General features: G+C 37.7%; 2 protein-coding genes across 3 annotated transcripts; both read right to left on the bottom strand.

Moving 5' to 3' along the window:
* Positions 1–18,356: 18,356 nt before the first annotated feature.
* On the bottom strand, positions 18,357–43,069 carry LOC127129147 (cleavage and polyadenylation specificity factor subunit 2). 2 transcript variants are annotated; one of them, XM_051058434.1, is made up of 19 exons: positions 42,843–43,069; positions 42,436–42,606; positions 41,978–42,146; positions 41,757–41,853; positions 40,542–40,668; positions 40,338–40,453; positions 40,032–40,126; positions 39,778–39,929; positions 39,438–39,495; positions 39,253–39,360; positions 38,185–38,437; positions 36,664–36,848; positions 25,865–25,957; positions 21,438–21,536; positions 20,285–20,416; positions 20,158–20,202; positions 19,848–20,015; positions 19,094–19,168; positions 18,357–18,958 (listed from the first exon to the last, which is right to left on the bottom strand). In XM_051058434.1, exons 2-19 carry the CDS (start codon positions 42,582–42,584, stop codon positions 18,857–18,859), a joined length of 2,223 nt encoding a protein of 740 aa, XP_050914391.1. In that variant the 5' UTR covers positions 42,585–42,606; positions 42,843–43,069; the 3' UTR covers positions 18,357–18,856. The 2 variants fall into 2 exon arrangements, with proteins under 2 accessions (XP_050914391.1, XP_050914397.1); XM_051058440.1 differs by having other exon boundaries at positions 42,436–42,669; positions 42,843–43,068.
* A 5,789-nt stretch (positions 43,070–48,858) lies between these two features.
* Positions 48,859–49,634, bottom strand: LOC127129137 (uncharacterized). The gene is made up of 2 exons (XM_051058429.1): positions 49,209–49,634; positions 48,859–49,119 (listed from the first exon to the last, which is right to left on the bottom strand). Exons 1-2 carry the CDS (start codon positions 49,495–49,497, stop codon positions 49,103–49,105), a joined length of 306 nt encoding a protein of 101 aa, XP_050914386.1. The 5' UTR covers positions 49,498–49,634; the 3' UTR covers positions 48,859–49,102.
* Between the last annotated feature and the right edge of the window lie 22,455 nt (positions 49,635–72,089).

Raw genomic sequence — 72,089 nt, 5'->3', positions numbered from 1 at the left:
AGACTTGAGGTCCTATCTTGATAGGGAGAGCCACTTCACCATGGACAACACTCTTCACACCATCGTAAGCACGCACCACAACGTCACTAGGTTTCAGTTCAATGCTTTTACAGTCAAGCTTATCGAGCACAGCTTTCGGTAGCACATTCAAAGAAGAGCCATTATCGATCAACACATGAGACAAGGTGATCCCCTTACACTCAATGGAGATATGCAGAGCTTTATTGTGATTCTTTCTTGCTGGTGTCAGGTCAGCATCAGAAAAGCAACATAATTTTCTAACTGATCGACAAATGTCTCCTGAGGTACATGAACGGTCTTCAAGAATTTTATCAACACATTGGCATGAGATTCAGAAGATAACAACAAGGATAACATCGGAATTTTAGACGGAGTATGCCCCAGCTGCTCTACCACATCAAAATCACTGTTACGGATGATTTTCAGCATTTCTTCCATTTCCTGCTTGGCAACATCTTCGGTAGTAACTTCGACTGGTGTCTTTAACTGAGAAGGATTGATTACTGGTCCCTTTCCTCGAGTTTCAGGGGCGGGAGGTGAGATTTCTGGAGAGAAGATCCTTCCACTTCGAGTAATTTTACTAGTCCCAACAATGTCACGTCATTAGGATTAGCAGAATTATCATCTTGCTTTATGTCGTGGATGTAAACATCACCTCCATAATTCCACGGAATGGCTTTGCTTGAGGAATACGATATTGGGCCAGGTGCAGTAATAATTAGGGGAGCTACCTTGGGCTCAGCAGTAATCTTCACAGGCACTCTAGTAGCGATAATCTTCATTGGAACTTTGGACCTAGCAATCACAGATATTTCTTCAATAGGGTTTTCCACCTTAGGAATCTTTTCAAAGAGAATTGTACGATCATCCATCAGCCGTTGAATACCATTCCTCAACTTCAAGCAATCATTGGGTCGGAGTATACAGAGATCGCAATTTTCAGCACAACCTGGAAATAAACCAGCTTGCAATAAATTCTTCTTGATGATCAGGAGAGGAGATGCTAAGTCAGCTGCATTAGTAATGTGAGAATTGTCATCCACAGCATTAACAGTCTTGTCATGATTAGGCATAGGAGCAGTGATGACATTAGGAGTCTCCAGAGGATCAAATTCAATTTCTCCAGCGTCGATCATATCCTGAATCTTATTCTTCAACAACCAACAATCGTTTGTATCATGCACGGGGCTATCAGAGTGATATGCACACCTGGCATTGGGATTATAACGAGGAGAAGTAGTGTTGGGATTTGCAGGAGGATCTCTGAGGGTAATTAAATTTGCTTTTAGCATACCCTGCAGCGCTTGTGCTAAAGTCATATTGATCTTGGTAAACTACCTTCTTGGCCTGTCTTGTCTGTGTTGGAAGTTTTGAGATGGCGGTGCTGCAATCGTAACTGCTCCAACAGTATGGTCACGATTTTTCTTGTTATGACCCATTTGACCGTACACAACATTTGATTCATTCTTCCCCTGATAGGACTTTTTGGTGCTTGCAGAGGTAGCCGCCTGTATCTTTCCACTTCGAATGTCGCTTTCAACACGTTCACTCGTCAATATAAGTTCAGTGAAACCCGATGAGGAACTTCCCAATAGATGGTTGTAGAATGGGCTAGTCAGTGTACCCATGAACATGTCCACTAATTCTCGATCAGTCATAGGGGGTTTGACTCTGCTAGCCAAGTCTCTCCATTTTTGAGCATATTCTTTGAAGCTTTCTTTAGAGCCCATAGTCATATTCTGCAGCTGTAGCCGAGTAGGAGCTAATTCAGAATTATAATGGTAGTGCTTGTAGAAAGCTGTCGCTAAATCAGTCCAGGTGCGGATGTTAGAGCTCTCGAGCTGATAATACCACTCTAACTGTGTGCCAGACAGACTCTCTTGGAAGATATGGATCCATAGCTTCCTATCAGTGGTATACGGCTGGATCTTTCTCACATAAGCTCTCAGATGCATCTGAGGACAAGACGCACCATCATACTTAGTGAAAGCGGGGACCTTGAATTTGCGAGGAATGACCACATCAGAGACCAGACCTAAGCTTTCGGAATCCAGACCGGGCGCCTTCTGACCCTCCATAGCTAGCATACGTTCTTCCAGCAACTTATACTTATCATCTTTCGGAGAGTACTGTTCATTTTCATAATTTTCATAGTCGTCCTCAGAGTTGAAGGGATCAGCATTCTCATCTTCTGAATTATTTTCTGTCTCATCTTCTTTATCCTTCGGAATTCCAATCTTGACTCCTGGAGCCTGTCCTTTAAGCCTTCTTCCCGGGTTAATGTAACTCACATATTTCTTGTCTTTCTTCTTCTCGAGCAATAGAGTCTTCAGTTCCTCCTGCCCCTTGGATAAGTTCAAGATCATCTCCTGGAATTGAGCATTCTGAGCCTGGAGATCCTTAATAGTTTGTTCGAGGGCCATTTTTCTGTTTGAGAGGAAGACCGTGAGAACATTGATCCTTTAGAGTACCTATTATGCAATGTTATGTTATGCTATGCAATGTATGAAATGTTTTCAAGGACTTTTGGAATTTAACTTTGCGTAAACCACCAAAAAGGGGAACTTTTATTAATAATTTCTTTAATCAATGTTCATTACAAGAAAAAATGAAAGCTCAAGTCTCCCAGGGATGGCTTCTTTTTGGGCAGAGATATGCATTGAGACTTCGTTCCTCATTAAGCTGGCTGGTGAGCTCTAATACTTTCTTCCTTTCAGCACAGAACTGAGCTTCAAAAGTATCCCTTTCCTCTCTCAATTGGATCCAAGATTTCTTCAATTCTTCAACATTGGTAGGCATATCTGGATAAGGAATGATCTGAGGGGTACCTCCTTCAACTTTTGGTTCAACAATCAGAGGTCCGATTGCAAGATATGGCATGATAAGCTCACGAGCTCTGGCGCGTACCCATCTGAGATAACGTTCCATAGGAATAGAGTTTTTCTGTCCTAAAGTACTTCTTTTCACCATGCCCCAAGCTCGTACAAACCTTTGATGGAGACCTTGAGAATCATTGTCATAGTCAAACACAGTGCCTTGGATAATTATTTTATGTGGACCATCTCTTCGAGCATAACCAAACTGATGTAGGGCTAAAGCAGGATTATAAGTAATACCTCCTCTTATCCCCAGGAGTGGTACGTTAGAAAATTCTCCACAACGGTCAATGATGATAACATTTTCTTTGGGTTGGGGACACCAATGGATGTCTGAATGGGAGAGCGACATTATCCTTTGAGACCATTTCAAATTTTGCTCATTCTTCAAGACTGATTGAGGAAGGTGCGAAATAAACCACCTAGATAATAAAGGTACGCAGCACATGAGAGTCCCTTGCCTTTTCATAGTACGAGTGTGAAGGGAATGCAAAATGTCTCCAAGCAAGGTGGGCACAGGGTTATGAGTGAGAAATATCTTAATAGCATTCATGTCTATGAATTGATCCGGATTAGGAAATAGCACCAAACCATAGATTAGTAATGTTAGAACATCTTCGAAAGCATGGACACTCATAGCTTTTAGGAATTCTCGGGCCTTATTTATCAGAAATTTGGCAAGTAAACCCTTAACTTCACTTCTTGTTACCCAATTAGTTTCAATGTCGGACTTTGTCATGTGTAAAGTCGCGACAACCTCTTCAGACCTCAGAATCTTTTCTAAACCACTGAAAGGTGTTTGATCAAGGATAGGTATCCCAAGCAACCTGGAAAATTCTTCTAATGTGGGTACCAACTGATAATCTGGGAAGGTCAAGCAATGATGTTTAGGATCGAAGAACTGGAATAGAACTCTCATCATATCTTCCTTGAAACCGGTGGTAACTAAATTGAGGAGATAACCATGTTTCTTGATGAACTGAGCATGATCGGGAAGTTCCGACACTAAATCCTTGAGTTGAGGAGAGGTCGCTACAAAATTGATCCGGATGGTCTTCCTGGAAGCCATAGCCCTACAAAATAAAGCAAAGTTAAATCCCTAAGTCCTCGAAATGGTTAGTACAATGCCATGATGTCATGATGTTATGATGTCAAGTAAGTAACAAGCACAAACAAGTCACACCATAATCATTCCTAGGTTTTAAGGCTTGCATGAGTTCCATAGGTAAGTACCCTCCCCACTGAAGTTTGGTTGGTTTAACCTGTCCTAGAATAGTAACCGGGTTCTAGAAGGATCTCAAATCATTGACCTTTCCTTAAGTCCACTTCAGTGCAACACCAAGCGGTTGACCAAAATTTCCCTAAAGTTCAATCTCAAAGAGTGTAGTATCGAGTATCAACCAACCCCAGTCGAAACCGAAGTCAGTTATCTCACTACTTTCTAATGGCTAGGATGAGTCAATTAGGGTTCTAAAGGTCTGGTTAATGCTTTGATGACACCACGCAGACGCCAAATTTTTCCTCAAGTAAACATGAGGAACATCAGGACATCCAAAGTGTCACATTAACCGTAGCCATCATTTTAACCATTCCAGTATACGACGGACAGTCGCGATGATCTCTTGCTACTTACCTAAGGTACACTAGATCCGGGTGTAGGATCTTTCACTCAAGCATAGAATACCCAAACAATCCCTTAAAAGTAAATCAGACAAAGAAATAATTCGAAAACATAAGTGATCTTATCTTTAAGGTAACCTCTCTTTTTAAGATTCCCCAGCAGAGTCGCCAGTTCTGTGATACGGTGAACTGACTTTGTGTTTTTGCTTTGAAAAGCAATGTTGCGGATAGCAAGAGTCGCCACCGACTTTTCTTTTATCCAATAAGGAAAGGCGGAAAAGAACAGGAAAGACCTTGATTAGATTTTGAGTTCGGGAGGTACATTATACAAAGGGAAGGTGTTAGCACCCTTTGTATCCATGGTTATCCATGGGCTCTTAATTGCTTAACTCACTTATGTTTTCCTTGTTTGAGAAAGTGTTTGAGAAATGTGGTGTGTTTAGAAAATATTTTGAAAGGATAGTTTAACTTTGTAATGATTCTTGTACGAATGTATACAAAGTGTTTATCTCGTTTGATTTTGAAAGATGTTTAGAAAAATATAACTCGGCGATGATTCTGGTGCGAATGTATACCAAGTGGTGATTTTTCTAAAAGATGTTTTGAAAAGTGTGAGGGGTGAAAAGTATCTTAAGCTGTGAGCAAGCATTTAAGAGTTATACCTAATTAAGGTCTTTATAGGTATTTCCTATCCTTAGGAGGGTAAAACTGTCCTTACTATTGAGAAGTAAGTAGTCTTATCCTTTGGATGTAAAGGGACATCGTGGGGTCGTCGATTGGTCATTGAAGGCAACATTTGTAAGGATACCTTAGCATTCGAAAGGACGATCATCATTTAATCGTAGGCTACAACGAAGGGTCATCGAGGGACAAAGTCATATATTCGAAGGCAACGTTCGAGGGATAAGGTTTATCTCGTAGGGACATTGACCTTTTGATCGAAGGGACTATGACTTATCTGTTTAGGGATGATGATGATTTAATCGAAAGGGTCTTTTCTAAGGGTATCCCCACATTCGCGGGACATGACCGTAATATCGTAAGGCGATAAAAAGAGGGATAATTACATTCGAAGGCAATGTAATTAGCCAAGTAATCAAAATAAATCTCCACAATGGTATCCCACAAATAAAGTGGAATATCGAGCTATCTCTTCAAGAATCATGGGAGCCCTTACAAAAACTCAGCAAACATGTTAGAATAACGGGATGGGGCGCAATCAAGAGTTGCACCGAACAAAAGAATCATAGCAATAATAGTGTCAGGCAAACAGCGTGTAAACGCAATAGAAAACATGTCGAACAAATACAAGACAGATCAGAATGCAAACAGAAAAAAACAACTATTGTCATGTTCGCTACTGCCTCGCCTAGCGAGGGCCTGGCGAACCCTCGCTACAAGTTCACTTAGCGAGGTGCTAGAGAACGGCTGCGGATTCTGGGTTCATCTTTGATACTGGTGCAATTTCGGAAACCCCAAACCCTATGGCATCCATTACAGAATTTACGTGATCGAATATTCAAAGTATTGTTTTACACATTTATGCACATATAAACCCACATGCAAAACCTAACGATATTCGCCTTTCCAAATTCAACCATAATGCCTCATACGTTTAGAAATTTCAAATTGGGAGCATAGAGTAGTGGGAATAGGGCAAACCAGATTGGAGGGATCAAATGAAATTGAATTTGCACCGTTGGGTTTGCAGGGCAATCTTAGGGTTTATGCCTGATAGGGTTGGTGGAGCTAACCTTTGTGCAGATGAGTTCTCTGAATTAGCTTATAGGGTTTTCTCCCTTGTTTTTCTGATCTCCCGTTGTCTCTCCTTTTTCAAATGAAGTTCTGGAATTTATAGCTGATTTTTTGTGTCTTGGTGGGCTCAGACTAAAGGCAATTCAGGCCCAGAATTTTTGTATATCCGCAAGCTTTGCTAGGCGAGTGAGCTAGCAAAGGGTTCGCTAGGCGAACACTCAGCGAGTGTTCCAGCGAATGCTCCCAGACTTGGATGAAAGCATAGCTAGTACTTACTCGCTAGGCGAGCAGGTAGCGAGCATGTAGCGAGCATTCCAGTAGCAAAATCAACAAGGTTTGCTGGAGCGAAGGAGAAAGCGTGGGTTTCGCCTAGCGAAGGTTTTGCTCGCCTAGCGAGCATGCCAGTTCAGGTCATCTTCTGGATATGGTAACCTGTGCGCGGGGTCTTTGTTCCTTTGAAAAATGAATAGACCTCTGTTGAAAGTATAAAAATTAACAGGCAAATTTTGGGGTATGACACCAGGTTTGATCAGTTGAATTTGATTGAAGAGAAGAGATTGACTGCCATGTGTCATGGTCAGTTATATCAGCAAAGGATGAAAAAAACTTTTGATAAGAAGGTCAGACCTCGGGTGTTCAGAGAAGGTGACCTTGTGCTCAAGAAGATCTTGTCGTTCAAACCAGACTCTAGGGGAAAATGGACTCCTAATTATGAAGGCCCATATGTTGTTAAGAGAGCCTTTTCAGGTGGTGCTCTGATTCTTACAACTATGGATGGTGAAGAGTTCTCTCATCCCATGAACGCAGATGCAGTCAAGAAATACTTCGCCTAAAAAGAAAAGAACAGCTCGCTAAGTTGAAAACCCGAAAGGGAGGTTTAGGTAAAAATGAGTGTCTCGGTGGATTGAAAACCCGAAAGGACGGTCCAGGCAAAAGTTAGAGACATAAAAAAACAGAAAAATTTCCCGATAAGTTGAGTACCCCATCTTGGGGCAACTTATGCAAAAATTAGGGATTGTGGCAAGTAACTGCAGTCTGCTGATCGTCCAGTTTTGGAGAGATTTTGTTGAGCACAAGGGTTGACGTCGATTCATCATCCCAACAGCGGACAAGAGCACAGTGAATGTCAAGAGTTGGTAGAAGGATTAAGGATCATTTGTATTCAATGTAACCCTTACCCATGTAAATTACCATTTTTAACTTTGTGAAAATCTATGGAGTCTTGTCATTTACAGACTACCATCCCATTAAATAAAGTTGAGCTTTTGTCCAATTGTTTCTACTCTTATATACTTTAGCCAATAGTTTAAATTTTATTATGATCATTTTGAAAATTTAAATTTTTTTAATCAAAATCTTTTTCTTAAAACATATAAAAACAAGAAATTTTCAAAGCAAATTAAAAAAGAAGTATCAACAGCACTTCAAAGAGCAGCAAGTCCTTAAGTGCTATGCATCAAAGGTTCCCCAAGCAGTTGACCCTTCGGGTATCCCTAGTTGTTTGTGTTGATCTGGTTCCCCTGCGAAGTGTTTGTTCCCTAGCGGAGTTCCGATTCTTTTTCCCAGCTAAGTTGGTTGATTCAGTACCTTGCGGCATGTTATTTCCCCGGAAGTGTTTTTGTATTTCCCCGACAGGGTTGATCTTCAGTAGAGTAAGGCATTTTCCCAGTAGATCGCATTGGTTTCCCCACCAGTCACCATCCGACTCGCTCCCAGTCAGAGTTTCCTCATGGTTTCTGAGCAGCTGTTTTATGTTTATCTTCTGTATGGTTGTCTCCTATTTGATATGGCATAGACCTAGAATTCCTTGCAGACTCGATAACTTCGCCTATCCTCAACAGATCTCCTCCCTCGGCTAGGTTTGAGCCTTTGGGATGTTGATTTCTCTATTCTCCAGCAGTTGTCTCCCTCTTTTTATGGATTGACCGAGGATTGTACTGATGATTCATTTTCTTTGCGACACCTTTATATCCTTTGTGATCATTTTGTCAGCATAATTATCATATATATACATATACATATACATTCATATAACTTCATAATTTGCATATTTGCATCATCATATTTGATTAGAGATTCTCATTCTCTGTATGGCGGTACTTTATCCCCATACAAATTTTGGTGTCTATCCTCCCTCAATTGTAGAGCGTCAGCCCCTTAGGCAGAAAGACTTTAACCTTTCTCCTCTTCCCCACTGAGTTTGCTCCTCGTGGATGATTATTTCAGTTTCCTTTCCAGTTGTTTATCTGGATGGAATCACTCCCCTTGAGTTATATGCTCATTGGGTTGAGTCTTGATTGACTGTTTCTCTCTAGCTTTTACCTAGATAGATGCTTCGAGTCTCCTAAGAATTTATTGCCCAGTAACTGGTAAGATTCTTCTTAGTTTGCAGTTTGTTACTTCTTGCCCAATATCCGGCAAAAGTACCCCTGTTTTTCTCCTCAGTAGAGTCCCTAGTGGATCTATTCCCCAGAAAGTATATCCTTGATATGTTCATCATAACTGATGAAGGATATCTTTCTCTCCCCTGCCTGAGTTTATCCTTGACATGTTCATCCTAATCGATGACGGATATTCTCACCTTTGGTATTCTACCCAGTAAAAAGGTAGTTGTAATCCCTATTCTTGTTCCCTAGAGAGTTAATCCTTGATATGTTCATCTTAACTGATGACGGGTTTCCTTCTCTTTGCGGTCTTCTACCAAGTAACCGGTAGTTGTAAATCATGCTTTTGTCCCCTTCGCAGAGTTAATCCTTGATATGTTCATCTTAACCGGTGACATATTTTCTCTTTGATGGTATTCTACCCAGTAACCGGTAGTTGTAAACCCTACTTTTTTCCCACAGAGTCTATCCTTGATATGTTCACTTTAACCGGTGACGGATACTCTCTCATGGTATTCTATCTAGTAACCCATAGATGTAATTCCTATTTTCTCCCCTCTTATAGTCTATCCTTGATATGTTCATCTTAACCGGTGACGAATTTTCTCTTTGATGGCATTCTATCAAGTAACCGATAGATGTAATTCCTATTTTCTCCCCTCTCAGAGTCTATCCTTGATATGTTCATCTTAACTGGTGACAGATTTTCTCTTTAATGGTCTTCTATCCAACATTCAATAGATGTAATTCCTACTTCTTGTTCAGTTGGTTTATCCTTGATATGTTCATCTTAACTGTTTACGGGTATCCTCATTGGCATTTCCCAGGCAAGTCTATCCTTGATATGTTCATCTTAACCGATGACGGATCTTCTTCCCTGTCGAGTTTATCCTTGATATGTTCATCCTAACCGATGAAGGATATTCTCACCTTTGGTTTTCTACCTAGTAACTGGCAGTTATAAATCCTATTTTCTGCAGTTTTCCCCAGCAAGGCTATTCTTACCCAGTAACCGGTAATGAATACGCCCTCCTGTTGGTTCTCAGCGAGTCATCCTTGATATGTTCATCCTAACCGATGACGGATGTTCTCTGTATCAGATCTCTATTATCTCCTCACCCAGTAACAGGTAGTAGATAATAAATTTATGTTCCTCCTGTGTTGAAGTTTATTTCTTCCCCAATCGAGTTGAGTGCGTATTTCCTTAGTGAAATCGCTTTTCCTGCATGACTCGAGTACTTCAGTTTTATCCTAACTTACTCGTATTCCCTGTAGATATTGTTGTTTCCCCGACTGAGTCTTTCCATGTTTGTATGGAATTCCTCGAGTCCCCCAGCAGTTTTAAGTCGTAGCCTGGCCTACGCATAACTCCTTTTTTCCCAGAGTCTCTGTCTCCCCAGTGAGTTTTCCTTACGGAATATGTTATACTCCTTCGGACTTTTGGTCTCTCCGATTTCTTTTCCTTTGTGGCAATATTTCCCCACAGAGCTTTAACTTTTACATTCATATCATATGCATCATGAGGTCTCTTAGGGACCAATTTTTTTTTCTATATTTTGATTATTTAAGCCCATTCTACTGAGTCGACATGAAGATTTTAACTTTTGCCTCCTCAGTTAGAATGTCCTTAAATAGGGGCAGATGTAAGACCCCAATTTTGACCCTAAGATCCCTCATGCAATTTCATCATATGCATTAGCATTGGGATCAAACCTTGGCATCCTCCTTACCCCTCTTTCATTGGGTTTGTTTTGGGAAAGATCACCAAGCACCATGTGATTGTATCATACTTCTATATTATTATTTTACTAACAAAAATACAAAAATATGTCTTTGCATTTGCCTAACTCTTTTAGGAAGGGCATGATCACCATTGATTCATCAAGTTCATATCTAGGATTTGAGACCCTCATGACAAAGAGCACAACCATGAATTGATCCAAAAATGGTTATGAGCATCATATATGAGTTCCATTGATTCCTACATGTTATATTGATCAAGTTTTCTTCAAGAGTTTGAGGGTGATTTGCCTTGGAAACCCTAGTTTGACCTGGTATCTTGGGTAACTTCTCCAACAAGCTATCTCACCATTTGATCAAATTTCTCAAGGGACACATCAAAATTCATCATATTATGCATATATGATCTACCATGAGCAAAGAAAGTCAAAAGAATTGAAGGTTAGCAAGTTGGTTGATGGTGGTTGGCCAGATGAACTCATCTGATAAAAACTAGGTCTCCCTAGAGCCCATCTCCTACAATTTTCACCATATATTAATGATTCCAAGAGAAACGTTACTCTAAATGACATTCCAAACAACTTTCATGTTGAGACCTAGAGCTAGGTTTGCTTGGAAAATCATTTTCTATGTTGAAACATTATAGGTCATTTTGTCTAAACCCTAATTTGAAAGTCAAATTCCCAAGGCCTTAACTTGCTCAATTTTTATGAGATGAAAGATTTCCAAGTTTCACAATCAAATTCAAGGTGTCTAATTCAACTTTTATGTTTCGAGTGAGAGCAAATTCAACTTTTATGAGCATGTGATATGAGGTTACACTATAGGTCATTTTTGACCTATACCATTGAGCAAGTGATTTTTCCAAACTTCAAAAATGCATAACTCTATCATTCTAAATCCAAATGACATGAAATTTGTGACCATTTTTAATGTCTTTTAAAGAGCTACAACTTTTATGAATACACTTTTCTCATTTGAAGCTCACATAAAAAGTTAAGCAAGGTGGAATATTGAGATATATGGCTTGACACTTAGAAAATATTTCAACATGTTGAAATTTCCAAACTTCCACCTCAAAATTATCCATGTTACAAGCTCCAAAAAGTGTTGAACATTAAAGTTGTTCCTTTTGATCTAGCCTTTCCAAAAAGTTCGATTTCATCCATTTTGGACATGATTTGCTAGGGCTACACATTGCTTGAACATTGTATCATCATTTGACAAAGATCAAACTTCAAGCTTCCATGTACAATTGCCTAACACTCCAATTTGATTTCAGACTTGTTCACACTCAATTATGGACCAAATGGAATGATCTCATGGGCCTGTACATGCCCATTCACAAATGCATCACTCATTGCCAATTTTGGAAACTCAATTGTAAGGTGCAAATATCATGTGATTCAACTATAAATAGAGCTCACTATGCTCAGAATTAAGGACTCCTTCGCGCCAGCTTTGATCCCAAACACCAAACCCTTCCATTTGAGAGGATAATCCTGAGAATTTCCTTTGGAAATTGAGTTTGAATCTCACTGTTTTGAGATTCAAAACTCCAGGGATCCAAGACCTTTTATGCATTCTAATCTACTTTTGCAAGCATCCTAAGCAAGATCAAGCACGGGCCAAAGCAAGAACAAGTGAATCCAGACTTGCATTGAAGGTATTTTCCAAAAAAAATCATCTCTTCGATTCTCTCTTAATTCCACTCAATTCTCTTGGATCTTTGGTTGTCTGAAGTCCTACCAATGTAGGCAAGAAGATTGAGTTGCTTATAGGTAAAATCGAAGCAACTCAGTTGACACACCTCAAAATTCAACCCCTTATATCTTTCTATATATGTGGAGTTAGTTAAAATTGAGGTCAGATTCGTGCTCTACGCCATTTTTTCTTTCAGATAATGTCCTCCTTTTTCATTTTCTTGATGGTGATGAGTGAACCAATCCGGCCAGGGTCACCGGAGAAGATGACAGGCCTTTGGACATCGGTGATGCGCTGGAAGTGTTCAGAGCCATTGATCTTGTTCAAATTGTTTTAATCTCACGCGTTGGTTCTGATTACCATCCTTGTGGCGCATTGACTTAAGCCCACGGTGGAAAGCGCGTTGATGACCACTTGATATGCCACCTCAATTAATGAGGGAGATCAAGTGGTCCATGTTTTTTTGTTATTTACTGATTTTCTTTTATTCCTTTTATTTTCATTAATTCATATTAATTTTAATATTGATCCAAAAAATATTAGAGTTTCACCAAAAAAAAATCAAATAATTTCCTCTTTCATATTCTGAATTAAAATTATTTTTTGGATCATTATTAATATTTTTCATGATTTAATTGATTTTGCATTTGTTTTTAATTGTTTAAAAATACTTTTAAATCTTTAAAAATTCTGAAATTTTTTCTCCAAGGTCCTTTGATATTGTTTGACCTATGATAAATCTCATGGCCATTTATTTGGTGTTTTGATGAGGTTTTAGGATTTTGACAAACCATATTTAATTTAAATACTTTATTTTAGTATTTTTAATTTGAATAAATGCCAAATAAATTTTGTTGACCAATTGTGATGACTTGTTTGTGTTTGACTCTTGTTGTTGGGCCTTGGTTAATATTGATTTGACTTTGTCAAGTTAATATCATTGGATTTAGGGAATTGATGGAATGTACGTTGTTGCATCTTCCAAAATGAATGGATGATATTAATTTGGTAAAAGTCCTCCTTTGATCAATTTGAGTTTTGATCCATTCCATTCCCTCTTCATCTCATTCCCCTTCTTTATGCATTCATCTCATTTGGTCTATGATATCTCAAAGTCCTAAAGCTAGTTGATTGAAAAATTAACATGAGTATGGATGAGATTATGCCACCTCTTTTGCATATCTCTTTTTGTATGTGGTATGTTTCATGAGCGTAGTCCATTATACTATGTCTCTAACATGGATTAACACCAAAATTCTATTGCCCGGTCTCAAATAGTTGTGACTTCTACATAAGTCCAATTACGATTGCTTAACATAGCGTTAAATTTGTGACATAAAAGGCATATCATTATAGTTAGTGAGATTGTAAGTCTCCCCTCTTTCATGGTATTGTGTGGAAACTTGGCCTTTTTCTTTCCTTTGGAAGATGTTTTGGCTCAAGGATCCATGCTTGTGATAAGTGGGTTGAGTGTTCTCCAAAGAATGTCTTAAAATGAAAAGCAAAAGCAAAACAATACTAACTTCTAACTCATTAATAACTAACTTTTAATTTCAAGCCATTTACTTTAATGTTATTTAATTCTAGCCTTTATTCATTTGCCATTGTTCATATCATCCTAATTGTTTATGTTAATGCAATTTTCACTTTGTCCACTTGGACCATATTTTGTGATATATCTTGTGTTGTATATACTTTGCTCGTTTGTGTGGTCTTTGACTATTAATGTACATAATAACAACAAAAACCCTAAAAAACTTTTGTGTGGACTGTTGGCTTGATCTTGGACAAATGAATTCTTTTCTCATCCCCCATTCTATTTGTTTGTAAACATCATTTTTGTACAAAATACATATGCACACAAAAAGGGCTCCCTAGGAGTAGTACCTAGGACACTTTGGGTGCTAACACCTTCCCTCTGTGTAACCAACCCCCTTACCTGTAATCTCTGACATTTTATTAGTTTTGATTTGAAAACTTCTTACTTTTGGGTTTTGTTCGTACTTTTTCTCTTTTCCCTTGGAAACAATAAAAGCGCGGTGGCGACTCTTGTTATTTGATCTTTAGCTTATCCATAGCTTGATGATCATGAATTTACCGCTATAGAACCTTCGTTAGATATATTTTACAATTCTTATGTGCAAATTCAAGGATCATTGAAAGAAGGAGACATATTTCGCACAAAAGAAGATTGTGTCAGAGCCATTAAAAAGTATCACATGGAATTATCAGCTGATTATAGGGTTGATCGAACTAATTCAATGAGGTATAAAATTTATTATCAAAATGAGCTCTGCCTGTTCCGGTTGTCAGCATCTTACCGGAAGAGGAGTGATTCTTGGGAGATTGGGTCTATGGGTCCAGTTCACACATGCTTAATCACGAATCCAGTGCAAGGCCATCGTAAAGTCAGCTCTTAATTAATATGCGATGAAATTTTGTCTATCATTAGCGACAATCCATCATTAAAGGTAAGTACAATAATCTCGTATATTGTAACATAATACAACTATACTCCATCATACATGAAGGCTTGGATAACTAGGACTAAGGCGGTTGAAAAAATGTTTGGCAATTGGGAGGAGTCTTACAAACAACTTCCAAAATACTTGGTGGCTCTTAAACATTATGCTTCAGAGACTATTGTCAATTTAGAAACTTTGCCGGAGTATACCCCAGACGGGACTTATGCTATTGGTAATGGAATATTCCACCGACTCTTCTAGGTGTATCAACCATGCATCAAATGTTTTGCTTTCTATAAACATATTATACAAATTGATGGTATATGGTTGTACGTGAAATATAAAAAACGCTACTTATGACAATGTCACAAGATGGCAACAACAAAAAATTTCCAATTGCCTTTGCCCTAGTTGAAGGGGAAACTGCTCAGGGATGGAGTTTTTTCATAAAAAAACTCCAATTGCATGTTGCTCCTCAGCCTAACTTATGTTTGATCTCAGACCGACACCCTTCAATAGTGAGTGCCTACAAAAACATTGATAATGGCTGGCAGGACCCTCCGTCGATGCATGTCTACTGCATTAGACATATCGCTCAAAATTTCACGCGGGAGATCAAAGATAAAACATTGCGGAAGAAGGTTGTCAACGCAGGGTATGCATTAACAAAACCTTCTTTCAAACACTACCGCAAAGACATCAGATTGTCAAACGCAGATGCAGTACGGTTGATCGACAATATTCCATTTGAGAAGTGGGCTCGGGCATACGACAACGACCAACGTTGGGGCCACATAACAACAAATCTCGTGGAATCAATTAACTTTGTCTTCAAAGGCATGTGAAACCTACCTATAACCGTTTTAGTGCAAGCAACCCATTTCAGGCTAGAGGCGCTGTTTGAGACCAGACGTTCCAAATGGAATTCAGTGTTACATTTTGGGCAGTTGTCCAGTGATGCTTCAATGAAATTCATTAGAGAGGAAGTTGTCAAAGCTAACACACATGTGCTCACGGTGTTTGACAGTACTAAAGGCTGATACAGTGTTGTTGAGTCCATGGTGAGATGTGTATGGGGATTCTTATGGTGAACCTTGTTGTCTTAATGCATGTTATTTGAGAGGCATGCATCATGGTGTACTAGATTCGGTCCAGTTTTGGTGAGCCTATATCCTATGGTGATGGATCAGGTATGAGTAACTAATTCCTATTATGGGGGATTAGTGAAGTGTTACCTATGGTGATGGTAACGAATTTTGGTGAGCCGCGATCCTATGGTGATGGATCGGGTGCGAGTAGCTTATTCCTATTTTGGTGAGCCGCGATCCTATGGTAATGGTAGCGATTTGGTGTGCTCTGGTTCCAAGAGGGAATTTGATCATATGGTTGGGATTGGGGGGAAAATGAACTTGTGTGTTCATATTTGGTACCACATGCATGTCGAATCGGTGTTGAGTACATTGCATAAGTGTTGCATTTGTATTGATTGTTGTTGATGTGTTGCATATGATGTTAATGATAATTGAGATGTTGTCCTGTATGATGTTGATGATGAATTGGGTGTGAGAATGTGATATTTGTTGTGTATGATTGTGTAGATGTTATACTCTATTATTCATTCTATTCGTTTATTATTGAAATGAATTATCACCCCTTATGTTTGAATGTTGCCTTTTCATGGGCATCATGCAGATACTCAGGAGTAGGTCTCGCGGAAGTAAGTGGAAGCTAGCTCCTGGAGTTACATCTTAGTTTATTGTTTAATTAGAAGTTTCTTGATTTGATTATGTGGTATCAGATTGGGAACGCTTGTTTAGCTTCTTATGTCATGTTTATGTTGAAGTATTATAATTGATGTGGTTATTGAGCTGGTTTATACAACTCTTTTTATTGCATTGTGAAAGTTGAAATTATTATATTTTAATTGATTTGATAATGATTTTGTTGTGATGATACTTTAAAATGGAAGTGAGCATGTGATGACAGGTTTAATGTGAATTGATGTAACATGTGTTACGGGGCAGGATTTGTTTTTTATGTGTGTGACACTCTTTTAATTGAATTATGCGATAATTCTATGTTGGATTTAGAAGAGTGTTACACACATTATATGTATTAAGTGGCTTTTAAAGCACACAATATTTTGTTCAAGTTTATTTGAAATCTCGGTGTCGTATACCAAAGACATCATCAGAGTGGACGACACATTTCACAAATGAAGTTGGAACTTGGTCGAATCACTTTTTAAAAAAGATAGAAGAGTTCACCAAGTTGAGACAGATTGAAAGAGAATCAATTAAGGAAAAGTCAAAGCCGACACCACCTAGATTTATGTGATGACACATGTTTTGATGCTTTTAAATTTTTACCTTACAATGTATTTAAATGGTGACTCATTTTTTGTATGGATCGTTGACACCATTCGATACGTATTAAAGTATATTCAACATTAATCATATAACAATTTTGGCCAATTTTAAGGAAACTTTCTTTTTCAAGCTCGTAACAATTTTGTCCATGCATAAAACTGGTTATGTACGAACACTGGGGCGAGTCCAGATATGCATTTCCGAATTAGCCCCATTTGACTACAAAAAATACCAAACAAAGATTATTACAAAGATGCACCTCCGAATTAACTTTAATATGAAGACGGAGATGTATCTTCAAACACATTTTAAAAAGAAAAAAATAAATGATTCACTCACTAAAATATTGAGTGTGTATAATTTGAGTGCGTCCAAAGATGTATCTTTAAAATTTAAAAAAAATTATGATTTTTATTTATGGTGAACTAGCACCCAATAGAATGGATAAAGTAATATTTTTTGGAGTCAATTTTGAAATTTGAATCTTATGCTAAGTTGTTTGGCCTTTGGGTCAGCCATGTCTCTGGACAACTTTAAGAGGGTTGCTCTTTCCGTGCTCCTCCATCTCTATGAAAAATCAAAAAATATTTTTAAAATTCAAATATGTTTCTCCATTTTATACACATATTTTAGTGCTTAGTATGTAAAGCACCCATATTTTTTCTAAAAAATTTGTCGAAAAATACATCTCCAAAAACATCCGAAGATCACTTCCGTAAAATGTCACCTTTAAAAATCTGCCTTCAACTCTATGTTCTTTCTCCTTTTCTCTTTAGAAACAACAAATCTTTTACAAAAGTTATACAAAAATAGAGTGCAATTCCTTTGACGACAATTTCCCTTAAAAAAATGTAATTTCATACAACTTCCCCCAAAATACTATACACATCCCCAAAACCTTATGGCAATTTTTTTACACTGAACTATTAATCTCTCAAATCCACAATTTTTTTTTACAGAAGGTGATTAGGCAACAAAATGAAACCCATTGTATTTTAAGGTCAAATATTGTTTAATCTCTCAAAACCACTATACTTTTTTACAACTTTATGGAAGTGCACTCTTTTAAAAAAAATAAAAATATATGGTATTTTCGAGTTTCCATAAGTGTGGGATACACCCTTTAATATGACACCTCAACCAAATTCCACAAAATATTAAATTTGTCCACTTAAACATTATCCCGTCAACAAAATTGACTTCTAAATAAAGTTGGAGGTCAAAACTCACGAAAAATTGAAATCGCAAGAACAAAAAAGTGGTTTTTTAAATTAGGGTTTAAACTTCATTTTCTTTCAAATATGACAACTAAAATTTCGTTTAAACCTAGAGAGAATATGAAGACATGTAAAGCTATATTGTCAATCAAAAGTCATAAATCTTTGACGTCCTAAAACCAGTCATTAATGTTTAAGCCAAAACTAAAAAACTAATAATAATAATTAACATTGTCCATCTTAATGATATCAACCAAATTATCACAGGATGAAAAGAAATTATCCTACACAGATTTGTTATATATCTCTATCTAATTCAATGTTAGTGTCTAAAACTGCATGTGGTACAGATAAAATGAAATGACACATGCCCATTAAAATCATGACAGTGAAGCTTACAGAGGACAATAGGACCAAATTAAATTCCTTTTCTAGAAATACAAATAAGGCACAAGCACTTGCAAAGTCCACATCCCCCCTCCCCGGATGTTATGATAGTTGATGTGATATTGAGGTACAAACTGAGAATAATAGAGTGATTTCTTCATTGAAAGCTTTCAAATCAGATAACAACCCCTGTGAATTTGTTAGAATGGTTACAGAATTGACCATGTTTGCAAGCATCTACATAGCCTGCCTTCTTCGCAAAATAGGGCAGGGAAGGTAAGACATTCATGATTAGCCTATGCACTTGTACAACAAAATCTAAAGCAAATAAAACTGTGAATAGAGATAATCGCGAATTTTATAGTAATCTTCACAAAGGGGACCTTCAATAATAATTTGCTGAGTACCAGAACCAGCACCCTGTTTTAAAATATATATATATATAATGGATCAGAATCTTTTTAGGAAAACTGGATATAATCGCAGCTTAATTTTGCAAAAGTCGTTTTCCCAGGAAAAATGTAAAATCCACAGATGTTCAGAAGATTAACTTACCTTCTGAGTTGCATCCCCAACCTTCCGAACAGTTACGTATTCACCGCAACGCAAAGCCCCGCCAGCAAACTCCACCTACAAAAATTATCATGTCATGGTACATACTTCTATAAAGTAGATAATATTCTGCGTAGCACTATTTTATTGAGTCAAGTTCAGTTTCAAAAGACATGGTATCCAGCACTTTCACCCATGAGGATTACAACCGTGGTCATCAGTATCTAACAATACATGAATTGTACCATGATTTGATACAAAACTGAACTCAATAGATATGAATGCCTAGTGTGTATCTATTTTGCACATGAATCTCACTTGAATCGCGTTTTATTATGATCAATCCGGATTCACTATGATGAAGCATAATTCATTCTAATGAATCATAACCTAAACTGTGTAGCCAACCTCTTGTTTGTATAACCAGACTCGATTTTTTTCTCATTTGATCTATAACTTGAAATTGAATTATTTTATGGTTCATATATAATATATCAGCCTATAGTTTTGCTGCGTCCCTTGATTTTACTTTCAAATGTCATTTTTATTAGTGGTGTGTCTTCCGATTCACAAAAAGATTTGATTCACAAACCAAAAAATAGTTCTTCCCATTCATATATTTTATAACCATGACTACAACAACTACCGGCATGTTAATGTTAGGGAAATGAAGTAGAAATCACTCCATTTACCAAGAAAAAATTGGTGGACAAAAGGAACCAGTGAGTTAGTATTGAGCCTAAAACTGAAGAATTACCGGAATGCCTTTGGTTGAGAGAAACTGCTTGAAATCTGCCAATTTCAAATCACCAACAAGAACAGATTTATGCAGACAAGGTGCGCCAGAAATGGGGAGAAGCGAAAGCATATCATTCTCTGTCTTCCCTACTTCAGCATCAACCCAAGCTATTTCATATTCTCCCAGCTGCAGTTGAATTTATATTTATTATTGTTCAACATGATAAATTCCCTATCTAACAAGATAAAGTTTGGTTGTTATTGTTATTCAACATTATAAATGGCAGACAGTTATATAACATGAAAAAGTTCATGCGTATACTATATACCTTTTTGAAGAGTACATTACTCATTAACTTCTCAGATAGTTGAACCTATAATCAGAAAAGCAAAGCATAATTAATTTTGACATATCGGACAATTTTTCAAAAAATGAACAAAATGATGTCATTGTACCTTATAAGCACATAAATCAGAGGTTACATCAATAGTCTCTTCAATTTGGGGGGCATAAACATGAGGACATACATTCTTCAGGCAGTGCTGCTTCAGATGGTCTGTAGCTTCAGCAGACCCATGCACCAAAACCTTTGGGGTGGAAAATAGTGAAATTCATCATTATGCATGATACTAAAAACAAAGAAAATGATACAATGAAAATATCTTAAATCGGTTTAGCAGGACAAAACACACGGATTGTTCAGAATGGAGCTGCCAATATCAAAAATGCTATATCCAGATGGCTGCTATAACGAAGAACATGAATATTTATACTACACAATGAATAACAATTTAAATAAACTATTCCTCAAAATTAAATACTAGACAATTAATAGGAATGTGACTAGAAATGAATAAAAGTTGATAGAACTTATAGATAAGAATAGAAAACATTGCATGTGTAAACGAAGATTAAAGGCGATGAGGGGGAAAAAGGCGCAAATTAGAGAAATACAAATATTGAAGCGTGAAGAAAAAACACAGCTCAAAAAAGATGCAAGCAGACAAACAAACAAAGACTTATGTCAATAGTGTGCATGCATAATTGTCACAACTTAAGCTTTTGACAACACATAAACCCATAGTAATCAATAGCACGAATATGAATACAGCTCTGTACTTTAAGTAGGACCTTCAATCTTGCAAATTTTTTTAATTACAGTGCCTTTATAAATCATAACCCTAGTTAGCTAAATTCCTAAGTACTTGCCCCTACTGAAAAGTGTATCCAAGTGGTCAAAATATTCTTCGACTAAAATATTGCACTAGTGTTGTCAAATAGCGGCTATATGGTAGTGGAATTTTAACAAACTGCTATTGTTCTGCGATATGCGATTTAGTACAAAGTGTTGTCAAAAATAGTGTTATGGTACCACTGAAGAACCGTAGTGTAGAGGAGGAATTTTTGAACAAACTACTATTTTCCTCAATTCGTGATTAACAGCACTTTTTGGCATATCAATTAAAAATCAAAATAAGTTATTCTCAATATCATATAGTTTTTAATGGTGGAAAAATATGGCAACCTATGAGTTTTGCTCTATTCCTCAAATACAAGTACTTCATAGAAAATTTATTATGTACTCGTGTTAATTGAATTGATCCGTACCAGCTTAAGAGGAGCCACATGGGAGAGAATGTTCTTAATTGATCTTCCATCTGAACGACCTTCAAAATCCATGTAAACCAGCAAACACCTGACTTGGACCTGGACAACAACAAAGTTATTATATCTTAAGAACTATGCAGTTGGGCCTAACTTATAGAAGTAGAGTAATCATATCTTAGCAAACACCATCATAAGTTGATTTGGCACATTTAAGATTCATAGAAGTAGAGTAATAACTACTTAAGTTATTATATCTTAAGTGTGGTTATGCCTAACTCAATCTTACAAAACCGGCTAATAAGGTGAGGATTTCCCTCACTTATAAACATATATTAAGACCATATCCCTTTCAATGTGGGACATTTCAACACGCCCTCTCACGCCCAGAATTGGACATCTAGAGCATGGATATAAATGGTAGGTGGGCTGATAGCAGAAACCATATGCCAGGTGGCCAACGGATTTTGGATAGCTTTTGATACCATCTTAAGAATACTTATAAACAGTCATTTTAGCAGTTACAAATTCTAAGGGGCAGCAATTATTATTATTACTAGAGTAACAATTATTATTAAGAACAGTTACAGAACTTAGGCAATATAAGAAGGGAAACAGAAATGTGTTTTGATCATCCTGCAGTTGTGAGTGTTAGACGCTTGGGAGGGAGAGAACCAAGCTCTCGAATCTTGGTGTGTGTCCTAATATTTTGTACTATTTTCCTATAACTATTGTAAGCATAATATTCTGGTCTTTAAACTTCCACCAAAATTATTATCAGGAAAGTATTCATATTCTCTAAATTATTCTGTTTAGAGCCGATTTCTATCAACTGGTATCAGAGCAGTTTCCTTCCGGGACTGCTTCATGGTATCTAAGCGAGGGGAAATGGAGGCCAGATTGGAAATTCTCGAACGTGGATTTGAAGGGTTGTTAGCCATGCGGGAAAATGTGTAAAAGATCCTCAAAGATGATCGCAAGGAAAGAGTTGAAACGAGTCAGCAAGTAGCAGAATTAACCGCCCTGATGCGTCGCACAATGCGAACAACACCGGGGAGTCCGAACGGTAGTGATGACGACGCTTCTGTACACACTAGCCATCCTCGAAACGTGAGGAACGGTGGAGAAAATTGGAGATACCTGTTTTTGAAGGCACTGACGCCTATGGTTGGTTGAATAGGGTGGAACGTTACTTTGACTTGAAGAAGATGAGTGAGAACGAGAAATTACAAGTTGTGATGGTGGCTATGGAAGGCAAGGCACTAGCGTGGTATCAATGGTGGGAATTCTCGTCTCAGAATCCCACTTGGGAAGATTTTAGGACTGCCATATTAAGAAGGTTTCAAACAAACAGGGACTGTGGAGGAATACCGAGAACAATTTGAAATGTATGTTGGCCCTCTAAAATGCACAGAAGCATCCTATTTGAAAGGTATTTTCTTGAATGGCCTTACAGATTAGGGCAGAGTTGAAATTGCATCCAGTGGAGACATTACTTGATGGGGAGGCATTTCATCATCCTTACGGATCAAAAGAGCCTCAAATTTCTTTGTGACCAAAGAGTTCTAGGAGAGGAACAATTCAAGTGGACTTCTAAGTTGATGGGATTTGATTTTGAAATTCAATACAAGCCTGGACAACAAAACAGAGTGGCTGATGCACTCTCTAGAAGAATGAGTTATGCAGCTCTATCCACAATCCAATTTGACGAATTAGAGGAGTGGGAGACTGAAATTCAAAATGATAAAAAATTACAAGAAATCATTCAAGACTTGCTGAAGGATAGCCATTCTTACCCTGGATATTCTTTTAGAGATCGGAAGTTGTTTTTTAAAGGACGACTAGTGCTACCTAAAGGGTCTTCCAAAATTCCGAAGCTTTTAAAAGAATTCCATGATTCAGCCACGGGAGGACACTCAGGATTTTTCAGAACTTATAAAAGAATTTCAGCAATTCTACACTGGGAAGGAATGAGGAAAGATATTCAGCAATATGTTGCCACTTGTGAAGTTTGCCAATTGAACAAATATCAAACCTTGTCTCATGTTGGACTATTGCAACCACTGCCAATTCCTACTCAAGTATGGGCTGATATTTCAATGGATTTTATAGAAGGGTTACCTAAAGCACATGGCAAAAATGTGATTTTGGTGGTAGTAAACCGTCTTACCAAATATGCTCATTTCATGGCTTTAAGTCACCCTTTTACCGCTAAGGATGCTGCTGAAATTTTCATCAAAGAGGTGGTTAAGTTACATGGTTTTCCATCAACCATTGTGTCAGATAGGGATAAAATATTTCTCATCCATTTCTGGTCAGAGTTGTTTAAAATGGCTGGTACCAAGTTAAAATTCAGCTCCGCATATCATCCCCAAATTGATGGTCAAACCGAGGTAGTAAATCGGTGTTTGGAAACCTATCTGAGGTGTCTCACAGGGACTCAACCGAAGCAGTGGACAAAGTGGTTAGGGTGGGCAGAATATTGGTTCAACACCAACTATAATAGTTCCTTGAAATTGACTCCTTTCAAAGCTCTCTATGGTCGAGACCCTCCCCATTTACTCAAGGGCTCTACCATTCCTTCAGTTGTGGAAGAAGTTAATGTGTTAACTCAAGAGAGGGATCAAATGTTACATGAGTTAAAGTCTAATCTAGTGAAAGCCCAAGTTCAGATGAAAACATATGCAGATCAGTCCAGAAGACCAGTTACTCTGTCTACCGGTGATTGGGTTTATCTTAAGCTGCAACCTTATAGGTTGAAGTCTATTGCTAAGAAGAGGAATGAGAAACTAAGTCCTAGGTTCTATGGGCCTTATCAAATAATCAAACAGATAGGACCAGTGGCATTCGAATTGGATTTACCACCAGAGAGCAAAATCCATCCGGTTTTCCACGTTTCCTTACTAAAGAAAGCCCTGGCTCCAACAAGCAATCAACAACCTCTTCCGCCAATGCTTTCTGAGGATTTAGAACTCCAAGTATCACCTGCTGCAGTAAGTGCTGTCCGGAACAATGCTAATGGCTCAGCTGAAGTACTTATTCAATGGCAGGACCTACCAGAATTTGAAGCTACATGGGAACCTGTTAAAGTCATCGAAGAGCAATTTCCTTCATTTCACCTTAAGGACAAGGTGTCTCTTTTAGGGGGGAGTATTGTTAGACCTCTCATGAAGAATACTTATAAGAGGAAGGGGCACTAGTAAAGCAAGATAAATGATGTCCAATAAAGAATACATATAAACAGTCAATTTAGCAGTTACAGATTCTAAGGGGCAGCAATTATTATTATTACTAGAGTAACAATTATTATTAAGAACAGTTACAGAACTTAGGCAATGTAAGAAAGAAAACAGAATTGTGTTTTGATCATCCTGCAGTTGTGAGTGTTAGACGCTTGGGAGGGAGAGAACCAAGCTCTCGAATCTTGTGTGTCCTAATATTTTGTACTATTTTCCTATAACTATTGTAAGCATAATATTCTGGTCTTTGAACTTCCACCAAAATTATTATCAGAAAAGTATTCATATTCTCTAAATTATTCTGTTCAGAGCAGGTTTCTATCAGTGGCCTGATAGCAGAAATCAGATGTCAGGTGGCCAACAGATTTTGGATAGCCTTTGATACCATCTTAAGAATTGTGGTTGGGCTTAACTCAACCTTACAAAACAGGCTTGTAAGGCGAGGATTGCCCCCATTTATAGACATATATTGAGACCGTATCCTTTTCAATGTGGGACTCTTCAACATTATAAATACAAGAAATGCAAGTGTAAATTCACAATCAAAACAAGCTTCATGGCCCCATAATAATACTTCCGGTATAATTTGTTTTGCAAACTTAAATTTAAATACGTCTTAGAATTTGGGTCGACCCTACAAATGCGACTTATTAGGTTGAGGGATATCTCCCATTTATAAACATATTTGTAGGTCATATCTCATCTAATGTGAGACTCTCAACACCCCTCTCACGCACAAGACTGGATATCTAGACAGTGACCCAAGCGGCTTGATAGCGGGTGGCCCAATACATCTACGATAGACTTTGATACTATACTAGAATTCTGATAAATCATGAATATTGTACCAACTCTGTAGCCTATTGTAAGATAAACTTTCATCTGAGACCATAATCTAACTAAGGAGCAAATAAATGGCTTGGGAAAAATCAGTTGCAGGACTAATACGAATGTCAGAAAAAGATAGCCTCTTTCGTAAAATATCAAAAATGGGAAGATTTTTAATTTATGTGGAAGTAATAAAGTTTGGTGACAAGGCCAGAAATGGAAAAGACGGTTGAAAATGACTCAACTTCATCCATCCAATCAATTTCTGAATACAACAGTAATAAATTCAAATGCAATTACCTAAAGTTACTAATCATAAGAACAGGAAACATAAAAATTTAAGAAAAAGATACTGAAGCTTACGGTCCTTTCATCAGATATAACTTTTGACGGCTTTGTATCAAATATCAAACTTGCAGCACCTTCATCTAGCTTTCCATTTATATCACCACCTAACTAATAGAAAAAGTAGATAAATGATAAACAATTATTATTCATAAAATAGGGTTGAAATGCAAATACCAGCAAAAGTTTTCAGTCACCAATAAGAAAACTTGGATTACGGCAAATATTTGCATGGTTAGAAAACAAATGTGTCATATTCCATATAAAAGTCATGGAAAAAACAGTTAAAGACTAGCTTTTCCATAAAGCTAGAATGTATCATATTTTATCCATTATAAGGTTTCCTCCTCCTTTTTGATCCAATGATGTCATTAACCTTTATAAGATTGTCTGCTATAGACTAGTGAGTCATAATGGACTCTACTCTTTCTTGGACCCAGTAAGGTGGAAGTTTTAAAGCAATGGTTTTTTTTGTTAGTAACCATCTATGAAGCTCCGCCACACCATTCACACGGCGTGTCGGACATGTGTCCGACACGGATACGCGTACGACGAGTATCTGACACATTTTTGAAATGTCAAATGAAAAAAAAATTGAATCGCAGCAAACACGGATACGACACCTTATTTCAAATAAAGGACAAGGTTCATCTCAAAAAATGAATTTAAAAAAAAAAGCAACACAAAAATTTTCAGAATTTAAAAAAAAAAAGATTACGGCAAATATTTGCATGGTTAGAAAACAAATGTGTCATATTCCATAAAAATGTCATGGAAAAAACAGTTAAAGACTAGCTTTTCCATAATAAGGTTTCCTCCTCCTTTTTGATCCAATGATGTCATTAACCTTTATAAGATTGTCTGCTATAGACTAGTGAGTCATAATGGACTCTACTCTTTCTTGGACCCAGTAAGGTGGAAGTTTTAAAGCAATGGTTTTTTTTTTGTTTTTTTTTTGTTAGTAACCATCTATGAAGCTCCGCCACACCATTCACACGGCGTGTCGGACATGTGTCCGACACGGATACGCGTACGACAAGTATCTAACACATTTTTGAAATGTCAAATGAAAAAAAAATTGAATCGCAGCAAACACGGATACGACACACCTTATTTCAAATAAAGGATAAGGTTCATCTCAAAAAATGAATTTAAAAAAAAAAGCAACACAAATTTTCAGAATTTAAAAAAAAAAGATTTTTTACCTTTCATATTCCACTTCCTGCTATCAAAACAACACAATTAGAATTCGTTATATTTTTTCATATTCCACTCTTCTGTCTCTCTCTACAAGGTTTTTTTTTAATCTTTTTTTGTTAAGTGTGGTTGGGCCTAACTCAACCCTACAAAACCGGTTGATAGAGTGATGATTGCCCCCATTTATAAACTCATGTTCAAACCATATATTGTCCGATGTGGGACTCTTAACACACCCCCTCACGCCCAGGACTGGACATCTGGAGCGTGGAAATAAATTGTGGGTGACTCGATAGCGAAAACCATAATAGGTGGCCCACCGGATCTTAAACGAGACTCTGATACCATGAAAAGAAGTGTGATTGGGCATAACTCATCCCTACAAAATCGGTTGATAGAGTGAGGATTGACCCCATTTATAAACTCATGTTCAGGCCATATATTGTCCGAGGTGGGACTCTTAACATTTTTTATCTTCACCGCACACCGATGCTTCAGTCTTCACGGGGTTTTTTTATGTTCTCCATCTTCTATTATAAATTTTTATTATATTTATTGGAAAAAATAGGTAAAAGCTGATATATTTTATTCGTCAGCCTTAGGATGGTTTATATAGTGAGGATACAATTATTACAATTGATTTTCTCCTTAATGGAGAATAAAGAAAAATAAAGGTAGTCTTAAAGGCAATAATAAAATCGAAAATAATATATCTTCCAACACCCACCTCAAGTATGTGCATAGATATCTATCATGCCCAGCTTGTCTATCAAATACTCAAAAGTAGGTATTGTCAAACTTTTGGTCAGGATATCCGCAGTTTGATGACTTGAAGTCACGAAGGGTAGACATATGATTCCCGCATCTAACTTCTCCTTTATGAAGTGTCGATCGATCTCGATATGCTTGGTTCTGTCATGTTAAACTGAACTATGAGTTATGCTAATAGCAGTTTTATTGTCAGGGTACAATTTCAATGGAAGCTCAATTTTCATCTTAATTTCTTCTAGGACTCTAAGGATCCATAATCCTTCACAAATACCTTGAGACATAGCTCCAAACTCGGTCTCTGCACAACTCCTCGCTACAACTCCTTGTTTCTTGCTCCTCCATGTCACAAGATTACCCCAAACATAGGTACAATATCCAGAGATTGATCTTCTATCTGTAATTGAACCTGTTCAATCGGCATCGGTGAAGATAGACACATTTCTTTCACTAGTCTTCTTAAAAAATAATCCTTTTCCAGAATTTCCCTTCAAATATCTCAGTATCCTATAGACTGCCTCAAGATGTTCCTCGAAAGGAGAATGCATAAACTGAATCACTACACTAACTGAGAAAGCAATATCATGTAGGGTGTGTGACAAATAAATCAGTTTTCCAACCAATCTCTGATATCTCTCAGTATCGACAGAAACATTACCTTCTCCCTACAGTTTAGCATTAGGATCCATAGGGGTATCTGCAGGACGACATCCACTCATTCCTGTTTCTTTCAACAAGTCTATAATGTATTTCTGTGGTGAAACCACAATACCATTTTTTGACCGAGCAACCTCCATACCTAGAAAATATCTCATGAATCCCAGGTCCTTGATTTCAAAGTCTACTGCCAATTTCTCTTTTACTCTTGCCATTTCCAATGTATCGTCTCTAGTAAGGACAATATCATCAACATAAACAATCAGGACAGCAACTCTCCCATCGTGGGAGAATTTTGTGAACAAGGTGTGATCGGTCTGTCCTTGGATGTACCTTTGTTTTTTCATAATTTTTCAAACCAAGCTCTAGGGGACTGCTTTAATTCATACAAGGACTTATTTAGTTTGCACACATTTGATCCAAATTTGTTTTCAAAGCCAGGAGGAATGTCCATATATACTTCTTCTAGATCGCCATTAAGAAATGCATTTTTAACATCTAACTGATGCAAAGGCCAATCCATGTTAGCCGCAAGAAACAAAAGAATTCTGACAATGTTCATTTTTGCAACAGGAGAAAATGTCTTTGAGTAAGCTATACGATAGGTCTGAGTAAATCCATTAGCCACCAAGCGAGCGTTGTACCTTTCAATTGACCCATCTGAATTATACTTCACAGTAAACATCCATTTGCATCCAACTGTCTTCTTGCCATCTAATAGTGATATTATTAGAGTTATATCTTAGGATATGAAAAATCAGCACTATAGAATAATTAAGACCAGCCTTAATTTAATAGAATAAGAATAGTTCAGCACTATAGAATAATTAAGGTCATCCTTAAATGTAGAGCTTGAATGACTCAACTCTTGAATGTTCAACTCCTCTTGTATAAATAGAGCATCATGCTCCATTCCAATAATATACATAAAAACAAACAGAATTAGTTTCTCTCTTTTCTCTTTTAGCTTTCTATCTCTTCTCTCTCATATCTCACTCTAATATGGTATCATAGAGCTTCGGTTCTATCCATGGCAGCGACTCCGGTAACTACAGCTCCGGCCACCGCAACATCTATGTCATTCCAACTCAAAATCACAGAAAAACTTGATGAGAAGAATTTCCTACTTTGGCGCCAACAAGTAGATCCTTTCGTTAACGCGAATAATCTTCAAAACTACCTTTACCTTCGTGACATACCGAATCAATATCTAACTGATGAAGATCGTGAAGCTGCTCGTGAGAATCCTGCGTATCGCACCTGGATTACGCAAGATCAGTGGCTTATGACGTGGCTTCAATCCACGCTTTCACCTTCGATTCTTTCACGTGTTCTTGGATGCGTTCATTCCTACGAGCTCTGGGAACGTATTCTTGCGCATTTTCAAAAGCTTACACGTGCGAAAGCAAGACAACTACGAGCGGAACTTAGATCTACAACACTTGAAGACAAATCTGTTGGTGATTACCTGGTTCGTATCAAAGTTCTTGTTGATGCGCTTGCTTCAGTCGGAGATCCAGTTCCAGATCAGCAGCACATTGATGTGATTCTTGAAGGTCTTCCTCAAGACTTTGCCTCTGTTATTTCAGTCATTGAAAGCAAGTTTGATTCAGTAGAACTTGAAGAAGTTGAAGCTCTTCTTCTTGCTCATGAGATGAGATTCAACAAGTATAAGAAACACTCTCAAATGGAGGTGGCTGCCACAGTGAATCTCACTCAAGCTAATTCTCAACCTGAAACTGATAACTCCAATAACAAGAACAGTGAACAAGCTGTGAATTCAACCTTTAATCCAACCTATTCAAGAGGAGGTCGTGCATCTGGCCGTGGTGGTGGACGCGGCCGTGGGAGAGGTAGGTTCAGCAACATTCAATGTCAAGTTTGCTTCAAATATGGTCACCTTGCTGCTAACTGCTATCACAGGTTCAATCAACAGTTTCAACCTAACATACCTGCTGATTTTCAAACAATGAACCTACAAAATTTCTACAATCCGTATCAACCAATTGGTGGACCTCAGTTTGCTCAGCCCATGGTTAACACTTGGTCACGCCCAAACTATCAACCAAGACTTGCTCCTCTCCCTGTTCCTCAATCACAGATCACTCCCAATGCTATGATTGCTAACACAGCTTCAGTTCCAAGCAGTGCCTGGTTCCCAGACTCAGGAGCTTCTTATCATGTTACCAATGCCTCTCAAAACATACAGCAGACCACACCTTTTGAAGGTCCTGATCAGATCTTCATTGGTAATGGTCAAGGTTTGCACATTCACTCTTCAGGATCTTCTTATTTTGCCTCTCATTCTAAACCCAACACTCCATTAGCTCTTCATAATTTACTGCTTGTTCCTTCTATTACAAAGAACCTGATAAGTGTCAGCAAATTCTGTCTTGATAATAAAGTTTTCTTTGAGTTTCATGCTGATATGTGTTATGTCAAATCTCAGGCTACCAATGAAATTCTGCTCCAAGGTCGTGTAGGAAGTGATGGCCTGTACCAATTTTCCCACCTTCAGCTTCTTAAGTCTCCTTCAACAAGTCAAGTCTCATGTCTCACCTTAGACTCTAATGCTCCTGTTTCAAGATCTGATTCCAGCACTAGTGATAAGGTTTCAGTTTCTAATCAAAATGTATCAGCTAATAACTCATATAATTCTCAACATACTTGGCATTTACGCCTTGGTCATCCAAATCCTAATACTATGAGACTTGTTTTAGCTCAATGTAATATTCCTTATTCTAATAAAGCTGAATCGGTCTTTTGTTCTGCCTGCTGTATGGGAAAGGCACATAGGCTGCACTCCCCTCAATCACAAACTCAATATCACTCTCCTCTTGAATTAATTTTCAGTGACCTATGGGGTCCTGCCCCAGTCAAATCTTCTCAAAACTTTACCTACTACATCACCTTTGTTGATGCATACACTAGATTTACTTGGATCTATTTGCTCAAAAATAAATCTGAAGCCTTAACTATCTTTAAACAATTCAAAGTCATGGCTGAATTACAATTTGGATTTCCTATTAAATCTGTCCAAACTGATTGGGGTGGTGAATTTCGCCCATTTACAAAATTTCTTTCTGATCTTGGCATTATTCATCGTCTAATTTGCCCTCACACTCATCACCAAAATGGTGTAGTGGAGAGGAAGCATAGACACATTGTTGATCTTGGTTTAACTCTCTTGAGTCATGCCTCTTTACCTCTCAAATTTTGGGATCATGCCTTTTTAACTGCTGTCTACCTAATAAATAGGTTACCAACCATGTCTCTCAATCAACATATACCATATGTTGTCCTTTTCAATCAAAATCCTGATTATAAATTCCTCAAAGTCTTTGGGTGTGCTTGTTTTCCTCTCCTTCGCCCATACAACTCTCAGAAATTTGATTTTAGATCCCATGAATGCCTTTTTCTAGGGTACTCTACAGCTCACAAAGGTTACAAATGTCTCTCCCCAAGTGGTAGAATATTCATCTCTAAAGATGTTCTTTTCAATGAGTCCAAATTTCCTTACAATGATATTTTCTCTCCTAATGTTTCTCTCCCCTCATCAACCATTCCATCCTCTTCTTCATCTAAAGTAACCCTTAACACACAAGCTCTCCCTAATGTTTTTCCCGTTCCTACTGCTTCCACTACCTCACACTCCTCTTCTTCTTCTCAATTCAATTCCAGCCACACACCTACTGCCTCTGTGTCAGCCAACCCTATAACCCAAACAGCCAGCACTAATCCTACTCCTTCATCCTCTTCAAATGCCAACAATCAGCCCACTACTACCACTTCACCATCCTCCTCCTCTATTTCTACTCCTAGGGATCCTAACCTTCAACCTCTCCCCACCAATACTCATCCTATGACTACTAGAACTAAATCTGGTGTACCCTTACCTCGTCTAAATCCTTCCATTTTTCTTGTCAATTCTGAGCCTAAGAGTGTTAAAACTGCTCTCCAAGATCCTAAGTGGTTTGCTGCTATGCAAGATGAGTATGGTGCCTTGATGAGGAACAACACTTGGTCTTTGGTACCACTGCCTGCTAACAGGAAAGCAATAGGCTGCAAGTGGGTTTTTCGTGTAAAGGAAAATGCTGATGGGACAGTAAATAAGTACAAAGCTAGGCTTGTTGCTAAGGGGTTCCATCAAGTCCATGGATTTGACTTTAATGAAACTTTCTCCCCTGTTATTAAACCGGTCACAATTAGAATTATTTTGACTCTTGCTCTTACTTATAATTGGCCTCTACAGCAATTGGATATAAACAATGCCTTTTTGAATGGCATTCTTGAAGAGGAGGTCTATATGATGCAACCCCCTGGATTTACTGCCCCTAATTCATCTCTGGTTTGTCACTTGCACAAGGCCTTGTATGGCCTCAAACAGGCCCCAAGGCAATGGTTTGAAAGACTGAAAACCACTCTTTTATCCTTTGGATTTCTGAACAGCAAGTGTGATACTTCATTGTTCATCTACAAGCATCACAGTGCTGTCATTTATATGCTAGTTTATGTTGATGATATAATCATCACAGGAAACTCTCCTCCTCTCATCAAGCAAATTACTCAACAACTAAATCATGTGTTTTCTCTCAAACAACTTGGTGACTTGGATTATTTTCTGGGCCTTGAGGTGAAGAAACTGTCCAATGGTAATCTCCTTCTCACTCAATCTAAGTACCTAAGGGACTTGCTAATCAAAACTGATATGGAGAATTCCAATCCAGTTGCTACTCCTATGGCATCCACCACCAAACTCATCAAAACAGGGTCTGCTGCCTTGTCTGATGCCTCTCACTACAGGTCCATTGTAGGGGCCCTGCAGTATGCAACAATTACACGCCCAGAAATCTGCTATGCTGTTAACAAAGTATGTCAGTTCATGGCACACCCCTTGGAGTCCCATTGGCTAGCTGTCAAGCGTATTCTACGCTACCTAAAAGGCACTATCACCTCGGGTTTATTGTTCACTCCTGCCTCCACTGTTCCGTTCTCTCTGCAGGCCTACTGTGATGCTGACTGGGCTGCTGACCCAGATGATAGAAGATCCACCTCTGGGTCAGCTGTGTACTTAGGCTCTAATTTGATCTCTTGGTGGTCTAAAAAGCAAACTGTTGTTGCTCGTTCTAGTGCCGAGGCAGAATATCGCAGCTTGGCGCACACCACAGCTGAAGTTTTATGGGTTCAAACTTTGCTAGCTGAACTAAAAATTCCCTTGACAACTCCAGCCATCTATTGTGACAACCAGAGCACAGTTGCTATGGCTCATAACCCTGTTCTTCATGCGAGAACAAAGCATATGGAAATTGATCTCTTTTTTGTAAGAGAAAAGGTCCTTAATAAGTCTCTCACTGTCTGCCACATTCCTGGTGTTGACCAGACGGCTGACATCCTCACCAAGCCTCTCTCAAGTTCAAGATTTATGGAGCTCAGCAGCAAGCTCAACCTGTCTGCCTCAAGTCAGCCTTTGCAGCCACCTTGAGCTTGTGGGGGAGTATTAGAGTTATATCTTAGGATATGAAAAATCAGCACTATAGAATAATTAAGACCAGCCTTAATTTAATAGAATAAGAATAGTTCAGCACTATAGAATAATTAAGGTCATCCTTAAATGTAGAGCTTGAATGACTCAACTCTTGAATGTTCAACTCCTCTTGTATAAATAGAGCATCATGCTCCATTCCAATAATATACATAAAAACAAACAGAATTAGTTTCTCTCTTTTCTCTTTTAGCTTTCTATCTCTTCTCTCTCATATCTCACTCTAATAGATATAACACTCCAAGTTTTGTTCTTTTCAAGAGCTTTCATCTCCTCAAGGACAGCTTCCCTCCACTTTGGAATTTCTAGAACAACCTGTACACTTTTTGGAATTTCTACACTAGACAAAATTGAAGTGAAGGCAGACATAGATGAAGACAAATTTGAATATGATATAAAATTGGACATGGGATGTTTAGTGCAAGATCTGACAGGTTTTCTAATGGCAACAAAATCATCTATATCAGGATACAAAATACGACTCTCAGAAACAGAGATATTACATTTTCTTATGTTAGGAAATTGCTCATTCCCCGGTTCAGATTCCTGACAATGTTGAGAGGTGGACTGGTCGTTTCCTTTATGGTGCTTTTTCACAAAAACCTTTCCTTTCCAAGTCCTGTTTCCTAATTCAAATTTGTTTTGTTGAAGTGACTCATTATTTTGTGGCACTTCAATTAGATCATCATTATCATCGTTTTCAGGATTCTCATTGTTTTCTACAAGAGAAAATGTAGGCTCGGATTCATAAGGTTCCTTACTCATAACAGGATTAGGGTCAGATAAAGAATCATGGTCATTTTCTGTTGGTGCAGGTGTAAAAATCTCAGAATTTTGTGATACTGGCAAAGATAAGTGTCATAAAAGAAAGATGAGTGTCATAAAAGAACGGTTTATTTTCAAAGAATGTAACATTCATAATGACAAACATTTTCTTATTTTTTGTATCAAAACATTAATATCCTTTTTTGGTTGGGGAGTATCCAACAAACACACATTTTATAGCATGTGGCTCAAGTTTCCCAAATGTTCATGATCAAAGGTTGTGCAACCAAAGATTTTTAAAGTCAAATCAGTTAAAACACGAGTACTAGGAAAACATTCTTTGAAGACATTAATAAGAGTTTGAAAATTGAGAATTTTGGAAGGCATTCTATTAATTAAATAGGCAGCTGTTAAAACAGCTTCGCCCCACAAATAATTTAGTACTTTATTTGAAAAAGTAAAGCTCTAGCAACCTCTAATAAATGTCTATTTTTCCTTTCGGCCACTCCATTTTGTTGAGGAGTATTAGGACATGAACTTTGATGTACAATCCAATTTTTTAGAAAAAATTCACCCAGGATAGTGTTAAAATATTCTTTGCCATTATCACTTCTAAAGACTTGGATATTTGTTTGAAATTGGTTCTGCACCATTGAAAAAAAATTCTTTACAGCCTGACAAACATCTGATTTCCCCTTTAACAAGTACGTCCAACATACTCTTGTATGGTCATCTATAAATGTGATAAACCATTTTTTTAGAGAGTGTACTTGTACGGTTAGGGCCCCAAACATCACTATGATTAATAGAAAAAGGTTTTGGTGGTTTATAAGGTTGTATTGAAAACTAGGAACGATGATGCTTTGCAAACTCACATGCTTCACATTTAAACGAAGAAAAGTGTTTATTGTGAAATATCTTAGGAAACAAGTGTTTTAAGTAACGAAAACTAGGATAACCTAATCTTAAATGCCATACCATAATGTTGTCATCTTCATTATTCAAAACAGAAAAAGACTCAAAGAAGGAAAGTTTTATGGTAACCCCTAACCCAACAAAAATAGGTTGAGGAAAGCTTTATGGTAATCCCTAATCCAGTGCTCTTAACTCAATAACAATAGGTTGAGAAAAGCTTTACGGTAACCCCTAATCCAGTGCTCTTGATACTATATTAAAAAAAATAGGTAAAAACTATTATATTTTATTCGTCAGTCTTAGGCTGGTTTATATAGTGAGGATACAATTATTACAATTGATTTTCTCTTTAATGGAGAATAAAGAAAAATAAAGGTAGTATTAAAGACAATAATAAAATTGAAAATAATATATTTTTCAACAATATTTTTCTAGGTGTTTCTGGATTTTTATTCTTCGCCACCGCGCTATACACACATTAGATGACAGTAGATTTCTTAAGGTACTGACTTGTCTTTGGATAAGTCAGGTTTAGAGGCTAATTTTCTCAACGTGGAATGACTATGATATGATTTGTATCATTTTGTTTTGGTGGCTTTATGTGTTTTTCGTTGATTGAAAATACTATGTTTAAATAAACATAAATTTTGCTTATCATTTAAAACTCTAAATTTTGTGCTCATAAATTGGATTATTATATTAATATATAAAATATATATAGTTGTGTCCGTATCCTATGTTTTTTAAATTAGTGTAGTCCTCGTGTCCCGTGTCCAAGTCCGGACTTCATAGGTAACCATTGTGTTTGAAAAGTCTTCACATGATAAATAAATTCATCATATTCCATCTATTAAAATGTGATAACTCAGAACAGAAAAATGATATAAACACTAATGCAACATGTATCGGTGAAATAGACATTTATATTGAAACTAGGAGGTCACGAGGTTTATATTTTTAAAAGAAAACTTACATTGTTTGTTGTCTGATCCATGACCTCCTCCTTAATTACATAACCATCTGGATTTATGACTTCACCAAAATCATCCCATTCTGATGCATTCTCATAACAGGGAAACATTGGGGCAACACTGGTTGAAGGAGGGACAAATCCATCAATAAATACATCTCTGTATCCTCCATTTTTTGCAACAGCCACTACAGGTGTAAATTAAACAACTTAAGGGATTTAAATAAACAGTGTAAAATAAATAAATAAAATCCAAAGCATTTTCGGGAGATGCATTATATATATAACATGATTATAGTATACAAATTGCATTGTCTTAGAATTATGGTTACACAATCTTACAAAACCGGCTTGTAAGGTGAGAATTTCGCCGACTTAGAGACATATATGCAGGTCATATATCGTTCGATGTGGGACTCTTAACACACCCAGCACATCGGACTTGGTGCGTGGATATAAATGATGGTTGGTCCCATAGTGGAAACCTTACAACAAATGGCCAACGGATCTTGAAACAGGCTCTGATACCATCTTTGAATTGTGTTGGACCTAACACAACCTTACAAAACCGGCTTGTAAGGGGAGGGATTACTCCTCCACTTATAAACATATATTCAGACCATATATTATCTAGTGTTGGACTCTCGACATAGTATTATATTACATTAGCAGGTTCATAAAATAATGTTAATTGTCTCAGAAATTTGGAATCTCAAAAAATAGAAGTGGTTTAATTAATAGATTTAGGTGGTTGTATTGTTTTGTAACACAAGGGCATAGATGAAGTTATTAATTCAGTTGTTTTGGCACTCAGAATAAGTAGCACTTCTCAAGACTTAAATCCAGTTCAAGATAAATAGATTCAGCTAATAATAGTAGAAAATTTTCAAATATATATGAGCCAAAATGACTGTTAAAACAAAAAAATTATTATGATAAGAGGAAACGCATGCGGATGATTCTAAATGCCTAAGTGAATGCATAGCATGAAAACAACACCAAATTTGATGCGAATCTGGATTACAAAAGCAGTAAATCGGAGAAAAATATATCAATAATGAAAATAAAAGAGTGTATTATTTCTGAAAGTGAAACATAACTTGCAAAAGGATGAACATCCTAGTGCCCCCAGAGCCAAATTCCTACACAGAACAATATTCAAAAGAGCCAAGTCCCACATCCTAATGTCCATATCTAACCCAAATCATGTTCCAAAGATACTATTCCTCTCTCCTCCGGTCACTATATAACTCTACCCGTGTGACTTCTCTCACACTCTCGGCCATGTGGATAGTCCCAGGAAACGCACTCTGATCTTTCCTATACCTTCTAGTTCTAGCATAAATCTGATGGATACTGGACTGGGGGTTTGCTACTATGCTAACAGCCCATTTGGCCCACATTTCTCATATGGGATTCGGATTCCTGACAAATATTGTCATATCTTGTAGTTAAAGCAAAACAAGAAAAGGGAAACACTTCTGAAGATTAGCTCCAAAATACTTCAATTTATATAATCCATACCTTCTGGCAATGGTTGACTATTGCCGGTATCAATGACCATAGGGTCAGTAGTATTATTATCAGCCCCTTGAGAGGCTTTCAACTCTTCCTCTTTTATAAGACTAGCTTTTAAAGCTTCTTCTTTCTTTATTCGGTTTTGCTCTTCCTCATATGCAATTAGCTCTTCGCCAACCAAAGGAACCCGTTCAGACACAGTAACTTTGACAGCTTTTGGAGGTGGATCAGCCTGAAGCATCCGAGCTAGCGTGCCAAACTATGCATTGAAACATTTGAGGAACATTTGAAACATAAAAATTGTCGGATCACTAAAGAAATTATTTAATTGATTTGCATTGACATTGTAAATATCTTTTACATTTCCAATCAATAATAATTGTTGGATCACTAAAAATATTTTAATGTATCTACCTAAAAAAAATTATACAAAACATGATTTGTCTATACTTCATTGTATCAAAATTAATCCTTTAAAGAAAATACATCACAAACAAAAATAAGTGGCAACCTATTGATCCTTTTTCCATTCTCACTGCCCGGAAAAAAATTAAACAAAACTCTCAAGCATCATTTGCATAAATATATAGCATTTCTTTTATCAAAAAAATTGAAATATTAATCAGGGCCACTGGGATAAAAGATACAGTGTACTAAAAGTCAAAACACGGATAATAAAAATGAAAAATATGGGAAATAGGAAGATTTGAGCGATCGAGTCATTGAAAAGAGTGTTCGTTAGATTCAGAAGAGTGCATTATTGGGAGTTGTTAGTATGTTATGTTAGTAGCAAGAGTTTGAACTTTAGACCTGCTACTCTTAACTCTTCTGGATGTCCCAGCTCAAGGCCTCAACCACGTGAGCAACACAGTGGGGCCAAATGTATAAGGAGTTAGTTGTTTATTTAGTTGAGTAATATCTAACCCTAGAGTATTTTGTTGTAAGCACTCTTGCTTCCCTGCCCTCTGGGTTCCCTTATACTAGGGTAGGAGTTTTTCCAATGAAACTCTATCACAAGAATACTAAAACACATAGATACATGAGAAATATTTTTTTCTAAGGAGTATAGTCTACCTGGCCTCTTTCAGTAAAAAGCACAAGATTTTTGACATCATTTCCCCAATCAACAAATATATCGTGTGAAAAACCTGCTTCCAAACTTGCCATGGATGCAAGAACAACCTATAAAATATACATGTATCAGACTCAGTAAGGCAGGAGGTCTGATGAAAAAAAAATAAGCATACAAATTATTCAACCTTAGGACCTTCAGGAGCATTGTCAAGATCAGCCTTGTTAACCAGAAGTGTGATATTTCTGCAGGTAAACATTACAGTTTATTTTAAACACGAGATAAATATAGTAACTAAAATATGAGGAGATTCACTACTTGTTTGATAAATAAGTAAGAAAGATCCTCTCAGCGTCCCAACTTGCAGGTTATTAAAGCTCATTTTTCACCCATGACTAAACAGAAACAAGAAACTAATAGTAATTGTAAGTTTGAAATGACAGGTAATAAGGAGGAATGGTAGCATTCCCAAGAATTGAAATATGAATATCTTAGTCCCAATATCAGTTAAGGGAGACGCCACTTACTTCAAAAGAAATATATTTTCACGAGTTTGTTCAAAAGACTTTGCTATGGAATCACTCATCCACTCAAGGAAACTCTTCACATAATCAATAGTGCTGGATGCAACATATGTAAGAAAGTATATAGGATAGTTCAAGTTTTCATCCGCCCAATACTGCAAACACCAAGATCTGATGTCAACCTACGCACGTACATTCAGGAGAAAAGAAAGAAGAAGAAAGAAAGAATAAATGCAGAAATATTTTCCTGTACTAACCGATTCCAACATCAGAACGAGTTCCAATATTCGTCCAGCGGTGTCAACAGGTAGCAATACATTTCCACCTGCCCTTAGAGTCTTCTTTAAGATATCTAAATAACCAATAAGATATATGATCAGAAAAGAAAGAAAACACAAATAGTCGAGACAGTTTTCCCATTTCGTGATCAAGATTTTTCAGGGCATGCATGCCCACGTTTTTTAATGTTCTTAACAGTAATTTGAGAAAACAAAAATTGAAAAAGTCCATCTTAGTTCTGTTCTGTCACGGAGCTACCCTTATATGATTTAAAAGTTAATTACCTCCAAATTCTTTGTCCTTTTGACGCCTGTAAGGCTGATTGTTCAAAGCATTATAGGCATCAGTTATTAGAACAGCTGGCCGCACAAAAGAACCTAGAACAGTTCCATTCAAATGCCTAATGAAAATTAGATTGATAAGTAGCTTCCTTTCTGTTTGCCAAGAATATATAAGATCAAATTTGGACAACTTAAGTTAAGGTTTACCTTTCTTTCCTGTGATTGAAATCAACAGCATATATGACGTCCTCACCATCCTTTGTAATTTTCCATATCGTGCCTCCCAAAAGATGTCCAGCAACATGTGGTGCAATCACAATTCCCTCTCCCTTGCCTAGTAGGAATTAAAATGCCATTGAAGGTAACAAACGCATAAAGTAAGGGGGGCTATTTCGAAATTGTTCAACAAGGTGGAATCGAAAGTGTATCAAAAGAATCAGAAAAGACCAAAGCAACATTAGTCCCTATTTCATAAAAATCCAACAACATTTTCTCATAAGTTTTTTACGCACTGACAATGCATAATTTAATTTCAAAGCAGCAATCATGTTATACATTTATATTATTCTAACTTTTAAGGCATTGATAAATACTCCCTCTTTGGTACTATTTATAAGAAAAAATTTACTTTTTCGATTCATTGAATAACCAATGTGTCTAGTCTATATACACTGCTTATTCAATGAATCTAAAAAGTAAACTTTTTTCATATGAATAGGACCAGGGTGTATTTCATATAGAGGAAACTGTTTAGATAACACAAACTATATGCAAAAATGTGATAATGGTGTTCTGGATTTTAAATTTTAAACTAGGAAGATACTTTGAATTAGTGGATTCATATATTTATAAAATTTATTACAAAGTTCCAAATAAAAATTAAATTCAAGACTGATTATAAATAAAGTTATTTTCAAATTTAATCATTCTAGCCTTGATAAAAAAAATCCAATGCTTACACAAATATTTCTTGGCACAAAACATAGATGGTATGGAAAGCTGTATCCATTCGGGGCCCTACCACTAATGATGAAGGGAAAAATATGTTTCCATCATGTGGCATGGTAAATAACCCCTTCAATATTGGTACTCTAGGAATCTACCCTGTATGGCTTCAATTTTGGAATATTAACCCTCTAAAACTACCCACGTGGGGCCAAGAACCCTTTTTAACTTGGTCTCCCTGATAATCGTTTTCCTCCAGGACTAACCTATGAGATATCCAAGGTAACAATGGATTTCGTAATGGTTTTCATGAAAAGAAAGCATGAGTAGAGAACTTAATTATGATGATTTTATCGGGATCAAGGGTTCAGAAAGTAATGTATATTTGTACACAGAGGGGAGGGGGGAATATTATAGAGGTAAAAGAGTGAAACAAATGCATACCACCGCCTAAATATATCACCTTTAAATGCTTACCAGAGAGGTGATGATTCTGAGAGTATGTTAGCCTTGTTACTCTTTGGAAAGCAGAATCAATATCATCTAGAGTGAACAAATCAAATTCCGATACTTGCTGCAAGAGAATTAGATTTATCAGTCAAACCACTTGGCTGAATAACATGTACATTTTCCAAAATTCTAAATCTGCAAGCTTACAGACGAGGACACCAGAACAACAAACCAGAATGTAATTTCACCTTTCTTGAGAGGAACTGGTCATACATAGTGAGAAGTCCCATTCTATAGACAGGCTCAGTTGAATAAACAGGAGCAGAGAGTCCAAGCTGCTTCATGGCATAGGGTAAGGCACCAAGGTGAAGTGTGTCGGGATGTGAAAGTAAAACGGCATCTATAGTTGACGCTACCCTGCATGTTAGCCACACAACCTCAATAAGAAAACAAAACCAATAGAACCACAAACATATATATTAAACATCAATTCCTTTAACATCTGCACACAAAAAAAAAATTCTCCCTCCATCTACTTCTTGTGCCAACTGCAATTACGGTCGTAATATAATGGTTAAAGAGGTATTGGCAATAGCATCACGACGCATTTGTTTGTGTTGTACCTCGATATAAACATTTGCAGGGTAACCAGAACCACAATTTAAAACCTTGTCTGTGCCTAACAACAAACAATAAAGGGAGTAACCTGGATAGGGGTTGAAGGAGGGAAGAGTCAAAGTGGTCATTCCAACCACAGTCGATAAGGAAGTTGAAGCCATCAATGGAAACCAAGTAAGAGAGAGGGTTTTCATTGTACACTCCACAAAGTGGTTTTACTTGCACAGATGTTCCCATGTTGATGTCTCTTGCTTTCCACCTTGTGCATGTCAAAATGGAGGCCCCGAGCAAATCAAATTAGGAGATGAAAATAATAACAAAACTGTGATAAACATGTGAGATCATTAAGACATTAGAACAAACATGAGAAGAAGTTGACATAGTTTGAGATTCATTAAGACATTTGAACAAACAAGTGATATACGAAATGCTTAATTACATAATTTAACCGATAAATCCCTATTTCCCACTCTCAGCTTGATAAAGTGAACTTACAGGATGCTAAACTGTTGAAACAGCGAATCTCCGACGGCGACCGTGATTGAGTGTGGCTAGGGCTCAAGAATGGAATCGCAAATCTGCAAGATGAGAGCTCGCTCTTTCTTTGTCACTTCAGTATGCGGTTAAACGGAGGGAGCAGTGTTGAAGTGGGGTGGAGTGCGGTTTGACGGTTGCCAGGGTCACAAACTCCGATTATTTCTTTGATTTATAAAATTGAAGCGTGATAAATAAAAATTTAGATGTATAAGAAAATTAGATGTTTGGAAAATTCATTATCTTTATTTTTATTTTTATCTTTATCTTTATTATAATAAAACAATTTTTTTTAATAATCACTTTTTTTCGATTTAAATACTTAATTAATCTATTTTTTAAATTAATAATCGAAATAATTATATTTTTTTACTTATGCGTTAGTTGAACTGACGCATCTATTTGATATTGAAAGGAGGCACCTCATTGACGCTTGCGTGGGAAGCAAATAGGAAGAGGCGACAATGTCTTTGGCGCATGTATGTCTCAGTGTATGCATCAATGCATGTGGCACATGCACTTTCCTTTTTATATATATATATATTTTATATTTATAATTAATTAAATTAAATACTTAAATTAAAAAATATATTTTATTATAAAGTAAAAATACATAAAATTGACAAGAAAATCAATTATCCACCCGATTGAAACGCCCCATATTCCATATCCAGGTGCGTTAGTCTGTCTTCGAGGTCTACCACGATTTTCCTGAGGTATTTTGGGTCTTTGAGTGTTGACATGATGCAATGGTGGCTAGTATGAAGGTTTGGTGGAAGGTCCAGCGGTATTTGATAGATTCGTCATCATTTGTCCCCAATAGCTAGGGGGTTGTCGCCAACGGCGCTTCCGTAATTGAGTTTGGTGTCCATGTTGTCATAGTTGGATCGTTGTAGTTGGGTGGATTGTGGATGGTATGGTTGCCCAAATTGGGACATTGAATAGTTTTGAAAATGAAACAATGGTTCATGTGGTGTACTAAAGTTAAACAATGGTTGGGTGTTGTGGCGATGGGATATTTGGGTGTTCACTAGTGGGGGCTACGATGACATGACGTTGAATCGTATGAATCATCTAGGCTATATACTATTGTGGTGGTTGTGTATGGTTGTTGGTGGTTAGGGTTTGATTCCTGATTTTGAGTTTAGGTGTGTGACATGAATTGGTTGCGAGGTTGGGTGTTTGATGGCTGGGTGTATATGGTAAGGTGATGGTGTAAGGTTGGTCGTTGGGTTTTGGTAGGTTGACATTGTTCTTGGGCGGGGATTTGTTGTTGGGCGTTTGAGGACGAAGCTCGTTGGTGTGGATCAATCAAATACTTTGGCTCAGACACAAACGGTGGCGTTGTGACCGACCTAAACCTTGCCATATAATGTTGAGTTGGTCTAGCACCATATATGACTGATTCGTTTAAGATGTGTTGTCGTTGATTCCTCCAATGACGACACATCTTTTTTGCGAAGTCTCTCAAATCGGAATAATCTCATTGCCCATCGACTATTTATTGATGTCAATCTCCCAAACACGTAGGAGATTCTGGAATTTGTTGTTGCATGGCGAACTGCAGTTTTATACGATCACTTTGATGCATCTCCATAGTAGTGAACCGGATAATTGATGTTTTTGATGTCCAAACTGCAGTATCATCATGGTTAACTTGATGGTCAAAACCCAGATATGGCCTCCAGATAAACTGTACAAGAATATGACATGATTAGAGGATATATAATTGGATAATTTTTTTAAAATCAAATGTACAGTTGTGTAATAGTATTACATTGTTTGGTCCAATGTGGTCTAAAAGATTGTGATAGACTACTAGAGCGTGTTTGGGACATCTGTTGTAGTTCATCCTTTTAACTGACCACCTAGGTTGAAAAGATTGGAAATATATTAGTTACAATTAGTTGTAGTATAAAGTCTAATAAATTAGTGTAGGAGAATTGCCATCGAAAGGCGCAGCGGGATTTAAAAATTTCTCCATTTAGTGATCCTTACGAATGGGCATGATCAGTGATAGAATCGTTACCTCTTGTGGCGATCACGAACGTTGAACGATGACAACGTCTCTACTCAGTCCACACGAACGAATTCCTTCAATCTCAGTGCTAGCTGCCACGAATGAAGGCTTTGAGTGAGAGAGAGAGAGAGGGGGAAACGAAATTCCAATTAGAGTGATAATGCTTCTACCCAAGGGTTCTATTTATAGAATCATTTGTGTGGGCTTCAAGCTAAAAAGCCCACTTAAGTGTATTTTGGCCCATATCTTATAATATGCCCAAAATCACTTAAGCATGTGGTACCTTACCATTTAAGTGCACGGTACCTTACGGTGTTCCTTAATTACTCTATCTCTCATCAATCCGTCCTTTGTGTGTGACCCTGTAGGTTTTCGCGACGTTGGCAATTATATTAAATCACGCATTTAACATAATAAACAGTGAGCGGTATCTAGCAACACATCACTGCTACCCAAGTCACGAAAATGTCATGTGATCTGACAAATCCTTCTGTGATAATAATTATGTGTATAATTACCCCTTTGCCCTTATGTCTATATTGAACACAAGGCATAGACCGTGTCATCCTTGCCCAGTTCAATATTAGGTCCATAGACATTTATCCTGTTACGCAGGATGGTCAAATTTCATCTAGGACACTCATGTCCCTCAGCATGCTTTGTGGAGTACCCATCAATTGTCTTTATGGTTATCCAGTTACGGACAACGTTGGATCAGCAATAAAGCACTCGACTCCACATCTAGGGTCCATAGTGGTTTCAGGTCGAAGAGTGGTATACATCATTATCACCATGAGAATAACTTATGACACTTTGCATAACTTTCTATACAGTATTCTCATAGCGGGTCAATCCGGTATAAATATTACTCTTAATATTCATACTTATGTTTAAGACTTGATAACTCCTTATCCATGATCCATGAGATGTGATCATCAATCTACAAACATAATAGTCTTCATGCTTTAATGTTATCCCACTTCACAATAAAGCTCGACTACGGATACTTTAAGAATAGTGTCCTTATGTTTAATGTGATCTCATGATTAAGCCATACTTGATACATTAAACGGACTAGCTATTCTAGGGACTTTATTAAACAAACGTAATAAAGAAAAAGCTTTTTATTATTAATAAATAATTCGATACAAGTACCAAAAGTATTGGCCTCTAGGGATTACACCAACAATCTCCCACTAGCACTAGAGCCAATCAGGCATACCCCTAATGCCCATTGATCTAGTATGGCCGTCATGCTTCTGTTGCGCAAGAGGCTTTGTCAGTGGGTCAGCAATATTGTCAAGTGTAGGTACTCTGTATATTTTCACATCTCCTCTATCTATTATCTCTCGAATGAGATGATAACGCCTAAGTATGTGTTTGGATCGTTGGTGAGATCTAGGCTCCTTAGCTTGTGCGATAGCACCATTGTTATCACAATAGAGACCAATAGGATCCACAATGCTAGGAACTATGTCAAGTTCACTAATTAACTTTTTGATCCAAACAACTTCCTTTGCTGCACTTGAGGCAGCAATATACTTGGCCTCGGTTGTAGAATCAGCAACTGTATCTTGCTTTGAACTTTTCCAGCTCACAGCGCCACCGTTTAAGCAAAACACATAATCAGATTACGATCTAAAGTCATCCTTATCTACCTGGAAGCTAGCGTCGGTGTATCCAATTACAACCAACTCTTCCTAACCTCCATATATCAAGAATGAGTCCTTAGTCCTTCTCAAGTACTTAAGGATATTCTTGACAGCTACCCAATGGGCATCACCAGGATCAGATTGGTACCTACTCGTTGCACTTAAAGCATACGAGACATCTGGTCGAGTACATAACATGGCATACATGATAGATCCTATTGCAGATGCATATGGAATCTTATTCATGCAATCCCTTTCTTCCTTAGTTGAAGAGGATTGTGTTTTTGATAGACACAGGCCATGTTGCATAGGTATGAATCCTTTCTTGGAATCATGCATATTAAATCGTCTCAACACTTTGTCTATGTATGTACTCTGACTTAGGCCAAATAGTTTTTGTGATCTATCTCTATAGATTCTGATTCCTAATATATAGGCTGCTTCACCCAGGTCCTTCATAGAAAAGCATTTCCTCAACCAAGACTTTACTTGTTGCAGGGTAGGGACATCGTTTCCAATGAGTAATATGTCATCTACATATAATACCAAGAACACGATCATGCTCCCACTAACCTTCTTGTAGACACAAGGCTCATCTTCGTTCTTGATGAATCCATATTATTTTACCATTTCATCAAAACGAAGATTCCAGCTTCTGGAAGCTTGTTTCAATCCATAAATTGATCTTTGTAGCTTACATATCTTTTGGGCTTCTTCTAGTATGTCAAATCCTTCAGGCTGTGTCATGTACACATCCTCAAGAAGATTCCCATTAAGGAAAGCAGTTTTTACATCCATCTGCCATATTTCATAATCATGATATGCAGCGATAACAAGTAAAATCTGAACAGATTTAAGCATTGCAACTGGTGAAAAGGTTTCATCATAGTCAACCCCATGAATTTGTTTATATCCTTTTGCAACCAGTCTTGCCTTATAGGTATGTACCTTACCGTCCATGTCGGTCTTCTTTTTGAAGACCCACTTGCATCCTATAGGATTAACTCCTACAAGAGGCTCTACCAAGGTCCAAACTTGGTTTGTGTACATGGAATCCATTTCAGATTTCATGGCTTCTAGCCACTTCTCAGACTCGGGACCAGTTATGGCCTCTTGGTAGGTCACATGCTCATCTTGATCCATGAGTAATACATCACCTTGATATGTTATGAGATATCCATATCTCTCAGGTAGGTGGCGTATCCTGCTTGACCTACGTTGGTCTTGTTCTACTTGAGCAGGTTGCTCTTCCACAACTACTTGTGTTTCCTGCTCTAATTCCTCCATAGGTGTATCGATGCTGTGATTCTTGAATTTCTTCAAGCTCTACTTTCCTCCCACTTATTCCTTTGGAAATAAAATCCTTTTCTAGGAAAACTCCAGTTCGAGCGACAAACACTTTGCCCTCAGAAGGATTGTAGAAGTAATACCCTCTTATTTCTTTAGGATACCCCACAAATAAGCATTTGTCAGATTTGGGCTCAAGCTTAGTTGAAATTTGTCGTTTCACATAAACTTCGCAACCCCAAATCTTCATGTAAGACATATGTGGTTTCTTACCACTTCATATCTCATATGGTGCCTTCTCAACCTTTTTGGATGGAACACAATTAAGTGTGTAAGCTGTTGTTAATAGTGCATGTCCCTAAAAGGAGTTTGGAAGATCGGCGTGACTCATCATGGATCGGACCATGTCTAACAGGGTTCGATTTCTTCTCTCAGATACACCATTCCATTGGGGTGTTCCAGGAGGAGTGAGTTGGGATAGGATCTCACACTCTTTCAGATGGTCATCAAACTCTAGGCTCAAATACTCACCACCTCGATCTGATCGAAGAGTTTTAATATTCTTACCTAGTTAGTTTTGTACTTCAGTCTTGAATTCCTTGAACTTTTCAAAGGACTCTGATTTGTGTTTCATTAAATACACATAACCATATCTACTAAAATCATCAGTGAATGTGATGAAGTACTGAAAACCTCCTCTGGCTGGTATGTTCAGTGGTCCACATACATCAGTATGTATGAGGGCCAAAAGATCATTAGCTCTTTCACCTTTTCCTGTGAATGGAGACTTTGTCATCTTTTCAATTAAACAAGATCTGCATGTCTCATATGATTCATAATCAAAAGAGTCCAAGAGTCCATCTTTATGGAGTTTGGAAATGCGTTTCTCATTTATGTGGCCTAATCGACAATGCCAAAGGTAAGTTGGATTCAACTCATTAGGTTTCATCATTTTAGTATTAATGTTATAAATAGGCATTTCAAGATCAAGGACATATAATCCATTGTTCATTTGTGCAGTAGCATATAATATATCATTCAAATAAATTGAGCAACAATTGTTCTTTATTATAAACGAAAAACCAAACTTGTCCAAACAAGAAACAAAAATAATATTCCTGCTAATTGCAGGTACATAATAACAGTTCTCTAACTGAATTATTAAACCACTAGGTAAAGTCAATACATAAGTTCCTACGGCTAAAGCAACAACTTTTGCTCCATTGCCAACTCGTAGATTGACTTCACCTTTTGCCAAATCTCTACTCCTTTTTAGTCCCTGCACATTTGTACAAATGTGAGAACCGCATCCAGTATCTAATACCCATGATGCAGAAGTAGATAAATTAATTTCAATAACAAAAATACCTGAAGTTGAAGTCTCTACTCCATTCTTCTTAGCTTCCATGTTCTTTGGGCAGTTCCTCTTCCAGTGTCCGGTCTTACCGCAATGGAAGCAGGTGCCTTCTTTTGTTATGCCTCCACTAGGCTTCAAAGCAGCAATAGTGGGTTTGGGTTTGACAACTTCCTTTCCTTCCCCTTTATCATGTTTGAGGACAATCCTCATGTTTCGGTACCAATCCAAAAAATTTGTCCCAAACAATTTTTCCTTCTCAAGGATTGATCGCAAGATGTTGTTAGAGGTGTTTGTTGTCATGGTAATCTACATAAGTATTAATGAAAATATAAGTATCATTGACATATTTAATTAGGCCTTTAATTAAATATGCTCCCACTATTTTACTCAAAAAAATGACCCTCATCATTTGATTCGGAAAATCCCGTTGGAAGATTTTCTAGTGGGTCGAGATCCATATTTCACTTTGTTCTAAGTTCGCGTAGGCGGATTACACAAAACTAGGTTATTTAGGTAGGAACTCCTTCCAGTTGTATCTCATACAACTCTCGAAAATTTCAGTTGGGTGAATAACTCCTTATTCCAATCCATCATATGGATCATTCCCAACTCTTGCTTCTAAACATATATAATATTATTATAATAAAGTTTGACCCATCGTTTTAGCAGTTGGATATTACAATTATCCCATCGCACCTTACCAATATAGAAAATGCACCTCGCTTGGCGAAACCTACATTGTCCGATACTAGTCTTGATGAGTGCTAAAACTTGGAAAGCAAACATATATAATATTATTATAATTTGTTTAGTTAAGTTTGACCCATTGTTTTAACAGTTGGATATTACAATTATCCCATTGCACCTTACCAATATAGTGTAAGAACAAAAATTGTTCTACAACAGATTCCATGATTTTGATGATAACAAAGGATGAAACCAAAAATGGCACCCTAACGAAAAGTTTCTAAGTGTGCAGGGTTCTAAAGAAAGAAGGAAGAGATCTGATGATGTCATCAGATACAGAACCAGATCAGATACAAATTATCAGAAGATAAGAAGCATCTGAAGTAGAAACACGTTCAAGAAAGTCTAACTCTGAGCAAAACAGCAAAATATCAGAAGCATCTGAACAAGAAGTACGCTCTAGAAGTTCTGATTCTGAACAACAGTATGTCAAACTTCAGAAGCTCTTGGCGCTATCTGAAGAAATCATCAGAACTCAAAAGATCAACATCAGAAGCTAGATAGCAGATTCTAAGATCTCCAGAAACATGAAGACTCTGATTATGGAATTGCTAAATAAGGAAGAGTAACGTTAACTTCAAATAAAGTTATGGAAATGGATTTCCTAATACAGGAAGAGACGTTAACTCCAAAAATACAAATGATAAGGAACTATCTGTGGTAAGTAGTCATTCAAGAAGTGAAAGTTGCTTTGACAACAAGCAACATAAGATATGGCACTAATTATTTTTCAAGAGTTATTATCTGCCATGATTTTTCAAACGGATCCTTCTCTTCTATATAAAGGACTGCAAATCAACATTCAGAGTACAAGATATACAACAAGATTTTACTGAAACATCAACACACAAAAATACTGTTTATTCTCTCAATCTTCACGAAGCTTTTGCTTAGTACGTGAAATACTTTGTTCTTATTGTTGTAATATTTGCTTATCTTAGAAGCACTCTAGATTACATAAGCTTTCATCTTTTGTTGTATTTCCTCAAGTGACTCTGTGTAGTCTGTATACTTGAGAGGACTAAGAGATCTTTCTCTTAGACGTTGTTTGTATTCAATCTTTCAAGATTAGTGGATTAAGTCCTTGTTGAAGGCGAAATCACCTTGGCCGGGTGGACTGGAGTAGCTTTGTGTTATAAGTGAACCAGTATAAAATTCCTTGTGTGATTTTCATTTTGAAAAAACGCTTATTTTCCAAAAACAATTCAAACCCCCCTTTCTTGTTTTTCACACCTTCAATTGGTATCAGAGCTCCGGCTCTGTTATTGATTTTCTAATCAAACACTTAACAGTGTAGAGAGATCCAGAACGAGAAAAATTATGGCCCACACAAATGAAAAGGATAGTTACAATGCTAAGTCTCCTCCTGTCTTTGATGGAGAAAAATTCGATTACTGGAAAGATAGAATCGAAAGTTTCTTTCTAGGCTATGATGCTGATCTCTGGGACATTGTCACAGATGGATACAAACCTCCTGTCACAGAGGATGGAGCTGAAGTTCCCAGAAGTAAAATGTCAGATGATCAGAAGCGAGTTTTCAAGAATCATCACAAGGCCAGAACCATACTCCTCAATGCTATATCTTACAACGAGTATGAAAAGATCACCAACAGAGAAACAACCAAAGATATACTTGACTCTCTAAGGATGACTCATGAAGGAAACTCTCAGGTCAAAGAGACAAAGGCTCTGGCGCTTATCCAGAAATATGAAGCTTTCAAAATGGAAGATGATGAAGCCATAGAGGCAATGTTCTCTAGATTCCAAACTCTGATTGCAGGTCTCAAAGTTCTAGACAAAGGATACACAACTGCAGACCACGTCAAAAAGATAGTCAGAAGTCTGCCAAAGAAATGGAGACCCATGGTTACTGCTCTGAAGCTGTCAAAGGATCTGAACAATATCAGTCTTGAAGAACTTGTTAGCTCCCTCAGAAGTCATGAGATAGAACTAGAGGAAGATGAGCCTCAGAAAAGGAACAAGTCCATAGCATTAAAGTCTAGATATGAAAGACGCAAACCTGACAGAACCAAAGCTCTCCAAGCAGAAATTGAAGATACTGATGACTCTGAACTAGAAGATTCTGATGATGAAGAAGAATTATCCCTCCTGACCAGAAGAGTTAAACAACTCTGGAAAAAGAGGAACAACAACTTCAGAAGATCAAGACCCAGAGGGGATCGATCAGAATCAACCTCAAAAGGTAAAACTAACAAAGATATTACTTGTTATGAATGTAAAGAAACAGGTCACTACAGGAATGAATGCCCCAAGTTAAAGAAAGACAATCCTAGAAAAGAAAGTTTCAAGAAAAATACCTTCAGGACAAAGAAAGGATTAATGGCTACCTGGGATGGTAGTGAATCTGGGTCATCAGAATCTGACTCTGATGAAAAGGCCAACGTGGCACTTATGGCTACCACATCCAGGAGCAGCTCAGATGAAGAATCTGAAGAGGTATTCTCTGAAAACTCTCTCGATCTGATCTAGAATCATGCTTGTCAGAAACTCTTAACTCATATCAGAAATTAAAACAAAAGCTTAAAAACATAAAAGGCTGTCTTAAAGCAAAATTTGAAGAATGTGGCGAGCTTGAGATAACAATTCTAGCGCGAGAAGATACAATCAGATCTTTAACATTAGAAAGAGATGGAGCAAAAAGAAAAAGCTTAGAATTAGAAGAAGCGTTGTCTCAAGCACCACAAACTTCAAATAAAATAATTTTTGAATACGAAGAAGCCTTTCAGGAATTTCTGAAAAATGGAATAGGTAGGAGTATTATGGCATCCATGATTTATGGAGTCAGTCAGAACAATAAAAAGGGAATTGGGTATGATTCTAAGGAAGTTAAAACTTCTTCTAGTGACCAACTTAAATCTCCACTTTCATATCACTATACACACACACAAGAACAAAAATTTGAAAATGCTAGAAAACCCAAAGTCATGAGAAACTCTGGGAAAACTAATCAGAAAGGACCCAAGAGATTCTGGGTACCGAAAGATAAGATTGTGTATGTTGCAGATATCCTATGCAGCAAAGTTCAGACACCAGTCATGGTACCTGGACTCTGGATGCTCGCGACACATGACGGGAAGAAAGTCTATGTTCCAAAGTCTGGAACTTAAAGACGCTGGATTTGTAGGTTTCGGAGGAGATCAGAAAGGAAGGATCAGAGGCTCCGGAACTATTGGTAATGGTACTTTTCCCTCCATATCTGATGTTCTTTACGTAGAAGGGTTAATGCATAACTTGTTATCCATAAGTCAATTAAGTGATAACGGTTATGATGTAATCTTTAATCAAAAAACATGTAAAGCCATTAATCAAAACGATGGCTCTGTCCTTTTCACAGGCAAGAGGAAAAACAACATTTATAAAATTAATCTTTCTGATTTAAAAGAACAAAATGTTAAATGTCTGATGTCTGTTCATAAAGAGCAATGGGTATGGCATAGACGCTTGGGCCACATTAGCATGAGGAAACTTTCTCAGCTAAACAAACTTGAGTTAGTCAGAGGCCTACCTAAACTGAAGTTTTCTTCAGATGCTCTGTGTGAAGCATGTCAGAAAGGAAAATTTTCTAAAACATCTTTTAAAAAGAAAAATGTTGTTTCTACCTCTAAGCCTCTGGAACTTCTCCACATTGACTTATTTGGTCCTGTGAAAACAGCATCAGACAATGGAAAGAAGTATGGACTAGTCATTGTTGATGATTACAGTCGTTGGACATGGGTGAAATTCCTAAAGCACAAGAGTGAGTCTCACTCTGTATTCACTAGTTTCTGCTCCAAAGTGCAAAAAGAATTTGACTCTAAAATTATTAGAGTTAGAAGTGATCATGGTGGGGAATTTGAAAACAAAGATTTTGAAGAATTATTTGACTCTAATGGAATATCCCATGATTTCTCCTACCCTAGAACTCCACAACAAAATGGAGTTGTAGAGAGGAAGAATAGGACACTCCAAGAGATGGCCAGAACCATGATCAATGAATCTAATGTGGCAAAGCACTTTTGGGCAGAAGCTGTAAATACAGCATGTTACATTCAGAATAGAATCTCTATAAGACCTATTCTGGAAAAGACTCCCTATGAACTGTGTAAAGGAAGAAAACCAAACATTTCATATTTTCATCCTTTTGGATGTTCTTGCTTTATCTTAAACACTAAAGAACATCTGAACAAGTTCGATTCCAAAGCACAGAAAGGTATTATGTTAGGATACTCAGAACGCTCTAAAGGCTACAGAGTATACAACATAGAAACCAAAATTGTGGAAGAATCAATTCATGTCAGATTTGATGATAAGCTTGATCCTGAAAAATCAAAGCTAGTTGAAGATTTTGCAGATTTAGAAATCACCCTTGCAGGTTCTGATAAAACTCCAGAAGCAACTATCACTCAGAATTCTGAAGAAATTAAATCCCCAGAAATCCCAAAGAAAGTTAAAAGTCGTATCAATGTATCTGAAGATTTGATTCTGGGAAACAAAGACGAACCTGTTAGAACCAGATCTACTTTCAGGACCTCTGAAGATACTCCTCTGGGACTAGTGTCTCTGATTGAGCCTACGTCCTGTGATGAAGCACTTCTAGATAACGACTGGGTTTCAGCCATGCAAGAAGAATTAGATCAATTCACAAAGAATGATGTCTGGGATCTTGTTCCAAAGCCCAGAGGCACTCACGTCATTGGAACCAGATGGGTATTCAGAAACAAGCTGAATGAGAAAGGAGAAGTCGTCAGAAACAAAGCTCGACTGGTAGCTCAAGGTTATAGTCAACAAGAAGGTATTGATTATAATGAAACTTTTGCTCCAGTCGCAAGGTTAGAATCTATTCGTCTTCTTGTATCTTTTGTTATTAACCATTCTATTAAATTATATCAAATGGATGTCAAGAGTGCATTCCTTAATGGTTATATATCAGAAGAAGTGTATGTCAACCAACCTCCAGGTTTTGAAAATCCAAACTTTCCAGAACATGTTTTTAAACTTAAAAAATCTTTATATGGACTTAAACAAGCTCCCAGAGCTTGGTATGAACGTTTAAGCAATTTTCTTCTGGAACACAATTTTATCAGAGGGAAAGTTGACTCCACACTCTTCTGTAAGAACCTTAACAATGATCTCATGATATGCCAGATATACGTTGATGATATTATTTTTGGTTTAGTTAACGCCTCTGTTTGTCAAGAATTCTCTAAGTTAATGCAGGCAGAATTTGAAATGAGCTTAATGCAAGAACTAAAGTTCTTTCTGGGAATTCAAATTAACCAAACTTCAGAAGTTACATATGTTCATCAAAGTAATTATATTAAAGATGTTCTGAAGAAATTTGACATGGCTGACTGCAAATCTGCAAAGACTCCAATGCATCCAACATGCATTCTTGAAAAGGAAGAAGTAAGCACAAAGGTTTGTCAGAAGCTCTATCGAGGTATGATAGGCTCTCTTCTCTATCTGACTGCTACTCGTCCTGATATCCTCTTTAGTGTCTGTCTCTGTGCCAGATTCCAATCAGATCCTAGAGAATCTCATTTAACAGCAGTTAAGAGAATTCTCAAGTATCTGAAAGGAACTCCTAACCTGGGCCTGATGTATGAGAAAACATCAGAGTATAGACTTTCTGGTTACTGTGATGCAGATTATGCAGGAGATAGATTAGAACGAAAAAGCACATCTAGAAATTGCCAGCTTCTGGGAAACAATTTGATATTCTGGGCTAGCAAGAGACAATCAACTATTGCTCTATCTACTGCAGAAGCAGAATATATCTCAGCATCACTGTGCACAACTCAGATGCTCTGGATGAAGAATCAGTTAGAAGATCTGCAAATTTTTGAGAGTAACATTCCTATCTTCTGTGATAATACTGCTGCCATTTGTCTAAGTAAGAATCCCATTCTACATTCCAGAGCCAAACACATTGAAATAAAACATCATTTTATCAGAGACTATGTTCAGAAAGGGATAGTAACATTAAAGTTCATTGATACAGATCATCAATGGGCAGATATCTTTACTAAGCCTCTAGCTGAAGATAAATTTCTTTTTATCTTAAAAAATCTGAACATTCAAAATTGTCCTGACTGAATTGTGCCTCTGAGAATGTAAAATGAGACTCTGATGTAAACAAATGTACTTCTGCCTCTGACTCTGATACTTCTACCAAGTTAAGAAGATATCTGAGTTAGAAATCTTCAGGAACCAATCCTTTGGTATTCCTAAAGATCAGATACATAAAAACACGTGGAGCATTGAGCGTCTGACCCTAGAACTTCTAGACAGCTGTCAAAAGAAATTCAAAGGACAGACGTTTGAAATCTCCTCGAGCAGTGTGCGTACTGTTGGGATTAGACATTCATTAATTAGCCTTAATCATTTCTCCCCCAAGCATGCTAACTTGAATTTTGTGCTAACGCTGAATGATGTGTCGTTTTGCATGTGTTTTAACTTAGGGTATTTAAACACTTTTCTCACATTTCACACACTTATCACTCTCACTCACTCTCAAACCCTTTCTAAACCCTCTCTGAAGCATTTCTACAAATACTTCATCTTCATCAATCTTCATCTTCTTCTTCAACTATGGATGCTCAACAACAAGAAGTTTTCAACTTTTCTCAACAAATGGAATCCAACGCCACCGCTCAAAGCTCAAGCTTTCCAACTCCAACTGTTACAGGAGTTTCCATTACTCCAGTGCACAAGGAACCCCATATCCTTGATCGTCTACCTCACATAAACCTAGCAACTCCATTTGAGGGATTGGAAGTTTTGTGTGAAACTCTAGTAGACTTTCAAAACATGAAGAGAAATGGCGTTGATCTTACTGAAGAACTTCGTCAACAAGGGTGGGAAAACTACTTCCAAAGGCTTTATGGTCCTGTTTACCCACTTCTCATCAAGGAGTTCTGGAGATTTGCAGACGCTGATGACCATTTCATCGTCTCTTATGTTTTGGGGGTAAAGATAGTAATTACTGAAAAGTCAATTGCTTCTTTACTGAACATGGAGAGAGATGGAGGAAAAAGGATTTACAACATCAACCCTAGGTCAAGGCGCATTGCTGAAGTGATCAATCCAACCATCTTCAAACATAACACTGAAGGAAATCCTTCAAAGAACAAAGAGCTTCATCAGAACCTCAGGGTATGGCTTAAGATCATTCTGGGAACTATTCACCACCGCCCAGCATCAAACTCCTCTGACTACATCAATGCAGATCAGAAGTGCATTCTGTATTGCATTCACAAGGGTGTGAAGATCTGCCTTCCTGCACTACTCTTCAGATACCTCAGAGACTCTGTCAGGGAGACCAGAAACAACATGAAGCCCAGAACCTACATCCCTCTGGGAAGATTGTTATCTGATGTCTTCATCGAGAATGGGCTGGTAGATCATCCGGAGAAGGCCAAACTGATGGAGGATCTGGCAATAGATATTGGGAGGCCTATGAACGCCAGAAATCTCAAGAGTATGGGAATTCTGAAGAAAATTCAAGTCAGACCCACTATGGATACCTCCTGGGATGCCTTGAAAGATCAGAGGAAGTTGCCCCATGGTCTTGCAAGGTTCTTCAAGAATGAACCTGTAGATGCAATCCTCCACTACTTGCAACGGCTAAAGGATGAAGGAGTTGACACATCTGACTTCAGATTGGACGACTGTCTGGACTCAAAAGAAGATTTTGTCAGATTTAAACGAGGCCCCCCTAAGAATAAATCTTCAAAGGCAAAGAGAGCAAGAATAGGAGAAACTTCTGGGACCAGATCTCCAGCGCATCTGCAAGAAACTACTGGTATGTCTGCTCCCTCTATTCCCTCTGAACACATTTTGGCTTCTTCATCTAATCCTCTCCCAACACCACCCATATACACAACCTCTGAAACCCCACCTTCAACCACCAGAACCTCAGAACCTCGACCCAAATTTAATCTTGCCCATACAACACTACCTTTATCTGAAGCTGAAGAACTGAACCAAACCAGTTCCTCTTCATCTTCAGCCCCAGAATCACCCTCATACCTTGAAATCTCCTCTGACCAAGAATACTCTGACCCTGACTCCCCAACCTTAGCCCAAATTCAGGCTCAAAACCTTGCTTCACAACAACCAACACAAACACATTCTGAAGCAACTTCACCTCCACCAGAACAAACAACCAACATTACTTCTGAAGACCAACCCTCTGAAACTCAACCCTCTGACCTCCACACCTCTGATATCACCCCTCCAAACACCTCCGCTGAACCTGAACCTGAACCTGAAGTTGAAACTGAACCTTTAGACTTAAACCCTCTTTACGCTTCACCCCCAAAGATCTGAACCTCAACCTGAAGCAGAATCTGAACCTCTCACATTAAATCTCAGCCCTCCAATTTCTTCACCTCAAACCTCTGAACCAAACCTTTCTGTACCTACCCTTGAGGAAGCCATAATGCTGGTCGCAGGGGCTTCAGTACAAAAGGTCAAGTCTCTGGCCACTAACTCTGAAGTCAGTGATGATCCTGACTCTGTAAGGACACACTGGAACAGAGTCATTGGCTGGATGACCTCTGAGGCTTTTAGACTGAAGAACATCTCTGAACAAGTCAGAAATGGCTACATCAGAGATGCTGAGGCAAGACTTCAGGAAAGACTTGCAAGAGAAGCTGAAGCTAGAAGGCTGGAAGAAGAGAGATTAGCAAGAGAAGCTGAAGAAGAGGCTAGAAGGCTGGAGGAAGAAAGAGCAAGAGAAGCTGAAATTCTAAGGATAAAGGAAGCTGAAGCTAAAGCTCTGGCTGATGCTGCTGCTGCTGCCGAAGCTGAAGCACAAGCTGCTGCTGAAGCACAGCAGGCTCTGACTCAGGGGGAGTCTTCTTCTTCTGTTATCCCTATGGTTCTCCAGACGCTGAAAGAACTTAAGCAAGATCAGAATGAACTCCGTACCAGAATGGATAAACAAGACACTGTCAACGACAACATTCAGAACATGCTGGCTATGTTGCTTCAGAGAATGCCTCCGCCTCCGAACCCCTAGGCACTTAGGACTTATTGCTTGTTGCTCTGATTTCTTTGTTTCTGATGTTTTGTTTCTTTTTGCCTCTGTTGCTTTTTATCTAAATACAATGTTTTTCTCTTCAATTATTTATTTTTGCTGTCTTTTTGATTCTGACAAAAAGGGGGAGAAGTCATTAATAGCTCTGATGAAAATATTGTCTAAATACCTTAAGCATTCTGCAACATATTTTTCTTAAAAATAAATTTATCTAACCTGGACTTAAGAAATTGCAGAAGGTATCAAGAAACCTCTTTACTTAGAAACTCTGGTAAGAACTTCTGAACTCCCTAGCACTATCTCAGGGGGAGCTCTTGTCTATCTGATCTGATATTTTATATGTTTCATCTGCTAATTAAGATTGTTTTGTCATCATCAAAAAGGGGGAGATTGTAAGAACAAAAATTGTTCTACAACAGATTCCATGATTTTGATGATAACAAAGGATGAAACCAAAAATGGCACCCTAACGAAAAGTTTCTAAGTGTGCAGGGTTCTAAAGAAAGAAGGAAGAGATCTGATGATGTCATCAGATACAGAACCAGATCAGATACAAATTATCAGAAGATAAGAAGCATCTGAAGTAGAAACACGTTCAAGAAAGTCTAACTCTGAGCAAAACAGCAAAATATCAGAAGCATCTGAACAAGAAGTACACTCTAGAAGTTCTGATTCTGAACAACAGTATGTCAAACTTCAGAAGCTCTTGGCGCTATCTGAAGAAATCATCAGAACTCAAAAGATCAACATCAGAAGCTAGATAGCAGATTCTAAGATCTCCAGAAACATGAAGACTCTGATTATGGAATTGCTAAATAAGGAAGAGTAACGTTAACTTCAAATAAAGTTATGGAAATGGATTTCCTAATACAGGAAGAGACGTTAACTCCAAAAATACAAATGATAAGGAACTATTTGTGGTAAGTAGTCATTCAAGAAGTGAAAGTTGCTTTGACAACAAGCAACATAAGATATGGCACTAATTATTTTTCAAGAGTTATTATCTGCCATGATTTTTCAAACGGATCCTTCTCTTCTATATAAAGGACTGCAAATCAACATTCAGAGTACAAGATATACAACAAGATTTTACTGAAACATCAACACACAAAAATACTGTTTATTCTCTCAATCTTCACGAAGCTTTTGCTTAGTACGTGAAATACTTTGTTCTTATTGTTGTAATATTTGCTTATCTTAGAAGCACTCTAGATTACATAAGCTTTCATCTTTTGTTGTATTTCCTCAAGTGACTCTGTGTAGTCTGTATACTTGAGAGGACTAAGAGATCTTTCTCTTAGACGTTGTTTGTATTCAATCTTTCAAGATTAGTGGATTAAGTCCTTGTTGAAGGCGAAATCACCTTGGCCGGGTGGACTGGAGTAGCTTTGTGTTATAAGCGAACCAGTATAAAATTCCTTGTGTGATTTTCATTTTGAAAAAGCGCTTATTTTCCAAAAACAATTCAAACCCCCCTTTCTTGTTTTTCTCACCTTCATATAGAACATGCACCTCGCGTAGGCGAAACCTACATTATCCGATACTAGTCTTAATGAGTGTTAAAACTTGGAAAGCATAAACTTAATATTTAATTTGAGGGAATTACAATTTTTCTGATCTCACCGGCTTATTTATCATATAAATCGTCTCTCACATGCATCAACATATATTCACATGCATCAACATACATATATAATGAAACAATTATGGCCCCTAGCGCAATTGTTCTTCCAAGCCAATGAGAGAACCTAAGCTAACCTAATAACGATCTAAGCTTCTCCAAGCAAGATCTTCAAGGGTTGTCCTCCTTTGGCACTGACTTCTTTGCTTTCTTCATAACATTACATTACATAAAGAAACTCTTTTTACATACGAGGGAGTGAGATGAGAAAAGAAGTTACATTGAGAGATTAAAAGAGAGGCACGACACGCATGTCGTATTTTAAAACCCAAAACAAAATAAAGGAAAACTAAGGCCATAACCGATCACCACAAGACAATAATAAACACATTATTATTATTATTATCAATTTTAATTCTTTTAATCAATTAAAACCAAATTAAATCTCGACGACCGATCACATTATGCAGAGTTAGCCGAACAGGTGAATTTTGCCTTGCGTTAACCGGTTAACCAAATGCGTTAACCGGTTAACACTGTTGAAAAACTGTTAGAAAATTTTCTTTCTGTCTTGCGTTAACCGGTTAACCAAAAGTGTTAACCGGTTAACACTATTTGAAGAACTGTTAGAAAGTTGTATTCCGTTTCGCGTTAACCGGTTAACCATATGCGTTAACCGATTAACACTGTTTGAAAATCCTTTTAGAAAACAGTATTCCGTCTTGCGTTAACCGGTTAACCACATGCGTTAATCGGTTAACACTGTACGAAAATTTGTTAGAAAGCACAACTCTTGTGCAGTCACAACCCCAATCGCATAACTCTCTGACAACACAACCCTTGTGCCGTCACTAACCCTGATGCGCCAATTTCAGACCGTCAAACACATCTCGATTGTTGATTCAGTATGATTGATCAATACGTCATTGCTTCACCATACTAATGTCGGATCAAGAAGCAAATGACCATTGATCGCTCAAAGGAAAACAACCATTGAGTGTTTAAATGAACGAAACAAGAACATTATATCATATATAATGTATTTTGCATCATGATTACTTATATCATATATATAACTTGATCGATCTCAATTTAATCTTTGATTCATTCTGTCTTTAATCGTATTAATACAGAAAATAAACAGTTACCAGATTCATGGTTTCGTAAGTGGCTCTGATACCACTGTAGGAGAATTGCCATCCAAAGGCGCAACGGAATTTAAAAATTTCTCCATTTAGTGATCCTTATGAATGGGCATGATCAGTGATAGAATCGTTACCGCTTGTGGCGATCACGAACTTTGAACGATGACAACGTCTCTACTTAGTCCACACGAACGGATTCCTTCAATCTCAGTGCTAGCTGCTACGAATGAAGGCTTTGAGTGAGAGAGAGAGGGAAACGAAATTCCAATTAGAGTGACAATGCTTCTACCCAAGGGTTCTATTTATAGAACCACTTGTGTGGGCTTCAAGCTAAAAAGCCCACTTAAGTGTATTTTGGCCCATATCTTATAATATGCCCAAAATCACTTAAGCATGTGGTACCTTACCATTTAAGTGCATTGTACCTTACGATGTTCCTTAGTTACTTTATCTCTCATCAATCCGTCCTTTGTGTGTGACCCTGTAGGTTTTTGCGACGTTGGCAATTATATTAAATCACGCATTTAACATAATAAACAGTGAGCGGTATCTAGCAACACATCACTGCTACCCAAGTCACGGAAATGTCATGTGATCTGACAAATCCTTCTGTGATAATAATTATGTGTATAATTACCCCTTTGCCCTTATGTATATATTGAACACAAGGCATAGACCGTGTCATCCTTGTCCAGTTCAATATTGGGCCCATAGACATTTATCCTGTTACGCAGGATGGGCAAATTCCATCTAGGACACTCATGTCCCTCAGCATGCTTTGTGGAGTACCCATCAACTGTCTTTATGGTTATCAAGTTACGGACAACGTTGGATCAACAATAAAGCACTCGACTCCACATCTAGGGTCCATAGTGGTTTCAGGTCGAAGAGTGGTATACATCATTATCACCATGAGAATAAATTATGACACTTTGCATAACTTTCTATACAGTATTCTCATAGCGGGTCAATCCGGTATAAATATTACTCTTAATATTCATACCTATGTTTAAGACTTGATAACTTCTTATCCATGATCCATGAGATGTGATCATCAGTCTACAAACATAATAGTCTTCATGCTTTAATGTTATCCCACTTCACAATAAAGCTCGACTACGAATACTTTAAGAATAGTGTCCTTATGTTTAATGTGATCTCATGATTAAGTCATACTTGATACATTAAACGGACTAGCTATTCTAGGGACTTTATTAAACAAACGTAATAAAGAAAAAGCCTTTTGTTATTAATAAATAATTCGATACAAGTACCAAAAGTATTGGCCTCTAGGGCTTACACCAACAATTAGATGGTAAAATTTTTAACTTACTTTGTTGCATAAGGTAATGTGAATGGTTTCTCGTTGACCGGGGCGAGTTACGGCATTCTTGACCAACCTCATGCTTATAGCAAGTAGGCGCAAGAATAAAACGTATAAGTATTCTTTTTGGCATTTTTACACAACGAACTATATAGATGGGACAAAACAGCTGAACCTCAATTATATGTGATTTTCTTATTTATGTTTCGTAACAACGACAAATGCATAATATTTACCGTATTACCAGTACTTTCAGGAAATGAAAAATTACCAAATAGAATCATAATATAACGCCGAGCTTTAATTATCTTTTCATACTCGATAGATTCTTCGTTTAATGTTATACTTGCATAATATTGTTTAAGATATTTTAAATTAATACCTTGACCCCTAGCTTGACCAGAAGTCTCTTCCGTAGTTGTGTCTTCACACAAAGGAGCACCCAACAATTCATCGCATATAGAGTTATCTTGGTTAACTCTACCATTTACGGTCTTACCATCGATACGTAGACCTAACAACATGTAGACATCATCAAGTGTGACGGTACACTCACCGAAAGAAAGGTGAAATGTATGGGTCTCGGGTCTCCATCTCTCTAACAAGGGAATAATAAATTTGTAGTCAACCGAGTATGAGAGTATGTTGAGTAAATTACCAAAAACGCATCCTCGAATATATGGTTCTATCAAAGGATCATGTGGTACATATTCATGTACACGACATTGAAATCTCTTTGGGTCCTAATAAAACATAAGTAAGAAATAAGTAAGAAGAAGTAATAAACAATAGAGACATTTTATTACTAAATAAGAATAAGAATAAGTAATAAACAATATAAATTAAGTAATAACATACAAATGTCACAATATTATTTATTGTTCCTCGATGTTCATCACCCATAATCAACAGAGACATATTGTTGTAGAGAGATTGACCGTTGCAGAGAGAGGTTGAGTGTTGCAGTGAGGTTAAGTGTTGCAGAGGTTGGGTATTGTAGGTATTGATTGTTGTAGATGTTGAGTGTTGTAGAGGTTGAGTTATTGCAATATTTATAAATTGAAATTCTGGTGTAGTCAGTATTCAGATGTTCTACGTCAAGTCATGACATCTGATCTAACATTGTACCTATTACAGCAAGACAGTTATTACACTCTGTACTAATGTGCACCTTTTCACAGTGTCACGACCTCTCCTTCTATGTCATCCTAGAATGGAGGAACACCTAGTTATGTGCACCTTATCATTCACTTCTGTTGTTTTCCATCCAACAATTTAGCATATGCAGTCAGGAGTGAATGTCACGACATTCCGTTTGACACCCAAGTCCAGAACCATATGCTAAGTCTGCTTGGTTCCTGAAAACAGACTGTGCTAAATTTGCTGTACTGTAAAAGACCAACCAGTCTCTGCATCAGTATCAGCTTACTGGAAGAACTGTCAAGACATCCAGTTTGACAGTTTCACAATGATCTTTTGGCCAGGTCTGTTGTGCTTTTGAACTCCAGACTTCACTACATACTGAACTGAAATCATCAGCTTATTAAACAGTATGTGCTGTTGTTGATGAATGTCAAAACATTCTGATTGACATTCCAACAGAAGGCTATGTATCAGGTCTGCTATTATCTTGATGAACAGACTGGAATACATGCTTAGTTATGGCAGACATGATTATATCATACAGAAGGAAAACAAACACAGGAAATTGTTAACCCAGTTCAGTCCAACATGACCTACATCTGGGGGCTACCAAGCCAGGAAGAAGATCCACTATTAGTAGTATCAATTCAGAGTTAAACTCACCCGTTTACAACTCATCACTTAATCCCTACCCAATGCAATCTATACCTAGGAACTCCTAGATAGAAACCTCCAGTTTCCATTCCTATCACTACAAATACAATGTAATGTTACCACACCTTGAACTTGCTTCACAGCTTCATTCAAGAACAAAATCACTCTTGCCTACAGGCTTCGAGTTACAAAATTCTCAGCTTTTACCACTGAGAAACATATGGTAACCTTCCCACAGATTGGGAGGTTTACCTCACACACACCCCTAAATTTTCATTCTAAGAGGCTTACAAAAACTAGATTACAATCAGCTATTTATAACCTAATCACCCAACTGGATTTGGGCCTTCAGAAAATTGCAGCAGACTTGTTCTTTGCTGTTGCAACTTCAGCAGAAAAATTCTGCTACAAACAAGGTCTTCAAGTTCCTAAATTCTCTCCATATATATCTCCATATTTAGAGCCTATATATATTCTGATTTAGTCTTCAAGACCTCCACAAGGGAGTTAGGATATTCACCAGATATCCTTGCTGATCCCATGACATGTACTGAATTAATTAATTCAGTTTCCTACACATGTGCGATGTCACAGACCTGATGTCGTGACATCGTACATGACATGTTGGTCCAGATGTTGAATTTCTTCAACCCAACATATTAAAACAACAGAGATGATTACATTATTTGTTTTCTAAAATTAATGCCAATCCTAAGGAATCAACAATCTCCCCCTTTGGCAAATTTTAGCTAAAATAAATAAACAATACACTGGACAAAACATCCCAATTTGGGAATGCTCTTCATCTCCGTCATTGGCTCCACCACCACAAACACCAAAGTTGGTGTACATGGGGAAGAAGAGGGACAATACTCAGTTGTACCAGAACCCTTCCCCTCAACCGGAGAGCTTCCAGAAGAATATGTAATGCTGAGTACATAGACAATGTAACTCAGATCACAAGGCACAACTGTCTTCTTAACTCAGATCACAAGACACCAGTGGAAACCCCAGTTGGTGGATTTTGTGCCTGATGCCAACTTCTGTTTGCTGCCACATCCACAGTTGGCTTGCTTTTGGTACATCCTCAATCCCAGGACTATATTTCTCTCCCCCTTTTTAGCTAAACATTTGTAAAGGCACCCTTCACAAAACCAGATCCAGGCGCAGCTTGCCCAAACCTTAACATACCCCATGATTCTGAGAATGGAGTGTTTTTCGTGAGAGAGGAAGAGGGCTGTTGCATCCTTTAAATAGTCCAGCCTGTGCCTAGGAGTTTCCGGTAGAAATAAATGCTTGGTCAAGATGCATTTATTTTTGCTGAGAAACAGTCAGAGAATCACCAACAAAATCTCAGACTATCTTTGAATACCTTTTATAGCTCTTGACTGTTTCTTTTCCAAAACAGCCGTTCCAGTGCATGGAGACCATTCCATATATGCAGTCAGACACATTGCACGCGATGTCTTAACATTCCTGCATTCAGCCAGTATTCAATAGCCAACTTCTGTCATACCTCCAGTAGATACTTGACACCTAGCACTGCTACAGCCAACTTTTCACACTTCAGTTGATGGTTACTCCCCCTGTACCATACAGCTGTAGCCATCAGGCTTATTCTGGTTTATCAGACTTAGCCACATCACCCTCATAATTCCTAATGACTTTTAGATTCAGAAGGAATTAACAGCAATGTTCAGGGCAATGTCATGACATCCGGTCAGACATTCTTCTGCTCACTCAGCCTTGACATACATCACAGCATCCTGATAACTACCTAGTTATCTGAGAACACATAGACCACAAGCTTGGTGATTGCTTGCAGCACAAAGGCACAACTCCCCCTGTCATGGACAACCTACTCTCTTGGAGGTCACACATATCCAACATGGTTGGACCTTCACCTTCTTCCTGATTCAAAAAGAACTCAACCCACTTGATGAATGGAAAACATAAGACTCATCTTCATGTCTTCAAGAGCGCACCCTCTGTTCAACCCTCTTGGTTGAACACATCCACACCCTGTGTCAATCTCTCTTCTAACCAGAACAGAAAGCCACTTCACAAAATGTTCTAACATTCGTTAGGACATCCTTCACACATAACAGGGAACACCATCTGACAGTCTTCAGATATCACTGAGTCACCAGCTTGATCAAGAAGAATCCAGACATAAATTGGGACATATACCTTTTCATCCCATTACATGAGATAATCTTCCATAGATGGCTCAGAACTCCTACCACAAGCTCCAAGGGATGAATAGAAAACACCTCCTTTTGTCTTCAACTTAATACTTTTCTGCTCAAAAGTAATTTGTCTCAGACTTTCCTCAAGAATAATCAGCTGCCTTATGTTGATTATCTTGATTCTTCGAACTCACTTCTGAGATAGACCAACTGCCACTGGATGATTACCTCCTTCATGAATTCTCATATGAAAAGGTCAAATGCTGCTTTTTGACCTCCCCAAGTTTATCAGACTTCTCCCTAAGATATTCTGACCTCTCAAGTGAGACTAGAACTTCAAGATTTTGAAGTATCCAATCTACAACCCTGTAGACCTTTCTATCTCAAGTTGATGTGCCACATCACCAACTAAGGGTCTGATGTTGAACCAAATGTCACAACATTGTGTTTTGACATCTAGCTGTTGAATTCAGCTCCTTCTTCTGCCACTTGAAAGAACTTCCTCCCTTCACAGAACAAGAGTTCCATGTTCTCATAGACTTGATTGTGGAACCAAGTTTGAGTAAACAACCTCCATCCTGCTGGTTTGCAGTTAAGTCATCCAAGCTCACACCTTGATGAATCCCTGCTTCTTCTCCAAAGACATCAAACACTCTGATGTATGAGTCTTCAGAAGGACCAGTTAGACACTAACCCTTCAGCTCTACCAAGGATTTCACATCCTAAGGCAAGGCTGTTTCCATGATGTCAAGATTGCTGCCACTTGTTCTTGACTCCACAGTGTGCATAAGCTAATGCACTTCCTTACCTAGATCAGAAATAAACTGATCCAAGTAACCACCATCAAGACTATGATGTCTTCTTCTTCTTGTACATACCAAGGCTGAATCAAGTTTCTTGCCAGGAAACCTTTTCAGAGATCATATGCTTTTGCTGCCACCAAAGAGATAGATCCTACGCCAATGTACTATCCTTCCTGTGATTCTGCACAGGGTCTTGAAGAAGTGATGTTCCAACATCTTTAAGAACATCCGTTATCTTGAGCTCCAAGGATAATCAATTAAATACTTGTACTTGACACAAGTAGCCATTGATCTTAAATCCTTTCCCAATTATCCTTTCAGATACTTCCACCATAAGAGTGCTTTGAGGATACTCTTCTAGTGTCAACATCTTCTGCTTGCAAGCACCTTAATAGTCTTGAGACTCTTTCCAGATTAGATTCACCCTTAGGAATGAGAGAGATGAATCCTTCCTTGCAAATGTGTCACACAACAGCCAACCAGAACCCATGTGACACAGGTCAACAGCCAACCAGACCCTAGGCTGACCAAACGTGAGGAGGTTAACCAAAACTCCCCCTCAAATTAACAATCATGGAAACTCCACACCAATATCCATGCATTGTACACAAATGTCTCAACATGACATCCACCATCCCTTACCAGTGGCAACTAACTCCTCCAATCACACCAATCAGACTTCAGCTGACCATAAGTACTAGTGAGACACACAACACCAGTCGATAGTAGATATGCATTGCCAGAGCATATTACCTCAACCAACCTCTGAATCTTCATATTCTCACTCCTAGTAAGAACTGCCACTTCTGAACGTGGTGTTTGAATATCAAGATTCATGGTTCCAACCCCCTTAAATGATATCACAATTAGGTTACCCCATTATTGACTGCTAACATCCAGGAGACTTGTCTTCCAATACACCATAGTACTTCAGGGAACAACTATCCAATCCTGATCAAACTGCAGGAAGATGCCTAACAGCAGGAGATTGCACAATGTCACATCTCAACCAGCTCAACTTATAGGGATGACCTTCTTGAGCACACACACAGTTGACCCTGCTCTTGTCAACTTAGCACACACAGATGTCTCCTCTTCCAGGTCAGGAGTAGGTTCCAAACAGAATTATCCCTTTGTTTGAACCCTAAAAACATCTGCTCTTCAACCAGTAGCTGCATACTTGTTGAACACCATGTTCTAACATCACATAGAACATTGGTTCCACCTCCTTGGAACAACCCTTCCTTGAAGGTCTTCAAGGTCTTCATATACACTACTCAAGAGAGTAAGAGAATCAGTGATTAAGTGACTCTTACCATCCTGAAGTGAGAACGTCATGATGAGTGGACTTGAGGAGACTCAAGTATCTTTGACATCTTCAGTAGATTATGATGAGATCTTGAACACAGCAACCTTTCATCCACATGAGGGAAAACTACATCAGAGTTTGAGTTTTGCCATGTATTATGCAGCGGAAATCATAATACAACTCAACCTATGAACACACACTTCACCAGATTGGCCTCCAAGACCATACCAGGTTTGAATGTGATTTAGTACTGGCACAGCTGTCTCACACACAGGCCAATTGCCAACCTCCAGAGACAGGTACACACCATTCCTGTCATGAACAGTCCATCCACCTACTTCAAGGGACCATTCAGGGAATTACAGAACCTTACACAGGTTCCATCTTCAGTACTAACATAACTCCTTGCAAGATACCAGAAAGTATCACCCATGGATCTCATCCAGAAACAGAACAGGATGCCTGCTTTGATACCAATTGAAATTCTGGTGTAGTCAGTATTCAGATGTTCTACGTCAAGTCATGACATCTGATCTAACATTGTACCTATTACAGCAAGACAGTTATTACACTCTGTACTAATGTGCACCTTTTCACAGTGTCACGACCTCTCCTTCTATGTCATCCTAGAATGGAGGAACACCTAGTTATGTGCACCTTATCATTCACTTCTGTTGTTTTCCATCCAACAATTTAGCATATGCAGTCAGGAGTGAATGTCACGACATTCCGTTTGACACCCAAGTCCAGAACCATATGCTAAGTCTGCTTGGTTCCTGAAAACAGACTGTGCTAAATTTGCTGTACTGTAAAAGACCAACCAGTCTCTGCATCAGTATCAGCTTACTGGAAGAACTGTCAAGACATCCAGTTTGACAGTTTCACAATGATCTTTTGGCCAGGTCTGTTGTGCTTTTGAACTCCAGACTTCACTACATACTGAACTGAAATCATCAGCTTATTAAACAGTATGTGCTGTTGTTGATGAATGTCAAAACATTCTGATTGACATTCCAACAGAAGGCTATGTATCAGGTCTGCTATTATCTTGATGAACAGACTGGAATACATGCTTAGTTATGGCAGACATGATTATATCATACAGAAGGAAAACAAACACAGGAAATTGTTAACCCAGTTCAGTCCAACATGACCTACATCTGGGGGCTACCAAGCCAGGAAGAAGATCCACTATTAGTAGTATCAATTCAGAGTTAAACTCACCCGTTTACAACTCATCACTTAATCCCTACCCAATGCAATCTATACCTAGGAACTCCTAGATAGAAACCTCCAGTTTCCATTCCTATCACTACAAATACAATGTAATGTTACCACACCTTGAACTTGCTTCACAGCTTCATTCAAGAACAAAATCACTCTTGCCTACAGGCTTCGAGTTACAAAATTCTCAGCTTTTACCACTGAGAAACATATGGTAACCTTCCCACAGATTGGGAGGTTTACCTCACACACACCCCTAAATTTTCATTCTAAGAGGCTTACAAAAACTAGATTACAATCAGCTATTTATAACCTAATCACCCAACTGGATTTGGGCCTTCAGAAAATTGCAGCAGACTTGTTCTTTGCTGTTGCAACTTCAGCAGAAAAATTCTGCTACAAACAAGGTCTTCAAGTTCCTAAATTCTCTCCATATATATCTCCATATTTAGAGCCTATATATATATATTCTGATTTAGTCTTCAAGACCTCCACAAGGGAGTTAGGATATTCACCAGATATCCTTGCTGATCCCATGACATGTACTGAATTAATTAATTCAGTTTCCTACACATGTGCGATGTCACAGACCTGATGTCGTGACATCGTACATGACATGTTGGTCCAGATGTTGAATTTCTTCAACCCAACATATTAAAACAACAGAGATGATTACATTATTTGTTTTCTAAAATTAATGCCAATCCTAAGGAATCAACATAAATGAAATAGGTTGGAAAGTTGCAGTATGTAATGTATAAGTGTAGGGGCCATTGGGAAGAGCGCATGCCTTTTACTTTTGCATGCATGTGAGGATGCACCAAAGGTAATGACACATGCCTTTTACTTTTCCATGCATGTGAGGATGCACCAAAGGTAAGGGCACATGGATTGCTTTATGCATGTGATCAAACACCATTGATAAGGGTGCATGCCTTATCTTGTTATGGCATAAGCATATTTGCAGAGAATCATGTAGGCGCATGCCTTAGCTTATTAGGGCAGAATAATCTTGCAGGAGCCATTGGTAAGGGAGCTTACCTTGTCTTGTCTCTGCATGGAATCCTGTAGATTCTTTACGTGATCAGTACACTTGCCTTGCTTTCTGCATGTGTTGCTTTCACCATCTATCCTATTTAATTGCATGTTAATATGTGATCAATACATTCGCCATCAAACACTAAACTTACATTTTTTTTTAAAATGTCTTCATCACCACATTACATGATTAGTGCCCGTACTGATGGTGAAATATTTGAGTGCCACTTATTCGGTTTTTGTTTTCACAATACAGAAGTAACTCGGTTTACAAGAAATCGACGATCAAATTTTTCACATTTGAAACAAAGAATAGAACAGAAATTACAATGTAGTAAGGTGGGACAAATCATCTACAAAAATCTGGTGTTCTTTGTAGACAATCAAGTAAAGTTTTATCAGTTGAAGATTCGAGATGATGACGATGTTCAACATATATTTCTCAGTCATGAACAATCTGGGTACAATGATATATAGTTATATATATTAACACAACAAAATCAAGTGTCTCAGTTTGTTGATCTGTCACAAGTGTTTTGTGAAACTGATGATGACGAACAAGTTGAAGTTAATGTTATTGACGAGAAAGAAGAAGAAGGCGAGTTATTGGTTGATTCAATAGTGAATGATAAAGAAAAAGAAGAGTCATTAT

Source organism: Lathyrus oleraceus, chromosome 1, assembly GCF_024323335.1.
Source record: "Lathyrus oleraceus cultivar Zhongwan6 chromosome 1, CAAS_Psat_ZW6_1.0, whole genome shotgun sequence".
Classification (NCBI taxonomy): Eukaryota; Viridiplantae; Streptophyta; class Magnoliopsida; order Fabales; family Fabaceae; genus Lathyrus; species Lathyrus oleraceus.
Note: the sequence above shows the minus strand (reverse complement) of the source record. Positions and strands in the feature narration are given on the sequence as shown.

What these genes read in the sequence shown, in the direction of transcription:
- LOC127129147 (XM_051058434.1), bottom strand. Translation starts at nt 42,584, where the DNA reads ATGGGAACATCTGTGCAAGTAAAACCACTTTGTGGAGTGTACAATGAA. An exon ending in ATGCTCCTGAAGGTCCTAAG is followed by an intron (nt 39,361 to 39,437) that starts GTTGAATAATTT and finishes TATATTTTATAG; the next exon opens with GTTGTTCTTGCATCCATGGC. An exon ending in TAGTCAACCATTGCCAGAAG is followed by an intron (nt 36,849 to 38,184) that starts GTATGGATTATA and finishes TTACACCTGTAG; the next exon opens with TGGCTGTTGCAAAAAATGGA.
- LOC127129137 (XM_051058429.1), bottom strand. Translation starts at nt 49,497, where the DNA reads ATGACAACAAACACCTCTAACAACATCTTGCGATCAATCCTTGAGAAG.